This window comes from Amblyomma mixtum, chromosome 4 (assembly GCF_055824585.1).
Source record: "Amblyomma mixtum isolate Tamu chromosome 4, ASM5582458v1, whole genome shotgun sequence".
In the NCBI taxonomy this organism is placed as follows: Eukaryota; Metazoa; Arthropoda; class Arachnida; order Ixodida; family Ixodidae; genus Amblyomma; species Amblyomma mixtum.
In genome coordinates this window covers 41,110,882-41,181,491 of record NC_143015.1, presented here as the reverse complement: position 1 = coordinate 41,181,491, position 70,610 = coordinate 41,110,882, and the positions used below count along the sequence as shown (strand labels likewise).

Sequence of the window (70,610 nt, the reverse complement as noted above, 5' to 3'; positions counted from 1 at the left end):
AGGACGAGGTCGGTTTTTATTTATTTGCCTGTTGTGGTAATTTAGGAACAATATGAGCGCTTCAGATTTGGTTACTTTAGGCGAGCGCATGGGCTTGTGCGGCGCGGAGTTACGAGCGTGGGTGGAGGACGAGCTTCGTAAGGCACGGGAAGAGAGAGCCGCTGAGCGTGAAGCTGCGAAGCAGAAATTGGAATTAGAGGCACGGAATTTAGAGGCTGAGCGTGAAGCTGCGAAGCAGAAATTGGAATTAGAGGCACGGAATTTAGAGGCTGAGCGTGAAGCTGCGAAGCAGAAATTGGATTTAGAGGCACGGAATTTAGAAACTGAGCGAGAGGCTGCGAAGGAACGCTTGGAGTTAGAGGCGCGGAACTTGCAGCTACAAATAAGGCTCATGGAGGGTGGCGCAAATCCTCCGAGTGACCATGGAGAGCGTAGCGTCTCATCGACCAGCTCCATTAACCCGCACAACCTCATACCGCAGTTCAATGAAGCGCGGGATGACCTCGATGCCTACTTAAAGAGGTTTGAGCATGTGGCCACGGGGCAGGGCTGGCCAAAAGAAAAGTGGGCAACGGCGTTGAGCTTGTGCCTTGGCGGCGAGGCACTTAGGGTCTTCGGTCGGCTCTCGCCTGAGGATTCCGTGGATTATGACAAAGCGAAGCTTGCCTTGCTTCAGAGGTTTAGGTTCACCGCGGAACGGTACCGAGAGAAGTTTCGCCAGAGCAAGCCCCAGGATGGAGAAACGGCCTCGCAATATGCTGCCAGGTTGTTTAGCTTCTTTGACCGTTGGGTCGAGATGCGGGGAGAAGGCCGCACTTTTGAGGTAGTTCGTGAGATGGTCGTGAGCGAACAATTCCTTAACAACTGTCATTCCCGTTTAGCCCTTTTCTTACGTGAGCGGGAGGGCAAGACAGTTTCCAAGCTGGCGGAGGCTGCCGATCATTTTCTTGAAGCACAGCGGCAAAATAACTTGTTGTTCTTCAAGGAACAGGGGGAGCATACGATGAATAAAGCCAAGGACGAGGTTTCAGGTTCACAATCTCGCCTGCGGTGTTTTCTTTGCGAGAAGACTGGGCACAAGGCGGCGGATTGTCGGACGAAGCCGAAGCAATCGTATTGCACCTGGTGCCGCGAGGTAGGACATGATGCCCAGTCATGCAAAGCTAAGAGGCCAGGAGACCGTGAGGAGTCCGCCTGTTGCATGACACCTCGATATTCACATCCCGATAGCACTGCAGTGGTAACGCGCGTAGAGGGCCAGTTGGGGGAGATGGTCTGTCCTTCCAACCCGGTGGAAACTGCTATGCCCGTGGGGCACGGTGAGGTGTTCGGCCAGCCTGGTTCGGTATTACGGGATACGGGCAGCACCGGCATTGTTGTGCGTGAGTCCCTTGTACCGGCAGCGGCACTTACAGGGAAGCAGGCTACATTATTCTTGGCCAATGGGACCCGTGTAGAAGTTCCGGAAGCGGAGGTGGTGATTTCCTCACCATATTTTTCGGGTAAGGCCATCGCGCGGTGTTTGTCTACACCCCTGTACGACATCATAATAGGCAATGTCCCTGGCGCTAAACCTCCATTCTCGGTTGACCCGCCAGTTCTAACTGATCAGGCAGTTTCCCTTGCCATGACGGGTGCGGTCGATGTTCCTTCCCTTATGGTGACAGCAAAGGTTTCAGAGAATAGTAAAAGCCCCACTCTGAACACACTCCACTTGTCACGGCCGGAGTTTCGCCTCAAACAGGAAGAAGACCCGACCTTAGAGGTGTGTCGCAGGAAGTTGGGGCAAATATTTCATGGCAAGGGACAGACCGCCCACTCCTTTGATACAGATGACGGTGTTCTTTTCCGGTCGTACCAAGTGTGTCCCGGCCAAGTCGTTGAGCAAGCGGTGGTACCGAAGGGCTTACGCACGCAAGTTCTTAAGTTGGCACATAAGAGTGCATTATCCGGCCATCATGGAATACGGCAAACAATAGCAAGGGTGCTCAGTGAGTTTTACTGGCCCGGTGTACAGGCTGACATTGAGAGTTATGTCAGATCGTGTGATATGTGTCAGCAGACTGTGTCGAAGGCAAGGGAGAACAGAGTGAATAACATCGTAGGACGGGGACATTTAAAACCATGGTGGAGACCGAGGCCGGTTTGGAGAAACCGGTTTCACAAAGGAAAACGGAAGTACTAGTTGAAAGAGTTCTCGCGACGGTGAAGTGGTTTGATGTGAAGAATGGAATACGGAAGAATATAGCCCACACCTGTTCTTGTTGGCATTATCTGTGTTCATGTTTGTTTTTGATTGTCGGCTACCTAATTTGTATGCCTTCCGTGTTTCTTCGCCCTCTATGGACGCTTTCCGTTGACTTTCCATGTGCTCTCTGTGCTGTGTGTGCGAAGGTCTGTGAACGCTTCGAACATTGACGACCGTCGTATTGTGTGTGGTGTGTAGTGTGCGCGCTGTGGTGCGGTGTTCTGTGTTGCGATCGTCGAACGCGTCTGGTGTCGCTCTCCTGAAGTTGAGTTCTTTCCCTTGGAAAAAAACTTCCGAAGAGGGGGCCTTCTGTAAGGAGATAGCGCCACCCACAGGCGTTCGTGAGGAGAAGAAGACAAAGCACGAGGAGCGCGTGCGGAGGGGAACGCGGGGCAGGTCGAAGAGGATTACGTGGCAGAGAAGAGAAGAGCGCGGTGGGCGACGGACGTGGACGAGTTCTGCTGGCTCCCCGAGTTCCGGGCTTGGGCCTTAGCCGCAGACGTCCGGGCCACCAGACCTGGACATCCATCGTCGAGAGCCTCAACCACCAGGCCCAGGCGCCACTCTTCTCCGTCCATCCGTCAGCTGCTCTACATAGGCCGCCTCTGGCGCCTACGTGACCTTTTCCGGGATACCAGACCTGGGAACCGTGCCGGGAGCCCACGAACGCTGACGCTGCGGTAGCGTTTCATCGACGTTGGAACGCCAAGAGACTCCTTGACTGCCCGACACCCAGCCAGTCCTCCCCGCTCGTTGCTCGAATAAGACAAGTAGTGTGAACTTTCCTCTTTGACTCTTTTTCCTGCATTTTTCGTAAGCACTTTGTTCTGTTCCCCCGTGTGTTTTTCCCGTGTGTTGTTGCGTTGTTCTCTTGTTCCTTCCCTTTCTTCTCGCTCCTATTGTAATTGGTTTCCTTTCCGTTAAAAGCCGCCTCGTTTATTGTTTGTACTTTGGTGTTTGTTGAAAATAAGACCTGCAATCAATCTCACAGAGTCCTCACACAAGTCGGAGCCGTTCCGCACCATGATGGACTCCCTTTCGCTGTCGGTCCGCTGTCGGTTTTGAGCGAACTTGAGAATCCAAACAGACGCGTTTCCGCCGACAGCCGATTTAGGGGCCTCCGTCCCCTGGTTGCGCCGCCACGCTTTCCCCCCGCCGCAGCCGCCGACAAAGGCTGCCGCAAAGGTTAGCCAGCAGTGTCTCTCGGCCGTGAAGGAGGGGGCGACGGCCGTTTCTCGACCTCGAAGGAGAGGGTAAGGAGCCACCGGCGGGCGCACGTGTGCGCGCCCAAAACACTTCCCAGAACGGGACACCGCAAGCAAACGCGTACACAAATACACACACACTCAGCGTGCTGGAACCGGCCGTTATTCACGTAAACCAGTCCCGCTGGCGCCAAGTGTCGTCGCTGCAGACGGCGCGTCGAGCCCAACAAACACCAACCGAAAATAATGAAAAAAAAGAAGAAACTGCAAGCTCGGCTATCAGAAAACAAGGGAGGAACAAAGATAAAACCTTATGTGAAGCATTTGTTAGTCTATCTCTGCTTCACATCTTCACCCCTGATTGCTCTTCACAGTGGCACCACAGTCATGACCCCTGACTTGACCGGCCATGGAAAGTGCAGTAAATTTTTCTCATAGCTGAAACTGTGAATAATGACAGCTATAAACATGTGCGACAGTTTGTATATTCCAGTTTTCCTCTAATCAAGTTCGGGCTTAGTGCAGCCGGTAATTTTTGTTTTTGCTATATACTTTTTTTGTGTTTTTAGCAAATTTCACAAATAAATGTTAATTTACTTTTGCACACACAACTCTTCTGTTTATTTCATTCAAAAGTGTAACTAATAAGCTACAATTTCATGCATTGCATTATGTGCTGGGTGCATTAGTTCTTGTGAAAAAAAATTTTCTTTCAGTACACTCCAAATTGTGCATTTTTCCGCGGTAGCGAAAGAGTTAATGATGTACTGAACCGCCAAACTGGAGCAAGCGGTCATTCAGAAGATGCTATTGAAGCTGGTGGTAGCCTCTTCGTACGAGTTGCTTCCCGCTAGACCATGAGCGCGGTGAAGAAAATCAACTCAACTCAAAATTGGAAAAGCCAGACTTTCCATACTTTTTTTTCCCCGACAACCGCAGGGATGTACAATTCACAAAAAACTTAGGGCGATAACCTTCATCCCTCCTTGCTGTGCCTCTCATGCCTTACTGCGCTACTGCTTCTCTACGTTCACGTCTCTCGCTGATGATGATTGGTGCGTCTGGGCTTGTGCAACCTTTGCCGGCATTCTTTTCAATTACCCTCGACGGGCGCCCTCTTTCCTACCCCTATTTCTTCTCACTGCTGTCCTCATTCTTCATTGTCCTTTTCTGTTCTTGAAAATGTGGACGCCACAGCGTTCCCGCGTGCCGCATGCCGACGCCCGCACCGGGTACGTTCGTACTTTAGTATCTGCCTCAGATTTCGTACCTATTCACAGAAATGACGCAGCGGCGCGTTATCTTTTTTACCGGGTCAGTGACCTCTCGCTCTATGCCGGGTGTTTGACCTAGAATGTTCTGCAATTTTTAGAAATAGGCTTTTTGAGTTAGAAGAGCGATATTGTCAGCAAAGCATTGTCAGTAGTGTAGCGCATCGCAGGACAGCTAATATGTGCTACTCAGAACACTGGTTAACTGTTACAGACTAGATAATTTTTCTATATTATTGTTCGTCTGTTTACTTACTGAGTGGCTTGCAGCCCTCCGTAAGCAGTATCCATTTCAGTTTATATAATTTCGGGAACCAGTTACCCATGGCGCTGCGGCCAAATAAATTTTGCATTCCTTAGGCCAAAATATGTGTGCTTTCGAGAAACTTGCTGTCAAAGCAATTCCTCCGGGTCACGTAACTCGGTGAAATATCTGAAAATTTGTTGGGCCAAAGCGCCGAGAGAAATTGCGTTTTACAAAGTTTAAAAACTGATATGCTTAGTACTTGCATTAGCTCTATGTCTGTCAATAAATAATAAGACTAACAGTAGTAGCTAAAATATTTAGTGCTTAGTAATAGTTAACCAGCCAATAGTCACCATGTCTTAACTGTATTCTGATGCTGTGCACCACTCACACTGCTCCTGTTCTAACCCGAAAAGCCTTTTTTCTAAAAATTGCACATCTGCGGTAAAGCACCCCATGTAAAGCCTTTCTTTTTTCTTTTTTTTGGAAAGTGTGCACTTCGGTTACGGTGGTGGTGGTGGAAAACATTTATGTACAGGTATAATACAGGAGGTTATGCATGAGCTGACCCAGAAGGGGCCAGCCCTTACAAATACTAGGTGCAGGTCCCTAGTTCGGGACCCCAGTGGCATCGGCCGCTGCCCAGGCTCGCCCGACCAAGGCCCGTTGGGCCTGCAGGTCAGAGCAGCCGAGCAGGGTCGCCTCCCAGTCCTCCCGGGTTGGGTTGGGGTGAGGGGGGATAGCAGGGTTGGAGGGGCAGGCCCACACCATGTGGTAGATTTCAGTAAAGAAAGGCCCACACCATGTGGTAGATGTCCGAAGACTTCTCCGCACAGTGCGGACAGCTGCCCGAGAAAGAAGGGTCGAAGTGTTTCAGAGCTGCCGGGCACAGCAAAGTATTAGTATACAGGCGGAGCAGAAGCCGCTCCTCCGCCTTTGACAGACCTTTACACGGGCGGGGATAAAGACCATGGCCAGATTGATAGAGTAAAAGGATGTCTTTGAAGGTGTAAGCTGGAATAAATTGGAGTGCCTGATCGTCAGGGTCGGAGGGGAATGTCCGGTGAGAGAGCGCGCGGGCGGCGGCGTCAGCTGCCTCATTTTCCTCAAGGCCCATATGAGCGGGAGCCCAAACGATACGCCGGTGCGCGGGGTCACCGGTGTAGACGCTGTTTTGAAGAATGCGGTAGGCTAGATACGGTACCCAGCCCTGCTCGACGTTCCGACATGCCCCTCGCGAGTCGGAAATAATTATTTTTGAATTGGGATCAGATGCAGCCAACGCAATGGCGACCTCCTCCGCGTTTATTATGTCACGGGCTCGGAAAGTAAGGCCGTTCACTGTGTTGGATTGGTGGATGACTGCGGCTGTGTACCATCCCCCATGGTGGGGACCTGAGGCATCCACGTAGAATACGCCGGGTTTCGATCCATAGTGGCGGGCCAGGGCTTCCGCCCGCGCCAGGCGCCGGCCGTTATGGTCCTCACGGTTCATGTTCGCGGGAAGAGGGCGCACGTGGAGGGCGCATCTCCACTGGGATGGAATACGTACGCGCTCTTCCATGAGAGTGGTATGTTGGATATGTAGTCGGGCAAGGAGGCGGCAACCCGACGATGTCTTCGAGAGACGTGTGTATTGGTTAGTCAAGTGGGCTTCCCGGAGCTCCCGAAATGTGTTCACCATGCCTAGCCCCAGGAGGCGCTTGTTGGAGGTGGTCACGGGGAGGCCTAGAGCCCGCTTAATAATTTTGCGGAGGATGACTTCGAGTGAATCCTCGTCTTGCTTCCGCAGGTGGAGGTATGGAGTCGAATATAGAATTTGACTGGTTACAAATGCATGCGCCAGCCGCAACGCGTCCTTAAATCGTAACCCCCCGCGCTTGTTAGAAACCCGGCGGCGCTTGCATATTTCTCGCCGACCGTGAACAGATACTTCCGGCCCGCAGACACAAAAACAAACACTGTGGAGGCAAGCAAAATTTTTCATCAGTGGCTGACGCATCTCGCTTTATTTTTCAGCTCCATATGTAGTACTGCACTACGTTGTTAAAGCCTGCGAAGAAAAAATGGAAGAAAAAAAGATTGGCTTGAGGTCGGGTGGTGGTGGTGGTGGTGCGACACTTTTTATTAACAGCCTTTATGTTAGGAGTTCGATAGGTCCTGGGCCAAGATGACGAGGGCGCTTTGCAGGTTCAGGTCCCGGGAGGAAAGCCAGATAGGCCACGCTGGAGGTGGCGGGAAAGGATAGGCGGGGGACTGGAATGCTATGTGGCACTGTGAATGGCAGTGTTCTGTCTGCATTTGTGTGTGGACAGTTTGGGCACTGAGGTGTGGAAGTGTGCCGGTACAGATAAAGTTTGGCTGGTGTACATGGGAGATTAAACTGTATTCGGCGAAGAATGCGAGCTTCACGGATCGATTAGGATGGGTGTGGTGGTGGTAAATCAGCTAAGTCTAATGTTTTCTGCGTGTAGTATTCGTCGACAGGGTGTCTGTGAGCCCTGACCGCCTGCTCCGTCGGTGGGCTCGTCCATGGGATCCCCGGCGCCCAGTGCATAGTTTCGCAATCAAGCTGGTGAGCCAGCTCATTGCCGGGGATGCCCATGTGACCAAGGATCCAGCGAAGGGTCACCGGTCGTGGGCTTAATGCTAAGAGGGCGGCATCTAAGGCGATCGGGTACGGAAGGGGAGGGCTCTTTCATGGACGGCACGCAGAGCTGCCTGCGAGTCTGTATAGACAACGTATTGGGGGGCGGGGGGTAGGGTAGCAAAATATGTGATGGCATCGGCGATCACGTGTATTTCTGGGTAGAGCGTGGACGGTGGGGAGTTGTACGGACCGGTTGTGTGAGTGCTGGTTGCTGTGGAGCTCGCGGCTTCCGTGAGACAGGCGTCTGTGTAGGGCACCGCCGCAGCGTCCAAGGGTGGCTTGTGGTTGTATGCGTATGCCTGGCGGCGGCCTGCGTGTGTTTGGGCGGACATGTTGCGTGGAATGGGTGCGAGGCGGAGGTTAGGGGGGTAGATGGGAGACTGCGGTGGGTCTGGGAAAGAGATGCGTGCGTAGGGAGTATGTGATAGTATCCACCGCCCAGCTGATGAACAAGTCAGGCGGTTGATTTGTCTCTCTCGGTGCAGGTTAAGGAGGGCTGGAAGGGGATAGAAAAGGCCTGTTCTGTACAGGATGTCTGTAGAAGCCTGGAATTAAAAAGCAGAGTCAAAATAATGAACGTAGAAATCTTAACAGTTGCCCTCACGTGTCTTGAATTTTCATGATACTCCAGTTTTTTTATTGTTTTTGTTTTCCTAGCAATACAGAGAAATGTTTTTTTTAGCTTTGTGGACCTGCTAAACATTAAACGTTTTGTCATATATGCTTTTTTATATGGCTCTCATACCCCACATATAGCTACACAGCCTTTCGCCGGCTAATTTTTCTCCCTTACCTCGCTGTCAACTAGCGCAGGCACCTCATAATCCACGGTGATTAGACGCGGAATACGACGACTAAACTCCTGTCCCCGCTATTCATGGCCTTAAGGCACGAAGGGGAACGGTCGCATGACTATATGAGTAAAAAAGGTTGGCTGAGGTTTTGGATTCTAGGAGTCACCGGTATTGCGCTTTCTGCATGTAACGAGTATTGAATCTGAAAATTAGAAGTGCGTTTTTTAACAGCGACGAAGGCGCCTCTCCTCCACCCCTCTGGCACCCCCCACCCCCGCAAAAAAAAAACAAAAAAAACAAGGAGCATTATTAAGGCAGTTGCAAAAGAACGCAAGAAAGACATGGCACACTTTATAAATTTTCGATTACTATAACTCCTTAACACCTCGCTTACTTCTTTCGATGGCTTCTTGAGCTGCGATGAGCCTGGACGGGTCTCTACGTGAGCTCGATTGCACACGTACCCACGCACACTCCAATAAAGTCGTTCTGTACCACAGGGGCCTCTGCAACGGTCAGACTGATGGCACATAGTGGATCAGAGACATAAGAATCAGACCACCCGGAACTTATGAGAACCTTACAGCACCACTATAGAACTTCACAAATCTGTCCGCCATCACGAATCAGCTTTCAGTTATCATGAGATTGTTTCCTCGGATGTATTTCGGTTTCCACTTTAAATTTCATTTCTACTCTTCGCCACTTTGTGCTTAGTGTTTTTCTTTTTGTTTATAAGGCGGCCATTTTTGAAGATAGCCACTTTTGATAGGTATTCTCTCATTTTATACCGTCCGTTGTATTATGAGCTGTTTACTCCGGAGATGGCCAGTGTCCTATATCAGCCAAGTCATGTATCTATTTTCGAGGCGTTTTGGGTGCGTTCTTTCCATTCAAAGATGTCCCAGCTACGTTTTCTGGAGTTTGCACAGAAACTATTAAACGCACGCATTTTGAAAGTTCTTATTTGAGCCTGAGGCTAGCCGAAACTTGCACAATTCGGGCCGTAACGAAAACAAGGTGCCGCAGCAGCTCTGTTTATTCTTTACTGCAAGAGCAGCTGTGCAGCGTCGCTGCACATTCCGTGCAACGTATCATTAGAGTAGCACATTAGAGCGACAACGCATAACAGCAGTAGCAGTGTGAAAATGAGCTCTAACTACTTTTATTTATTATTTATTTTTACTTTTTACTTATTTATTAAATACAGCGAACATGCTGTATGTCCAAGCAGGGGAGGAAAATGCATACAGGGGAAAAAAAAGCAAAGCAAGTGCGATAGTACCGAACAATATAAATGCAAGAAAACAAGCAGCGCAAAAGAACAATTGAAAAAGCGGGTACAGTAAAGCTACTAAGGCAATAGTGAAATATCAAGAATGATTGCAAAGCTACGGAGAGTTCTCCAGAAGAGCATTCCATTGAGAAACTGTTCTCGGAAAACAAGAAAAATATGTATTTGTGCGTGCAAAAACAGGTTTCATGCTAACAATATGCTGATGGCGCGAGGCTCGAGTAGAATCATTAACGAGGTAATATTCGTGTCGAATACCAAGTCGAGAAAAGCATAATGAATGAAGGAAGTTCACATGGGCTTTCTTCCTTCTATCTGCAACTGGTTCTAAGTCTCCTTGTTTCAACATGACGGCAGGAGAGTCGCGGCGCCTGTAACGGTTGTAAATGAATTATGCCACAAGACGTTGCATTTTTTCTAGTTTTTGTGTGTCATCTATTGAGCAGGACTCCCATACAATGCAGGCATATTCGAGACTTGACCTTACAAAGGATTTATATGCCTTCAGTCTAAGGGCACTAGGGCAACCGCTCATCCGAAATTTCGCTCAATCAGCGCAAGGTTCCGTTTTATTTTTTCAAATGTGAATCTGATGTCCCTAATCAACCTCCACAACGTCGTTTTCTTGAAGTTCGGCAGGTCGTCGTCCTCATTGACAGCCTTTAGCACTCGGTTCAGGGTTGGGACTTCCCTCTTCGCGAACATACTGTGCACTTTCAGACGGACGGCATGGACTGTGAAGCTGTCATTCTTGACTGTTCGCTAGCTTGAAATCTTCACGACGCGAGGTCTTTTCTTCAGAGACGCCAAAGGTCCACACAGACGCTCCGCCTTGATTTTGGCAACGGTACGGGGAGATACTCCGGTGTCCTCGCTCACAGTACCCAGTACTTCTCGAACAGACTTCTCCGAAAAACGGATGTTGGTGCGGTAGTACATACTTGCTTGGCGTGCTTTGAGAGCTTGTACATACGAACCTTCGAGAAAATGCGTGCAGGAGAGGTGGCCGGGACCACTGAGCAGGACACAATTTTCTCAAAAGTGAAAGGAAGCCGGACGGAAAGGGTAAACACGGTGGCCAGGGTTGCGGAGACAGCGAAAATGTTAAATGGAAAAATACGACAAACCCAAAATGCAAAATCACAGATCTCGATCGAATCGCTCGCAATAACAGCGTTTTTTTTCACGCTCAGGACAAATGTATTATCCAGGAAGCCTGCCGGCAAAGCATTTGTTATTTTTCGCTCACCACAAGCAACACACTCATTTGTGTCACGGATGCAGGTAGCGCAAAAAGAGCGACAGCTTTGGCAGCGTTGCGCCTGATGTATGAAACGGAGTATACAGCACCTCAAGAACTGAGTCCTCTCAGTTCTTGAGGTGAGATGGCGGCTTCCTCTGCAGCCTCTGGGGAGGTGTCGAGGTGGGGAGGAGGTCGTGTGAGGAGGTTGAATTAAGAGGAATCCACCACAGCTTCTGCAGCTTCATCACCCGTGCAGGCAGCGTCCACCCATACGGCGTCCCGCTCGGAGCCGTACGCTCGATGGAGTGCCTTCGCACGGGCTCTGCGGCGCTGCTCATGATGGGACGGGTGCATATTCCTCGGGAGGGCTTGATGAGGAGGTCCCGGTGAAGGGGTCGTGGGATGGCGAGGAGGGTTGGGTCGTTGGCCGGTCCTCTGATTTCGAGGGAGCCCAGGATATACCGGCCTGTGGAGGTTTGTGTGAGCCTGATATATTGGTCATGTCGGTGGGCCTCCACCAGTTCCCCGAAGCTCTTGTGGAGGCACAGACCTAGTAATAAGTCGGTGGGTGTGTTGAGGGCAAGATGAAGTGCTACCTTGAATGCTTTTCAGATCAAGATATCCAAATCGTTTATGTCGCGTTGGGAAAGTTGTAGATATGGGGTAGGGCAAAGCACACCGCTGAGGACAAAGTCATGAATGAGGTGACATACACTGTAAAAAAAGTCCGTGACTTTACGGAGACTTACTACGTGGAAAAAAATGACCATTTGCATTTTTAGAAAACACGGAGGAGGAGACCGTACTTCAGTTCAATAACGGAGGAGTCGTCATTATTCACCCGTAGACGTTGCAGGGAAGAAAACTTGAACATTCTGTTAGGCAGCAAAGCTTAACACTACACAGCGGTTGTCTCCTTCGGCATTGTGTTACCGCCAAACGCATTAATAACTTAATTAACGACAACAGAGAAAGAGCAAAGGTTGTCATGATTTGACGCCGCTGCTTACTTTCATGCCTGCATGATCAATAATAATTTGTTATTGGAAAGGGGGAAATATCTGTCTCACTGTTTCAGTGGGCCCCTGAGCCGTCCCAGCTAATACGGGAACCATCACAGCAGCGTTACGTTTTTGTTTTGGTCAAACGTTAATGACATTGCTGTTAAATTCTTTTTTAGAGCATTTGTAAAATGCTGCAAATGAGCGGAGAGAAGTCACTGTCGCGCTTTTTTAATATTAGCTTCGGTTCAGGGCTGCCCACAGAGCCGAAATACTCCAGGCCGTAGCATCTACTAAGACTTTTGAAAAGTGGTGTTTGGGTTACAACACATTCAATTCAATTTCAATTCTATTTTGCATATGCAATATTGCCTCTGAAATCGATAATTACAACTTGAAGCATTTTTGTTAACTGACAGCCTTTTTTTGCACGGTGCCACATTTCCAAGGGGTGCCAAGCGTTACGGTCTGACAGCTGATGTGAAAATGGGCTTACGCAGCACCCTTTCTTTGAAAAATTGGTGCTGAAAAAAAATTTCATGTCTGCTACATTTGCGATCTCTGGGAACGAAATGGGGGAGGCCAGGGGAATGTGCGCAGCCAAGCAAGTTGTGCTGGTGCTCATACACCTTTCATCCTACTCCCTCCTCCTCCCCCGAAATTTTAGAGATACTCGCTTTGAACTCGGTAGGTGCCTTGGGGTCACCTTTATACCCCTACGCCACTGAGTGCGCTGCTGTGGTGGCGGCTCCACTTTGCTTCTCTTTTCAACGACAATTTGCGTTCTTGTGGACGCAGTGGCGCAAGTACGCTTTGACGCACGGAAGACTGATGTGTGAAAGGTAAGTGTAACTTCACTGCTCTGCATCAAACAATTTGTCGTGCCGGAGTCATATTTCACCTTTCGCTGCGAAGACAGGTGCTGTCTCAAGCGCGCACAGCTCGGTGTTCTTGCGTAATCGACATTCCAGGTCCCAGGTATGCAAAAGCGTTGTCACTAGCCCACACGAATCTCGCGTTCATTTAGTACTTACTACGGAATGCCCTAATGCGTGGCGTAGATTACCGAGCAGAGTGCAGCAGCTTCCACAGAGAGAGAAAACTTTATTTTGCAGCCGCTTCCAGCAACCTTCGAAAAACGACCTTTTTTTTTCGTAACGCAAAGATGTTTCGTTCACTTTAGGTCAATTATAAATACGACTAAACTTTAACAAACTGATTTAATTAACGCATTGGAAAACAAGAAAGCAGTACGCAGAGAATTGCTCACTACAACTGCTCTTTGAGGCGTCTCGCAGTAGTTACATGCTACTGCTTTGGAGGGTGCGCGTCCAGTTCCGTTCTGCTTCTCCTTGGGTAAAGCTTTCTTTTTTTCGCAGGGGTAGAGGCAGCAGAAAGGGAGGAATGAGCCCATTGTGAAAAGGAACCTTTCCTACCAGAGAGCAGGGGGCACACCGCGCCGTTCGGGAGAAGGCATCCTCCTCTCCACCTCGGCGTGAATGCCTTCCCCTGCATTCCAAGGTTGACCGTACCATGCGACTTCCTCTATTGTCGACTGTCGCGTTCTTTGAACAAGCCAAGCTAAGCCAAGCACGTTTGGCTGGTGGTGGACGGTGGTTCATTTTGGCCGTTGTGGTCCACGCCGGCGTACGCCAGCCATTGCGCCACTCTCGTCGTTCCAGTCTTCGTTCTACGCGCAACCAGAGTAACCCTCAACTGTTTTTGCGCGCGTCTTACGCCGACAACGTTTCACCGCAGCTCCTGTAGTGGCCCGAGTGGCTCTTCTCCCTGACGGGTGTGCGGTGCCCGACACAACGTCGGCCATGGCGGTACGTCTCTCGAAGCGCTTGCCTCCCTCCCCATGCCTCTGCCGCGGTTCTTCTCTCTTCTCGACATGTTCTCAGCGCACTCTTCTGCGTCGTCGGATTTTGTCCGTGCTGTGCTCCGCGCGCACCTTAGCGTGCCAGCTCGAGCTTCTGCCTGCTTCAGCCATCGTCGCCTGGATTGTCGCCGTGCTGTATTGTTTTCAGGAGGGACCTTTGGCGTGCGCGCCTTTCGCGCTCCTTTCCATTTCACGCGCTCCTTAGTGCGCCCGTTTTGATAATCTAGGTTGCTCATCGGCTGCTCCATGTGCTTGGCTACATCTGCTTTGCGCTCACTTGGATACACTGCTTGCTCGTGTTTTTTGGTAGCGTCGCACACTCGGTGCAACCTATCATGTACCGCATCAAGGCAGTACGTGATCAAAGAGTTGGCATTGACTGGCGGCCTGGTGCAGAGCGCGTGTGAATCGTTTACGTTATAATGACGACGTGGTAAATTAACTCATATCCTTGGCATTCGAACCTCCGTGTATTTGTGTCGCTGCACTGGCGGGGAGGCTTGCATTCCAAATGCTTAAAGGCTGTCTTCGTAAAAGGAATGACGAGAGGCTGCATGACTAGCATTGCTTATTGCATTGTTTGCTCAGAGAAAGCGTTTGTTGTAAGTGAGCAGTAGCCGCTATTTTTCATTGTTAAGTAGCAACATCAGCCAGCATGCATTATCATTTTTACACTTGAATGACTGAAAGAGTATCACAGCATTGCCTTCATTTTTTTTTCTTGTTGCTTGCACAGCATCAATTGTTGTGCCTGCAGATTGCACTTTTGCATGCGTTTTGCATTTTCGCGAGCAAATTTTAGGCAAGAAGTTTCAAAGGCACCATGTATTGACCTGAAGTGCTCGCTATTAATGTAGCAGTATTTGCCATGCTGAATATCAAATCTACATACTTCAAAGCGTGTTTAGCATCTTGTCTGCATAGACTCTTGTCTTCAAGGAGAGCTTGGAGGTTTCACTTATCTGCTTAGTGTTCGAAGTAACAGCCATCACTGATAATAATACTTATTACAGACATGTTCTGCATGTACAGTCAGGGCGGAATGAAATGCAAACACATATATGTCGTACTTTTCTACTTTACAGCGGGATATTCATTTAGAAAAGGCTTGTAAATGAGTACTTCAGTAGATTCTTTACCCTGAAACATGAATTAGGCTAGCTGTATACTGCAGTTGAAAGCACACAGGCAAAATAATTTGTCTTGTTCATCCGCGTGGCTCATATTTCATTCCAGCCTGACTGTACACTACTCTCCCAGCAGGTACCCCAACTGAAGCATGCACTGTCTTGTGAAAAAGGCTGCACATATGTTTTAGAAGGGTGCGTGAAACAATGTGCAGCTGCTAATATTGAACTATTAGTATCTGAGACCTGATATTCAACTGAATCGTCAATCTTTCTCCTGCTAGGAAGGCACAAGCATCACGCCCATGGCTAATTGACTGCCCTTCACCCCTGTATTGGTTTCACTCCTTGAGTTATGGTATTAATTACCAATTTTACTACAAGGATATATGAGAGCACATTGTGAGCTAAATATAGTTAATGAAGGTCTTCCACTCTGTACAGTGATGTGGTTGGTCTTGTACATCTTTACTAATGTCTTAATTTTGCTTTATGCAAGCCTTGCCTTCCTATTGTATCCTATGTCCTGCTATGCTACTGCCTTCCTCCTGGTCCTCTCTTCGGCCATTTCTCCTGTTTCCTTTGCACTAGCTATTGGTCCGGTGCCTGCTGTGAAAATGACAGCCAACACTAAGTCCCTTCCTTTATTTCCATGAAATCTTCACTGCTACTACTAATGCTGATAGTACTATATCACTATTTTTGTGATAATAATGTACAAGATAGTAGCTAAGTCAATGGTAGCTGAGTTGAATATCATGCATATCTTGCATGCGATATATTAACATATTCACTATTACAATACCCTCAATTTCTTTCAGTTCAGACATTTGGGCATAGATATTTTATGCTTTTTTTTTCTAGTTTAGTCCACTCAAACAAACTTTGCTTTTTGCATTGCAGGTAGAATCTACAATGAGTGCCGCTCTGTCTTATGAGCAGGAAGCAGTATTTATGGATCCTTTTCTTGGAAATGACAAACCTTCTGTCGTCTTATTATGTGCTGAGCCTTCATCATGGGGGAAGCAAATGTCATGACTTGGATTTCTACAGAGGTGAGACATCATACCCAGCCTCATTTTTTCTGCAACGTGCTTAGGGGATTAGCAAACCTTCCTTTAGTACTTCTTTCACCTTTTTTCAGTGCTCCAGCGTGGTGAATAGATATGGTACTCTGGCTATAACATAATGATATATGGCCACATTATAAAGGCGTATGAATTGCTGCACTTATACTATTTTGCATGGCCCTCTTTTAATGCTTTTTCAGCCTTGGTTTGTTGAAACGAGTAGCAAAAATGAACACAAGAACGAGAAAGAACTAGGACTTTCTATATTTTACACACATTTTCTGGCTTCAGCGAATTAATGCCAAATAGCCTAGTTCTGCACAATAGTTCTTTCAGTTAAGCACAGCTATATCTGTATTAACAATTTTATGCAGGGACAAAAGGCATTTTGCATTTATATTCTGTACCTCCTCAGTAGCTCAGGCAATATGAAAAATTAATTTCATTTTTTTTTGTTTTATACTACAAGACGTCATATAGAGAGCAAAGCTATTAAAACTGAATGCAAAACGTGCACAGTTCGCGTGTACTTGCAGAGGCTTGTGAACAGAGCCCATAGAATTTTTTCCTTTATACAGAATGGAAGGTCGAAAATTTTTTTGCATAATTAGATCGTGATTGGAGCATGAAGTTACATGTTAGAAGATGAAACCTGCCATATTGTACCGGGTCGTCCACTCTTAGTGCAAACACGCGAGCGCATGGCTGTGCTCTTTGAAAGGCTCATTGGAAGGCCATCGAAACGAAGTGGCAGATGAGGCGAAACACCACATTCAGCTCCTTCTCCAGCGCCACACTGCTGCGATGAGCGGCTGTGTCACTTGCAGTGGCTGTCTGAAAAGAGCGGCCATGTGTTCGCAGTAAGAGTGGATGACCCTTTACATTTTGTATGCTAGAGTGCCGACTCTTGCATCCATCTAAAAACATTCATGCAGGTTATCTGGTTAGCCTTCTTCCTTGATACCACATTTCTAGAAATGATACTTAACTATGTCAGCTTTATTTTGATCAGAATTTATAAGAATGTATCGCATACACCAAATTTTGTGATCATATATGACAAAATTCAAAATGTGATTCATGATTGGTATTGTTTAGTCTAGGGCAGTAAAATGCCATGTACCTAGTGCAAAGTAAAATTAAATGACCAGTCTAACAAAACAAACTCCTTTTTTTTTTAGAGGGAAATCGTTCGACTGAAATGCTGGAGTGGCTTGACGTGATGAAGACATTGACAGGAGTGCACTCAAAAGTACCCATATTTGGGATGGCACGAGAACTGGCAGACAGCTCTTCAAGCAATTGGTGAGTACCTTGGTGCTCTGCTTCTGCTGTTTAGTATGTGACCAGCTTTTATTTTTCACCTAATAAGAGTGCGTATCCTTAAAAATATCAGCACAAATTGAACAGAATTTCGATATTCTTGCATGAGATGCCACTGCGAGAACTTGGAAATAATGATATCTCGCATGTACACTTCACTGCTGAATACAGTAAGCACTGCTTGATAGCCAAGTGCCTCTGACGTATGATAAAATAGATAGGTTGCTGCACAACATGTGGAACTGCCCTGTCGAGCACTTTGTCTTCAGGAAGTGGAGGATTAAGTAGTAATTTCTTAAAGAATTTCTAGAAAATAGCGCAAACCACACGACCGGGAAGAAATAGCTGATGCAACACACTGACTCGAATGACACCATGTGCATGAAGGACCTTATGGAGTTCGCTGCTATGTTGCACGAGAAGAAGGTCACGCAGGATAGGTGTCAAAGACGAGCTGATTCAGGTGCCTTGTTTCTGTCCCTAGTACTCACTGCAGAACTCAATGAACAAGCAGCAAAGGTTACAGCTGAGCATGGCCAGACTCTTGCACTTCCCTCCACAAGCAAGCTGGAAGCACAGTCCTTTGATACCTTTAATGCGTTTGCTCACAACATACATTGTTGCAGCACGTGGCGAGGAAAGGTACACATCCTTGATTTTAGTGCCAGTGCACTCACAGACCCCAGTAACAGATGATTGAGGTATCCTGTCATATCGACAGGCATCTCATGAGGAATGAATTCTCAGGCTTCAGAACTTATAGTGCTCTTTGCAGAAAATGTCCCAAAGTTTGTTGCCACATGGACCTTTTCGAAATAATGGCCCAGAAAGGCGAGCCTTCCTTATGTATTTTGTGAAAAAATGCCTAAGACATGGGTATTTCTGCTTCTTCATGGGTGCTGAAATGTTTTTGAGGGAGAAGTTTTGCTGATATAGAACGGTTTTGAAAAAGACAAAAAGAGACTTTGAGGCTGTGGAAAGAAGCAGGAATAACATTTCACAGCTGATGAAGAAGCAGAAAGACTCATGTTTTAGCCCTTTTTTGCACCAGACACATGAGGACACTTCATCTTTTTGGGTCATTTCGATAAGATCCACATGGCAACAGCATTTGGTTAGATTCCTGCAAAGAGCCCATTCTGAAAGCATGAGGATACGCTCCTTGTAAGGCGTACTGCACACTTATTGGAATATCTCAATGGGCAGTGACCGGTATTTATGACTGCATTTTCATTCGAAATCGGAGATCTGTACATTTTCTTGCCCGTGCTGAGATAATTGAAGCTGTGAGCGAGCATAAGATTTGGGGAAGTGCACTTGCACATTGCTTGTGGGCAAGTTTTCGGTCATACTAAGATGTTGCTATGGTTCCTTGCTCACTAAGGTTTGCAGTGAGTACTATGGACAGCAAGAAGGTATCTGCATTGAATTGTTTTTGGCACCCAACCTGAGCTACCTTCTTTTCGGCAGCTCAGGGCATTCATGCACACAGTGTTGTCCAGGTAAGCGCATTGTGTGTTTTTTCCTGGTCCTGTGGATTTTAGTTTCTTTCCTGTAAAGAAAAAATGAATTTGGTCAATGAAATGTAATGGTTTGGTTCTCATTAAATATTTTTGCAAGACCCTACAAAAAAGCCAGTTGGTCAATAGTGAATAGTTTGATTGTGTTTGCTAAGTGAGGTCTTTCTTATGCTTTTCAGATGAATCTGACAGCAATATGCAGAAGTACAATGTATGCAATTTGTCATGAAAATAAAACGTATGTGCCTTTACTCACCCAAACACTCTTCTTTCATTCTAAGCCACATGCTTTGTATGTACGCAATGCACAACATGCATAAAGGAAGAGCTTGTGTGTAATAGTACTTCATTTCTTCTCCACCTGGACTGCTATTGTACATGATTGAACGTGAGTCAAGACACGTTGATCAGTTACACAAATTAGGAATCTGGATGCAGTTGACAGCTTATATTCAACTTAACACTCCACGCCATCATTCTGGCCGCACCGTGCATCAGCAGTGTCAGTATGACTTCAGAGGGCTTGCCAGTATGGTCGTCTGGCTTTAAAGTTTTGTTCAAGCCATTGGCGACAAGCCGCATCACTTGAGTACACGGAAAAAGGTCCAAGAGAGGTTAAACGTAAGAATACGTAAACAAATTTTTTTACGTTGGCTTACGTATGAGTATACAGAGAAGGGTCCGAAAGAGTTAAACGTAGGAATACGTAAACTAATTTCTTTTTACGGTTGATGTACGTACTGAGTCCTTTTTAAGGACTTGCCGTGTTTCTCAAAGTGTCCGTTTATGAATTGCGGAAAGTGCTCGGCAACGCATTGCCTCCAGGTTTCTACGTAAACTTGAGCAAATTTTTTTACAGTGTAGGTCGCGCTCCTTCATGCCTCTATGATGTCCCGAAGCCCTGATGATGAGGTGACATATCGCGCCTACAACCTGCTTGAGTTTCTTGAGGGTGGTAGTGTTTTTGGCATCGTTCTGGATGTGCAGGCCGAATACGCGGAGGGTGTCAACCTCCGGTACCTGGTCACCATTCATTTCAATGGCAATGGCGGAGCTGGGGCAGTTGTGGTTCTTAGGCCGGATGACGAGCAGTTCTGATTTCTTTGGGGAGCAAGACAATCCGATGGTCAGTGCGTAATTTTGGGTGAGGGTGGCTGCTTCGTCTAAGGTGTTCTCTTTGCCACCGTCACTGCCGCGGGGTGGTGCGCAGCGTGACATCGTCGGCATAAAGAGTGTGCTTCAGGCGGGGAATAGTTGTCAATTTTTGGGCGAGGAGGATACGGGAAATGATAAACAAGAAATGCGAAATACGCTGAAGTGTGTAGGAGGGGCAAGGCAGGGGGCCGAAGTGTATCTCAGCCATGCGGTCAGTGAAGATTGCTTGAATGTATGTGTACGTGCGCACGCCCACTAGCATGTTTGGATTTCGACCAGGGCTTTCTACACATATCGTCTTCTCTCAGCTAGTACATCACACTGTCGACTCACAGACTTCCCACATCAAAGCTATCTGGTTTATCTCACTAAGGCATTTGGTAACGCTACACACTCAGCTATCCTAGAAAACCTTACAAGCCTGGGAGTCGGCGCCAGTATTTACAACTACATTCAAGACTTCCTCAGCCATCGCACAGCGGCGCTTAAATTCGGCGACCAGCGCCTCCCAGGGATCACGTTGAGAGCACGAGGTACGCCCCAGGTAGCCGTCCTCTCTCCTGTTTTATTCAACATAGCGCTTCTTAAACTGCCCACTCATATAGCTCAAATTCCCGACATCCATTTCAGCCCCTATGCCAACGACATTACTGTCTGGGCAAACCACAGCAGTGATGCCGAAATAGAAGAACACCTACAGTTTGCCCTAACCACAATCGACTCATATGTACGGGAGCGCGGCCTGACCTGGTCCCCTTCAAAATCAGAGCTCTTTCTCGACTGGCCCAAGCAACACGATTCAGTAAATGCACCCATCTTCCTCACCCTAAGTACCCATCCCAGCCCACTAGTACACAAAATCCGCGTGCTAGGCCCAGTTCTCCACTCCGACGGTGCGCAAGTAGAAGTCATAAAGACACTTCAAACACACGCTTAACAGACCACTCAACTGATTTGCAGCATAGCGCACTGCAGGGCTGGCCTACGCGAGCGAAACACAAATCGCCTCACCCAGGCTTACATCATAAGTCGCACTACATATGCCCTTTCATACCTACCCTTTAAACAGAAAGAAAGAGACCAGGTAAAAGCGCTCCTACGTAGTTGCACGGGAATGGCTCTACGTCTTCTCCCCAGCAGATCTAACGACGGACTCCTCAAACTCGGTGTACACTACACCTTTGAGGAGCTCACAGAAGCTACCTTTAAAGCACAAATATCCTGTCTATCCAACTCAGAGGCTGGTCGCAGTTTCTTGTCCCAGTTAAGCCTTACCCTAATTACAGATCCTACCGAGGGCGTCCGCCTTTCTACTACCCTCCGCTCTAACCTCAACACTGCCCCCTCCCGAAGAATATGCACCCTGAGCGAGAAAGGGACCGCAGAGTACCAAGGGCTCGCGCCTTCCACAAACAGTCTAGCGAGGACCGCGAGGTGCTCTACGTGGACGTAGCAGGATATACGAGAGGCTCCCGTATGGCCCCGGCGGTAGCAGACAATAATGCAAAGCTTCTAACCTCCAGCTCAATCATCACCCATTCTATCACAGAGGCAGAAGAAACAGCCATCGAGCTTGCTCTCATAGCTACATCTGACACAAAAATTATATCCGATTCCCAATCTTCCATTTTAAATTGCGCCAAGGGCTACATACCCACTACCACTGCGTTTTTACTACGCTGCTGGCAACCCCGGCTCCCCATAACCCTCATCTGGACGCCAGTCTCCAACTCCGAGCAGGAGGCGTCGAGCCCCCTCTACGGGACTCGGAGCGCCTTGTCTCCTTCCGTGACATTTTCTCGTAATGCCGAGACAAACCAAGTGAATACGTAATCTCAACTCCATCCCTCACCTCAGCCCAGGCTGCACATTGGCGACAACTACATAGCCGAACTGCTCCATACCCAATACTCCTGCATGCCCTATACCCAGACCAATTCCCATCCTCATGCAAACTTTGCAGCAAACCAGGAGACTTCTTACACACCCTCCTCACATGCCGCACCTTCCCTCATCCCCTAACACCAACCACGGCGGAGTCTTACAGGGATTCTCTTCTGACCCCCTCGTCCGAGAGAAAGAGAGAGACTCTTTAATGAAATACAGAGAATTTAGCCGGCGTTTAAATATCGCTGGCATGCTACTCGGCGTAGGGAGGGGAATTTGAAAGATAAAGACAGAAGGAGAGCAGAGTGAAAAAAGGTAAAAAAAAAACGAAGATAAAATGCGGCCACGAAATGGGTACTAAGAATGCAATGGCGAGTATTGATGTAACCTATGGAATGATGGAGTGCATAGTCCGACAAATCGGCTGACGAAGTTCACTGCATAATGAATGCATGAAGGTAACGTGCAAGTGAATTTAAAGCTTATCGAGATGTCCAATGCCTTCTAAATATGTAAATAGAAAGTTCATTGCAAGTCTCTGTTGCCTGAAGAAGGCTAAAGGACCTAAAACTTTGTGCATTGTTAGGGGCACTGGGCAGAGCTGCTGCATGCAATGGTCATAGTATGCACGCTCATTAGCTTACGCAGAGCACTCAAGGAGGATATGTTCCACAGCTTTTGTCGAGGCACAGTTGTCACAATTCGGACTGTTTATTTGTCCAAAACGGTATCGCAAGCCGTTTGTATATGCAGCATTCAGACGAAGTCGGTGATAAAGTGTTTCCAGGGGCTCTCCTTCGCGTTGAGGGGGCATCTAAGTGCCAAGACGGGGGCTTCGAGTCCATTATTTACGATATTCAATCAAAAGTTTTTAACAATACCACCACCACATTCAATGTTAATAAGGTAGTCATTATCGCCTGATGTTCAGTGCGATCAAAACCTTTAGAGAGATCCAGAACTAAGACTGCCTTGGTGTGACCTGGAAGAAGAATAATTTATACCACCTCGGAATTTTTAACGATGCGAGCAGTCCCATCAAGATCTCCAGATGTTCTAAATTATTGCGGGCCTCGCCTTGGTGACTCAGTGGCTACGGCGCTCGGCTGCTGACCGGAAAGGCGCGGGTTCGATCCCGGCCACGGCGGTCGAATTTCGATGGAGGCGAAATTCTACAGGCCCGTAAACAGTGCGACTTCAGTGCACGTTAAGGAACCCCAGGTGGTCAAAATATCCGGAGCCCTCCACAACACCGTCCCTCATTGCCTGAGTTGCATTGCCAAGTTAAACCCCACTAAAAAACGAAGTTATTCCGGAGACATCGCCGACGGCGCCTATTTCTTCCTTTCTTTTTGTAGCGAAAGCTACATTGGCCACGAACTTGCGACTTCGCTGTGGCGGTGCCCAGAGGAGGCACAAGGACCGAGCATGAGCCGTTGCTTCGCAACCGCGGCAGCTGGATGACGCCACGTGCTCGCCGCGCCATCTGGCATGACGGCACACCGCGCGCCTCGCCGCGGAGCCGCCGCCGCCGTTTAGTATGACGTCACACCACTTGCGTCAGCCTTGCGCTCGCCTCTGCTTTCGCTACGTATATACTGGCATAGCCGAGCTAAGCCACTGCTATGAAGGCGAAAGCCTTTAATGCCTCATACTATAGGCACTATACTCATACTGTCGTTAGCAGCCGTGTCGACAGATATGTCCGCATTTAGTTACGTGCCTTATTTGGGCGTATGCCAATCATTACTTAATCGATACTTAATCAATGACAGTCAAATGATATTGGAAAGAGATTTAAGGCAATCTATGATAATTGCATAATGACTAATTGATTAATAATTATCAGGCAATTAGCCTAATTAACCTTTCTAGTCAGACAACTAAAATAAAACCGAGTAGGAAATTCGTCGAGTTGGGGAATCGAACCAGGGTCGCCGGAGTGCGAGACGAGCACGCTAACCACTTCGCCATGCCAGCTGGATGGCTTGGAATGAACAAAGACGCGTCTAGTGAATTCGGTGTCTTCGTTCACTCCCATCTTCCTCCCTTCCCGTTATTCAGGTGTCCACCTAGATATTCGAGACAGGTACATTTCCTTTCCTCAAAAAAATCTCTGCCTCTCCCGTAACCGAGAGTAGAGTAAGCATGAAATGTTTACGGGCATAACACATTGGTTGTAGATGGTACTAGTCAAAATCTTGAAATGGGTCTAGTGTTCAACACACCACACCACACCACACGTACTGTGCACTGGTCCATGCGAACAATCGTTTCCTGCGAGTGTCTGAGGAATCTCTTCCGCCCTACCACGTCAGCAGTATCCGGTGTCTGTTTCCATTTAATCTTTGTAATCATTGTTTTTATTCCTCGGTTATTTGTACCACTTTGCCTATCTGACACTGGTGGCATCACCACTGTATTACGTCACACAATTGGTGACGAAGTAATGACAAATTACTAATTAGTGACTATTTACTGATTAATAACATAATACTAATTAAGAGCTAAATAATGACGCTTAAGCTTCGCCTTTAGGAGTGGAATGCCACAGCGTTTTGTAGCGCTGCCAGGCAGTCCACGGAACGCCACCGCCCATTCAGCGCGATGCCTTGCCCTTTGAATGCAAGGCTTTTTGAGGAAAGGAAATGGCGCAGTAATTCTCTGTCATCTCGATGTACACCCGAACCGCACCGTAAACGAAGAAAGGAACGCCACCACCCGTTCGGCGCGATGCCTTGCCCTTTGAACGCAACGCTTCTTGAGGAAAGGAAATGGCGCAGTAATTCTCTGTCATCTAGGTGGGCACCCTAACCGCACTGTACAGGAAGGGAGGGACACCACCACCCGTTCGGGGCGAAGCTACCGGCGCTTGCATGCCGGTCCTGTAGGAGGGCTTAGAGAGTCTCGCTAAATCTCGTACGGTGCCCAGATGCTCTCGTTTCAGTGCCCGGATGAGTGAAATTCAGTGCCCGAATGTTGGCTCTCGGTCTCGGCGCGACGTCACAACACTGCCGTCAACGGGAGCTAAAAGCATTTCATTCTTAAAAACAATTTACCGACGAGCAAGGCGTACAATCGAACGGCCGATGGCGTTCTATGGACTCCCTGGCAGCGTTGCAAGAAGCTGTCGCGTTCCACTCTTAGAGGCGAAGTCTAATATCTTATCCACACATCACTGACAGAAGCAGCAACACCGCGCTTAGGGCTTTCGCCTCACTGCACTTTAGGGTCAGCAAAGTGCCGCCCTGAATTTTGTTTTCATTCTCTCCTTTATATCATTCCTTAGAGCGCGGTTCGGGTGTCCACCGAGAGTTACTGCGTCATTTCCTTTCATCATAAACCATTATTTTCCATCACAACGGCCCCTGTTATTTTATTTCACTACCCGTCTTTCACCCTTCCCGCGCAGTTCGGTTAAGGTGTCCTCGAAGATCGAGACAGTTTCTGCTCCATCTCCTCTCCTCAAAAACCACTAAGTTATTTCTAGGCGGCATACAAATATAGACCTCGGTATGCGCACGTTTCACGACTCTGACGACTGGACAATCTCTGCTTTCTAAACTTCTCAAAAGAGCTTACGCGCCGCGTGGAATGGATTTCGGTGAAATGAGCTCTTGCCCAATTCCAGCTAAAGAACAACTGCGAAATGGCGAATGGACAGTTGTTCCCTGAAATGCTTGCGCGTGTTTTCCAAGATGGCATGAATAGATAACTGGTTGGGAGGCGACTGCAAATGCTGCAATGCGGAGGTTGCATCAGTGAACAAGTGGGTTATGTGGTGCTTTTCCCCTGGAATATTCATGCGCGCTTTACGTTATGCATATTTGTTAATCTCAGTCACGAAAGGTTTCATTGCTGCGCAAGTGTAAATGCAAAAGTGGAATGTGAACTCAACACTGCTAACACATGTTTTTTGCAACACTAAGCATGATTCGCAAATTTTTTCTTCTCACAAATAATGGGCCTCCCATCTGCGGCGTCTCTCACACATGCAGCCCGAAAAGTGGTTCCGACCGCCCCATGGCGGCACACCACCCTAAATTGCACCGGGGCCGCTGTCCACCGCCATCACGAGGCCTGGTAGCAGCTTTGCATGGCTAAATGCTGCTACGGATGATACTCTCCGATGTGCACCCGGCTATGTCAGCCCAGCTACTTTTATGCGAAGCATATTACTAGAGGTACACTACAGCCCTTCGCCGTGGTTACGCGCCGTGCACACCACGTGGTACAGTGACGTCACACCACGTGACATACCACGTGACACATGACGTTACGACAGAGGAAGACGGAGGTACACTACAGCCCTTCGCCATGGTTACACGCCGTGCACACCACGTGGTACAGTGACGTCACACCACGTGACATACCACGTGACACATGACGTCACGACAGATCGCCGTCACGCGCTGGGAGAGGGAGAACGATGCCATCGCACAGACACCGGAATGTCCTCGAGCGGCATTCCCGCGCATTTCGAACGCGCGTTCACACTCAGTGTAGGTGAAACGCTCGCTCCACCGGGCAGGCGGACGCGGCTTCCGTAGCAATCCAGGCACCCACCCAACGCGCGTCTCCGGGACAGTCGGCGTTCCGCTGTAGCCATGCCGTTGTCTTCCCCAACGACGAAGGCTTCTAGTGGTTGTATTAAAATGACCAAGTATTCAACCAAGGAAAGCCATGTATTACCAAGCCTAGCCATCAATATGCTTCGCATCTGACCAGGGTTAACCAAGTTAAGCCTTAGCCATTTTTTGTTAAAGCGCAGCTCTTTGGCGCCCGCAAGTAGCTGGCTCTGGGGCATACAATATCCCTCCTCCTCACTTAAAATTTTAAATTATGGCGAGGCACTTTAATCAAAGGAGTTCCGATATCTCCAATTCGGCCATGTCAACTTCCATATCGCAATGGAAATGTAGACGCTTTAAAGACCGCACTAAGTGGGCGAACTTCCACCTCTACCGAGAAGCCTTCGAGTGCCTACAGCCATGGTTGCCCTCCATGAGCCAGGCCTGAGCGCAACAGTCTCAAACTACACGACAAAGCCTACACGGCCAACATAGCGGATCTCGAGCTCGAGCTCGAATATTCCTATGTAAAGGCGACTATCCTACCACTCCGCCGCAGGGACCCGCCATCCCATATACTCACCGTGTACTGCTCTCCCAAACTCAAGCGAGTGACTTTTGCGGACCTCTTTAGCCGCGCGTTGAGTAGCAGGTCACGATCCCCTGCTGCTTGTGGGCGACTTTAACCCTCACAGTCAGCTGTCGCGGTATCGCAAGGACGAGTCGCGCTTACGTAAGCCGGCTCTGCTTGCGTCCAGGTTCGGCCTCACCCTCGGCACAGACCCCGTCCACCAAACACGGCTAGGATACTTTGTGACACGGGATACGTGTCCGGACCTTCACTCGCAACATACCACACGCACACGGGCTCAATACCCAGGAGACCCTCGGTAGCGACCACTGCATCCTTAGCACTACGCTACGCGCATGCCTCCTCATGCGTCCCAGAACACAAGCCCTTATCCTAGATTGGACGAAATTCAGGCAGAATTTTGACTCACTTGATAATACGCCCGTTTCCGAGCAAGGCTACCCAGCATGCTCCCAACACCTTCTCATACCTTTCCTCTCATGAAACACATTCAGCTCTCAGCGGCGGTCACGGACGTGTATAAGCACCTTCTACACCTCTGGGAAGCCCGTCGCAGCATCGTCCGCCGTTGGCGACGCCAGAAACACAATAGAAACCTTAAAGGTCGAATTGCCAAGCTTACTCACAAAGCGGCAGAGTACGCTGCCCAACTCGGCGACACCAACTGAGTGGATAGAGGCAACACGGCCGCACGACAAATGTACAGCCGCAACACGTGGCGTCTCTTTCCACCTCTAATCGACCCAACCCAAACACGAACCAAAATACAAAAATATTTGCAGCGAGTCATACACGCTTTCCCTGGCAACACGACACAACTGGCACAGAAACGTCGGCACCAGTATCTGTGTACAGCCCAAGACCCCCGTGGTTCTGCGTGCTCGTATGGAAGCAGAGAGAACACGGAGCGGGATCAATCTTTCCAGCTCCATGATCAGCGGGCAGCTCTCGCCAAAGTGAAACGGGCACGGCGCCAGGAAGAGATAAGGTCACTGTCAAGCTTTCGACGAACCTGACCAACTTGGTATACCAGTCCCTCCGCGACTACATCAATAAAATTTGGCGCGGGGACACCCCCCTGCCAATTTACTGGAAAACGGCTCTGGTCACTTTTATTCCTAAAGCAGGCAAACAAATTGACACAGGTAACCGCCAAATCTCTCTCATCTCATGTGTGGGCAAACTAATGGAGGCGATGGTGCAGGATCGGTTATCTGCATATCTTGAACACAAACATGTCTTTGCGGTCACCATGTTTGGATTCCGCCTACACAGGTCCGCACAGGATGTCCTCCTGCAACTCAGTCTGGAAGTCCTTCACCCCCTCGAATTCCCCCATAATGGCCGAGTAGTACTCGCCTTGGATCTTAAAGGGGCCTTTGACAATGTAACACACGAGATCATACTCACTATGCTAAGAAAGACCGACTATGGCCTCAACACATTCCCATACATATGCCAATTTCTAATGGATATCAATCGTACATCCGCATCAAAGACAGAGAGCATGGTCCTTACTCAGCGCTCGCGAAGCCCTCCAAGGACAGACGGGAAAACTTTATTTTCACTAATGCTTTTTCTTGCCTTTTCAAGGAATCATCAGAGACGTCTTGGTTCTATCTCCAGGAGCCTTCTCTGTCGAAATCGTCCGCCTCTAATCAATGGTCCGTTGCCCACAGTGAAAGGGCTCCGCTGGCCACTGCCGCCCGTTGAGCTCGCTGTGCCAGACCTTGTTGGTCTTCACAGCGGTCGCTGGACAGCAGAGTCTCCCATTGCTTCACACTCGGGTTTTGTATTTTGGGTACCATGTCTATGTTTTGGCACGCCCATGTGTTTTGGCACGCCCATGGCACGCCCTCCAAGACGCGGTACTTTCCGCGCTGCTCTTCAGTCTGGCTATGATGCACCTGCTGGCCCGGCTGAGTGGTGTCGCCGGCGTGCAGCCCGCCCCGTATGCAGGTGACACCACTCTGTGCGCCACGCAGGGCAGCGCAGGGGACATTGAACCCAGCCTGCAGACAGGGGCGGCGATAGTGGAACGCTACGCCCACCGCTGCGGTCTTCAATGTTCCCCTAAAAAATCTTAATTTGTGCACCTCCGCACCTCACAGAAGTGCGCAGCTAAAATATTTCTTTCTCTTGAGATTGATCCCATACACGAAAGTGATGAGATACGGGTACTCGAACTCTGCATCCACAAACACAGACGGCCATACACTACATTGGCCAAACTCAGTAAGGTGGGGGACCAAGTGGGCAGCATGGTCCGCCGAGTTTCCAACAAACGCGGGGAGTTACGAAGTATGAATGCCATGCGGCTGGCAAACGCCTTCGTATGTAGTCGAATTCTCTTTTCGACTCCTTATCTCCACCTACGGAAACAGGAGAACGCCCTTGGGGTAACCCTTCGGAAAATTATTAAACGTGCCCTTGACCTCCCCATCACTACTTCGAACAGCCGGCTTATGGCCCTTAGGGTGGTGGATACTTTCCGGAAGCTCCGGGAGGCGCTAGACGTCTAAAGACATATACCCTTGGGCACACATAGCGTAAAGACTGCATACACCCTAAGATCTTCAGTAATAAACTGCTGAGAAGGTGGCGGGGATTAAATTCATTCATCTAGTGCCAGCCAACAAAAGCAAGTCTTCTGTGCTCATCGCGGTGGATGCCTCATTATAGATAGCGCTTGTGTGTGATGAAGACGTACATGTTTATCAAGGCACATGAAGAACGTGCAATATGGAAGTTTTATGCACAGATATCAATCCTCTGCCACAAATCTTTTTATGTCTTACTACGTCCGCTTCAAGAAGTTCGCGACGACAGATTTCGCGAAAAGCTTTCACATATAATGCAGGGGAAGCCTACCGATGTACGTTCTATTGGTCCACAGCCGATGAGTGGAGCTTTTAAAGGGTCAGTCTACTGGATTTTATCGACCATATTTTCTTTGCGGCTACCGATAGCTCTTTACTCAAATTACCGTTTAGCCAGCTGTGGTGCCAAGGAGTGCGGTAGAACATTTTAAAATAGAATTTATTAATGTGGGAACACATCTGTATGAGATGGTAGTCTCATCTGGCAACCATCTGAATTTCCGCCGCGCGGCGACAAACATGGCGGCGCCCGTCGAAGCCGGACCTCTCGCTGTGGACTGAATTCTCGTTGTTGCTGCCTTTTTCAGTGCGTTCACTGGCCATAAATGGGGCGCCTGTCTTTCGCTTCGTCTCATCTCGCCTATAAGAAAACATATAAGAGATAAATTTGCTTTATTTCAATAATTAGAGTGATGATTCTGCCGCTCCTAGGCTTAAGTGGAGAGTCGGTTTGTTTACAGCAATGGTTCCCGTCCTGACGACCAGATGGCGCCACTATAGGCTGAGTTTATTTTTGCGTCTCTGCCAGCATACGCTGAACTAAAAGTGGGAATGTGCCTGCGTTTTGCGTACGTGTAACTATAAATATTCATGTGATTTACAGAAAAAGCAAGCGATACGCCTTCTACAGTTTACTAGAACAAAACGTGCGTTTCTCTGACATTGGGGCCTACAAATGGTACGTAGTATATTCACTTATGCTTCTACAAAAAAAGACTACCACTTTCTTGAACAAATTGAACGTTTGGGGTCGCCACCATGCATTTTTACGCGACTTTTAACGCCGAAATAAAATATAAATTCCTGCCTAAACCGGGCGCAGATCCCTCGTTATTGATGTTATAGGGGGCCAACTACCAGAATATGCCATTATTTATACACTCATCTCGGTGAGTAGACTGACCCTTTAAGCAAATTACGTTACTAAGAAAAGATGAATCCAAACAATGGTTCACTTAGCAGCAATCAAAAGTTGTGAAGCGTGAATTTTTTTTATTCGTCACTATCTTTGAGGTTTGTACTGTAGCTTACATAGCGCAAATTTAAGCATTTTGATAAAGTGAGGAGTTTCCGCTTCAGACAATTTCGGTGCCTATAAGTAGCCATCTTCTCAATATCAGAAAACTTTCGAGCCACATCTTAAATTCTAAGTGAAATTTGTGACTGCAATCTGCTTTCGAGCCCCACTAATGATCAACTCCAAAAGGAAAACGGCAGTAGCAAATGCTAAAGACCATGTGAAAGACACAAAGAAATCTTTCAACTCGGCAGTCTGATCCTCTTGAAGATTGGCACGTCCATCGTCCCCGTTGTCAGAAATACTCTCTATGGCCCATATTTGCCATCTCCAGCTGTGAAGCTTCGACTATTGCCCGCTGAAACTCGTGGTATCCGCGCAGAAATGGATAATTCTTGCGGACTGGAGTTACAAACAAACTCGTGCTTAATTGTTCCCCCGACTCCACCAGATCCCGTCCCTATATGAGCAGAACGCACCTGGGCAACTTGAGTAGAAAGCATACATGGTCATCCTGTCGAGCGCATGAAAAGCAGTGTCTTAGATGTGAAACCAACAAACGGCGTTTTTCCTTTCTTTCTTGATAGGCTAAACGCAGCTTTGAGTAAAAACTGCTTATGCGGGTCTCCGCCTCAAGAATGATGTGCGTGAACGTGCCCGCCACGACGCACGGAGTCATCCTTCCGCGCTCCAGCGCCTCCTCAAGTTCTTGGATAGTGTCGATAACGTCAGGAAATGTGTGCAGACCTTGAAATGTCTCTAACCTTGAAACAAGCTCGCTCCGGAAATTATTTGACAGGGGGAGTATCGTCATCAGCCATTCGCCGAAAACCATGCCTCTTGCCGACACTGAATTTGGTGTTCGTGGAATTGGTAACCAACTTGCGTAAAAGGAGCCAAGATGCAGCATCAAAGCATCAGCTACTGTGGTCGCTAGCCCACGAATATCTTTCACGAGCTCAGCGATTGCTGCAACTGCAGAGGCAGGAAGCAATGCCGCAAAAAAGTAGAAGAAGCCAGAGCTTAGACTTCACAAGAATACCGAAGAAAGAGACCGGGTAAGGACGGCTGCTTTTGACGTAGAATGTTTCTTGCCCGGTTACGACTCTAGCCGGTACAGCGAACTTCATCGCAAACCATTCGTTCACTACGGTCATTATTCCGGAAATGTCGTAATAGCTTTTCAACAGATCTTTGTGGTGAATTTTTATGTCGCTGTAGAAAGTTCGAAGCACTGTGACATTGTACAGGCCAAGAGCGTTTAAAAGAAATTCTGTTTTCCAAGAGTTCGAACAGTGGCCGGCGGCTTGAGACTGAACGCATCCGACGCGGACGACACTGTTCCTTAGCTCGCTTAGCTTGTCCGACCTGACAATTTCGATATGCGAACGCTCGGCACAACCCCTTAAGTATTGAGACACGAAAGCATTTACGCTAGGTCGCAGCGTTCCGTACTCGCTTGCGGTATTTTGTACTATTTCGTGATGGGCACGAGAAAAGTTTCTAACCGTGGACTGTGACACGAAACGGTTAAGCGTGGCCCGTACTTCCCTCCCCTCTTCGATCACTAGCCAGTCGACTAAGTCTGTTGACTGCGCCAAAGTCAGATTCTCCTCCATGTACGTTGGGTGATTTAGGCTGCGGCCTAGTAATAGGAGATTTGTCTTAATACTCATGCGCCTGTTTCCCTCGAAATATCTAAGCAAGTATTCACTCAGCAGTTTCCATAATGTTACAGGCCATGGTAATTTTCTAAGCAACTTGCGGTCTTCGTCGTCCCAGCATCTTTTGCAAGTTACCAACGCTGTGCGGTCATGTCTCGATATGTGGTACTCAATAGCACGTACGATATAGAAACTTTTTTCTGCATGTCCTAAGTTTCCTTCTATTAAATGTTGCCTTTGTAACAAAGCTTGAAAGAAAAAATAAACGAACAAGATTGCCGATTTTTTCTCCATTATCTCAGTACAGCCGCGAAAGTTTGGCTAGTGCTTTCCAGCAAAGCAACCTAGCTTCCTTATGAAGTGGGTTCATCTATAAGCAGAAAAACTAGTCAGAAGTAAGGAGAGTAAACACAGTTCAAGCAAAATAACGCTACTCTATATTTTTGAATGCGCCTAAAATTCAACTCTGCGACGCGTATTTTCTAAATGCTATTGTCTCTTGCTTATTGCAGCGATGCGCTTATGTTTTCCCTTCTAGACGGGTCAACACATAAGTTACACATGGCTTATGGTCGTTGAATTGCAAATTGCGGATCTAAACTGGCGTCCTAATGGAAGCTAAGATCATAACGCTCAAAAATAAATTGCGTTTTAGTCCCACGTAATAGATACAACAGTTCAATGCAATGAGCCCTTTGATCTTCATTCCTAATGGTTCTTCTTAATAATTATCTGGAAACCTTCACAGGCATCAGGGCTATTGTCTTGCCTTTCGAGTTGTGGAAAAAGTCCTCTTGAATGGAGAGTTCATGACAAGCCACGTGCGTAGAGTGAGTTGTCGAAGCTCCCACTTTCTTCATGCAGAGAAAATATCCCCGTAATCGTTTCAAGGAGTGGGTACCATTCTTGCAGAAACTTTGTTTGACCAGAAGATAGGTATTTTGACCAGGTTGAATGATCTGAACCATGAATTAGCCCAAATGCGTCCACTCCGCTTAGGAAGTGCGATACGAAATGACATCAGCAAGGTATTTTTCGCCCTCGCTCTGCGCAGCTCGTGCTGAGTCTCATTACAAATCCCAATATCTCGTAATGTGACTAATGTTTCGAGCTCTCGCCCATCTGTACCAAGAACACGATTGCAAGTTTCCTATGTAACGTACAAAACACAAAATATTTATAGATGCGATAGCATCATTTGCTTGCTCCACAGCAGGCAAGGGAAACCTTGTTTTAGAAAATCAATAAACGGGAGACTTCCTGAGTGACCCTCGCTAAGATGCAGATAGGCCTTCAAGAAGTTGCCTGTGGGGCGCTCCACAATGAATTGAAAACAGACTGAAGTAAAGAAAGTCTGGCTCCAGCATGCAGAAAATCAGTTCGCCTTCAAATATACCACTCCAATTCAACGAAAATTTCCTTTTCTTCGTCCTTTGCGTCGCCAACTGAGTTGTATAACACCTGAAAAACTGAGCTCCTACCGCGCCTTGTTTGTTACTCCACACTAAACAGAAACTAGAGTGCACTGCTGGACTAGTTGGTTCACAATGCGCAAAAGCTGAACCAGCGAAACAGACGCAGGACAAGAACAAGGAGGCAGCGGTGTTGTGTGTGTGCCGCCTTGTTTTTGCCCCGGGTCTGTTTCGCTGGCACCACCTTTGCGCACTAAATAAAAAAAAAACTGTTTTATTCCATGCATTACAGCCTCGTGACAATATTCAAATACAAAAAGTCAAATTAAGCTATTAGCTCTATTTCCAAATTGCATTCCTCTGCCATATCGAAGAATATAGGCACATCAGTTAACAGTACACTGCTTCTCTAACGAAGGCCACCGCCTTGTGCCTGTTGGGACCTGTCTCTTACGGACTGATCCAAGCACACCTCCTGTCCCTTGTAGAGCTTAATAAGTACTTTTACCACAACCATCGCCTGAGTCTAATCGAAAGCCTGCCTTCCCCTCATTAATTATTTCATAGTTGCGTCTTTTGTCTGTATTAGATGAGGCAGGGTGAGAAAATAACTTGATCTATTCCTTTTAAGAAAGAAGGTGCCGCAAATCAAACCTCATTTCTTTTCCTCGGGAACGCGTATCAGCTGCTGAAAAAGCAGGCGTTGATCCAAAATTTGAGCATCTATCAACACATCATATATATATAGTTGTTAGGTTAAACGCACATTAAAACACGCCATTCTCTTGCCAGCCGTAATGGGCTAGACATGATGTAAGATTCAGTGAAAAATCGAAGCTTTGGAATAATCTCCGCCTTGCCACTGACGACTTCATCTGCATTGAAAACAAAAAAAAACAAAGATACCTTTATAATTCAGAGGTTTGCAGGAAATCGTATTTCCACTTGACAAGAAATTTATTTTCTTATAATTCATTTTTGAACTAAAGTGTTCACATTGTTTCAGCAGCAATCTAAATGTCGCTACAGATGTGTATCAGAACACGCTTGGTTGATCCCTTCAATCTGGACTGATAAAATAAAATTTTCATAACTTTATCGTAGCAGAGGTAGCAAAAGCTAGCACACGTAGCAAAAGCTGACCGTTGAGGCGAGCAGAATTTCTCAACGCGGCAGCTGTGGTCGGGGAGCCTTGTGTGCCGAACATATTTAAAAACTTGTGTCTTTTGAACCACATTCTTCGAGAAAAAAAATGTGATAGCATTTGGAATTTGGCCCACCCCAGAATATTCAATAAGACCCCCCCTCCCGCATTTGGAACTAAGCCCACCCCATAAAAGGGAATAATTTAGATTAGTGGGTGGATTAGTAAGAACTGGGGGGTGCATTGAGATAGATTAATAGACAACAGTTGAATGATTAAGGTGAAGGGGTGGGGCAGTTCAGTATTATTTCTTACAATAATCCAATGGAACGTAACTGGGCGAGCTAGTCGAGAGATTTTCAAAATTAGCTCTGCTGACGACGTGAGCACCCTCCCCAACAATAGAAGAATTCCGACACGCGTAAACCCGATTGTTCTTCGAAGACGACAATCTACATACTACATTGTTATTAAGCAGCGTACGCCTACAGAAAAATTAGGGCTTCTAGTCAAAACTCTTACGAATGTTGTCGGCTATTAGCATAGCAAATTACGGCGGTATCGTTTGTTCTCAAAGTACAGTTACTCGTAAATAGTTTTTTTCTGTGTGAGTGCATTCACACGCATACGCAAATATATCCTTTCTGTAAAAAAACATGTAAATAAATACCTTGAAGGAAAAGAAGCCTTCGTGGCGGAGCATTCTACTTCCGGCCACCGAGCGTGACGGACGTGTGTATCATGGGCTCCCAAGGAGCGGATTCAGCGGCCCAGCCGGGCCGCGGTATCAGGAGTACGATCAAACCGAACGAGGACTACGAGCTGATTTTGCCGCATTTGCCAACAGGTTCGAGCGTTTTGCATACTGTGTTTTTGCATGGCGACGTCCAAGCCAGGCCATACCGTGTTGAAAACTTTCGTGACGCTCTTGAAAGTCTGTCATTGCTGCCGGAAGTGGTTGCCCTCGGGGCATATCAGATGAATCATGTTTGGGCCGTGACATTCTGCAATGAAGAAGGAAAAAACAAAATACTACAGGCGGGGGCGTTCAACGTCAAGGACCACCGCTTTGTGGTCATTGACCCACGCACCCAGGGCGTCAGGCTGAAGCTGTTCTGGCTGCTACACGGCGTGCAAGACGACGACGTGAAGGCAGCTCTGGCGGCTTTTGGAAAAGTGACCGACATAACTCGGGACAAGTGGAGAGTCAGAGGCTGCGTCGACAAGTCGTCTACTACACGCTCAGTGACATTGAAGCTGAAGGTGGGCGTCACCATCGAGGACTTACCGCACCAGTTGCGTGTTGGAGAGGACGTCGCACACGTCCACGTTCCTGGCAGAGCTCCGCTCTGCCTCCGGTGCCGCGGCACCGGACACATACGTCGGGAGTGCCGTGTGCCACGTTGCGGGCTCTGTCGTCGCTTCGGCTACGACGACGCCCAGTGCGTGCGAACATATGCTACCGTAGCTGGTCCTGGTCGTAGGGATACTACAGAGGAGCATATTATGGACGAAGTCGACGCGGTAGAGGCGACCCGTGAGAGTCGGGAAGAAGCAGTACCGAAAAGCATAGCCTCAGAAAAAGTAGTGCTTCCCACGGAGCATGAGGCTGCCAACTCAGCAGAACCATCTGTGCCAGACACGAGAACTGAGGCGGACGCGGGAAAAGCAGATGATGCTGCGGTAGGTGCACCTGAGACGGTGTTGGAACCGACCGACGAGAAGGACATTGACACGGAGATGCCCGCGGCGTCAACTTTGCCAGCGAAGAGGACGCACGACGAAGCTGATGACAAGGCGACGAACTACGACGGGACGGACCATAAGGAGCCTCTTCCCAAAGCGCCTCCTGTTCGACGTGCGGCCTACAAGCCCAAGCCGAACGTCCCTCCTGATCGTAGGACTTCGTCGGCTGCCCCTCCGCCTTAGCGGAGGTGCCTTGCTGGGTCTCCGTGTTGGTAACCCGGTCTTCGATCGGGTTCAGTGCTGACACCGCCGTACTTTGCAAGCTGGAAGGATTTTTGATGAGGTGAGCTGCAAACCGATGTCACTTCGAGAGCGGCGAATCCCTACCATTTAGATGGCGTCTCAACTAACATCTAGCTTGCGTACTGCCACACTGAACGTGAAGTCTTTCTGCGCGAAGAAGGCAAAATCAGCTTAAACGTCTCTTGTTCGAAAACGAAATCGATCTGTTGGCTGTTCAAGAGACAAAAATTGAAAGCGAAGAGTCGACAGATGCGATGGCAGAAATTTACCGTGCACAGTTCAGTGTTTGCGTGTGCCATGCAGAAGGAAAGTCGGGAGGGTGTCTGATTTTAACTCGAAACGGCAAAGTCGCCGTGGAAACTGTATTTTCCTGTGAAAGTGGCCGGACTGTAGCAAGGGATTTTTACTTTTCTGGTGTAGAGTGGAGAGCTGTGTGTTTATATGCACCTAATGGAATTCCCGAACGTGATGCCTTTTTTCGCCGCGTTCAACCTTTCCTGCTGACAGAAAAGCGTGTACTATTGCTTGGAGATTTTAACTGTGTGTGTAGACCTGAAGATAGAACAACGAACAAAACCCTGCAGGACACGAGTGCCGAGCTGCTGTCTGAGATGATTAATGAGGCAGAATTGGAAGACATTGGCATTATAATGCAAGGTTCAGAACAAGCACAGTACACGCATTTCCAAGGCGTTAGTCACGCAAGGCTGGAAAGAATTTATGTTTCTTCTGAGGTTGTGCCCTTGTGTTCCCAGTACCAGACTGTGCACGTCAGCTTCAGCGATCATTCTTTAGTCGTGATCACACTTGGGGAGAGGAAAAGGACTGTCAAGTTTAGTTGGGAATTAAGGAAATTTAATGACTCATTGTTGGAGGATGACGAGTTTAGCAAGAAACTAAAAGACTCAGTCAAAAGCTTGTTAGAAAAAGAGACAAACTTTATACAAACATGGGAACAATTTAAATGCGACGTGAAAGTGGCCGCTATAGAAAGAGCATGTGTTTTAAAGCGTAAAGAAAAACAGCAAGAAAAGTAACTTCGTACCGAGCTTGATTTCATGCTCAGCATGGAAGGCGTCAAGCCGGGGTTGTACAGACAAGAAATAAGAGACCAAAACTAAGCTTGAACTAATAGATGAAACGAAATATCGAGGTGCTGTGATAAGGGCGCGCAGCGAAAGATTTTGGCTTGGGGAGACGCCCACAAAAAGGGCGCTCAGCGACGAAAAACAGTATGCAGTTTCGAGAGAGATAAAGGAAATTTGTTATCGCAATGACGTAACTTCCGAATCTGAGGTGATTGAAAGGGCGTTTCTGGAATATTACCAAAACTTGTTCAGCCTTAAAACGCCTGATGTTGAACATTACAAAACTGCAGTCCTGTCGCTAATGCCAAGAGTCGAGGAGGACCTGGCGCAGGTACTTGAGGAGCCCATAACGGCAGCAGAAATCGAAGCTGCAATACAGCAGCTGAGCTTAAACAAGTCGCCTGGGCCGGACGGCCACGGTGCCGCACTTTACAAGGCTTTGAAAACAGAAATGGCAATAGCATTGCAGCGCGTAAAAAGCGAGTGTTACGAAAGAAAGTTAACTCCACCGTCTTTTCGAACTTCCCACGTGGTGTTGATCCCAAAATCGGACGACCCGAGTAGGTTGCAGTCAGTTGAGTGTTACCGCCCAATAAGCTTAACTAACGTAGACTACAAAATTTATATGAAAGTGCTAGCCGGACGACTCCAAACAGTAATTAAAACCCTTGTTGGCCCACACCAGACCTGCGGCATAAAAGACAGATCAATTTTTACTAACATACACGTAGCTAGGAGTGTCCTTGAATGCTGTGATGCAACGGAGGGTCGTGTCGCCATGATGCAACTGGACCTGCGTAAGGCGTTTGATAAAGTTGTGCATGAAACTTTGTTCGTGCTTTTGGAACATGTGAATGTGGGATGTATCATCACTGATGGCGTGAAAATGGTTTATGATGGCTGTACATCAAGGTTCATAATTAATAACCGCCTGAGTAATAGTATTCCTGTCTTGTCGTCAGTGAGGCAGGGTTGCCCTCTTTCTCCACTGCTTTTTGCACTTTACCTGGAGCCCTTTTGTTTAAAGCTGTTAACTACGCAAAACATTCGAGGTTACGCCTTTTGTCATACTGAAGTGAAGGTATTGGCATATGCAGATGATATAGCAGTGTTCTGCAGAGACCAGGAAAGCGTGCAAGAAGTGGTGAGAGAAGCCGAAAATTTTTGTGATACAAGTGGCTGTGCGATAAGCTGGCAGAAATGTTTTGGTTTTTGGCATGGAAAGTGGCAGGCCACGCCAGAAGTATTCTGTCGAATGAAGTGGGTAGACACACCAGGAAAGTACCTCGGCGTGCCTTTAACCAACTACCGAGAAAGCAAAGATTATTGGGCCCATGAAACCGAACAAGTCAAAGCTCAGACAGGCAAATGGGGCGGTCACAACTTTTCCATGTTTGCAAGAGCTACGGTGGGCAACATGTTTTTAATAGAGACGATTTTTTACGTTCTGCAAGCGTTAACTTTGCCAAGGACTTCAGTGCAAAGGTTGCACAGAGTGTTTGCAACATTTATTTGGGCGTCAACTTGGGAACGTACCAGCCGATGCAATCTGTTCCACAAGGTGCGGAACGGGGGGCTAGGGTTATCAAATTTATTTCTGAGACAGATAGTCACTAGATTCTTTTTCTTGCGTCAAGATAATGATTTTCTGCGAACTGTTATACAAGTGCAATTGTCAGAATCACTGCCTGATTATGTTGTGTCATCTATGTCTGCAGGGCGGAGTGGGTTAAGTGCTTTTTTGCAAGAAGTTGTTGCAGCAGTCCGTATTCTTCGGTCAAAATTTTCCGATGAATATCTAACCATTGTAACAAGGAAAAAGATGTACAAGGACCTGCTTGATGTGTTTCTGCCAGTGCCTGTTTATCGCAGTGCATATCTTCTGGGTCCCGAAAGGGATGTGCTAAAAAGAGTCAAAAGAATGCCGGTGAAGCCTTCAGTGCGTTCTTTCTTTTTTCAATTGCATACTGGAACCCTCCCAGTGAAGCCATTTTTGCAAAGCAAAGGCCTTTTTGTACCTTGGTCAGTAGAGTGTCTTATTTGCAAGAAAGTGGAAACTATAGAACATATCTTTCTCGACTGTCATGACGCTGTTTTTCTTTGGTATGTGTTGAAGCGCACACTGAAAAAAGATTTCCCCCTGACTCCTTTTGGAATACGCTTCCTACCATGTGTAGAGCCAGGTGAAGTGCCTTGCGACCTGCTAATGTTGCTCTGCATGCACAGCCTATGGCGTACGCGAATGGATGTCAGGCATGAACATGTTGTTGTGAATCCGGCTCATCAGTATTTCATTGAGAGCATCATGTATACTCAGGAAGTTTTCGGACAGCAAGCTCCTCAGCCTGAGTGGCTGCCTGTCCTCGACCAACTAAAATCATTTAACCCATTTTATCATCGTGCACTAGCTAGAAATTGACCTGTGCTTTTATTGGCATGTCATTGTATGTTTGTTTTGTTTGCCCGGCCAAGTCGGTAATAAAGAAAAAAAAAAGCCTTCGTGGCGGAGGGGTAGAGTCTCCGCTTCAAATGCTAAAGGCCCTAGTTCGATTCCTAGCCTCGGCACAGTTTTTTTTATGCAGTGACGCCGAAACGCTGAAACGATTGCTATGCAAACGGCGCTCCATCTCTTTGACCTCGCTGCGGCTAAAGGTCAACCGTAGCCACCACCGGGAGCTACGCGACAGCTCGAAGCCTGGCGGAATATTGCTTACGCAATAAAAGCATTTCTTCAGGAAGTTCCAAAAGCACTGCGCATTGCAATATATCCAAATGTAGCTTATCGATTATACTCCTGAAGGAAAAAAACGCCATAGTCGAGTGAAGAACATTTTTTTTTCGAAATATATTGGCTGAATACGGTGGTAACAAAAACACATTACAAGAAAAAAAGTGAGTTGATTTGGTAAATTAGGCCAAATGAGAACATGTGCGATAGCAAGACGTCAATTTTTGGTTGGCGCAAAGAACTAGTAGGTGCTACCAAACTACCACCTAATTACCACCCCAACTTCAGTTAAGATACAATGCAAGCATCATTCCAAGCACTTTCCTCTCCTAACCGCGGCTGCTCATTGCGTCTAGCCCGTTGCCCAACAAGGTCAATGCGCTGATTAGCGTCCCAGGCTCTTGCCTGGTTACTACCGGCTACACCTTGGCAAGTAAGCCACCCGGTGGGCAGGTGAGCAGTGGCGCAGTGCACAAGGCAGGTGCTGTGGCACGAGTTACCATCGGTGGGACTTGCCGTAGTCCCCATATTATGGCATTCCGCCTAGTCAGTTTCATGCGTTTGCAAAAGTCAACGACGCCCTCGTTATAACTTGTGAGCCCAGCGTAGACAGTGCTCAGCACGAAGTTTGCTAATGGCAGGACGACAGAATACTTCAGCAGAGGTGGTCTTGGACGGAGGCCAGCTGGAGATGTCCGACTCGTGGTTCCGGCACGAGAGATTGGCAACATCAGTTAAGTAGAATATTAAGTTGTTAAGCTTCAGAGCATCACTTCACTTGGTGTGCCGTTAAAAAATAGTGAGTTAAGGAATAAATGTTTGAAATGGATTGGAACAGTTTTATTGCGTGAAATCCAAAGTGATCGATTAAAAACGCGTGATTGATTTGCAAAGAAAATAAGTGGGCTTGGCGGCACGGATACCATGGGCCACACTCACCTGCGAATCTTTCCCGTCTTGTTTGTGCAGTTCTTCGGCCTGTGGGGCATTGACCTTCAGGCGCTTCCCGGAAAGCCATCGCAGCTCCCATCGCCCTTCGTTGCGACCAGCAGCCATGCTGATGTTCTTGCTCTGACACGCCTCCCTTGTGCAGAATTGCTGCACTCTTCGGATCAACACTACTGCCACAAAACCAGCGCATCTGCTGACTGCGCATCACTTTGCGCGCAAGTGCAAGTTGCAAGTGCACCCGTTTGTCCTGGATGAACCACCCCGGCTACACCCACGTGGAACCTTCCTCGTGATCAGGTATCACCCTTTCCACACACCTACATAAGGCAACCCCCCCCCCCCCCCTGCAATGTATCCTTCAGTGGGCTTGGCGGCACGGACAAGGTAAATGTACTATGGTAGCGTAGGCTGCATAGAAGCCCATACGTTCAAACATGGCGGCTTATGGAGCGCAGCCAGCGCCGTCTTCGAAATGCGTGGACAAATAAAAAGTGACGTCACAGTTAAAACAAAAACTCGACGTCGAAATCACGTGTTTTAGTGACGTCATATTCGTGACGTCAGCGTCACGTGCTGCTTGGCGGGAAAAATAAACTGCTGAACGCCGCGACGCTTCAGCGCGACACCCGACACGAGAACGAAGAAAAAAGACACGACGAGTGCCGACCAGCAAAGATATTTTTAGGCAGTCAGTTCTCGTTGTGCCTGTTTCCTTCGTCCTCGCCTCAGGTGTCGCGCTGAATGTCAGGGTTGTAATGTGGCAACATGCGCAGTTATTTATGTCACTGCCACATTAGTTTTAGGTGTAATGACTCCTTGCTTGGGTGCTGTTTCTGAGCACCCAAGTTTGGAAGCAATGGGCAGTGGTAGAATTGTGTTGAGTTTTGCTCACACAGAAAAGGACAGTGATGCAATCTTTTTAATAAAAGTGATGATTTAAAGAGCTGAAAGTCACAGTACCCAAGAATCTGATTAGTGACACAAAAACACAGTGCTGATGTAATCCGTGAGGAAGGTTTAAAATATAAAAATAAGTTAGTTTGCCTGGTGTGTATAAATGCCATAAATGCACTGCAAGCAGCACTGCACTTTCCCAGCAAAATTAGGGCTTCCTTTAAAACATGCAAATGACAGACATCTTAAATACAATCAAACGCAATGCACATCAATGAAACCAAATCGAGGAGCACTCATACACAATGCGGAATCAAGAATAAGTTGAGAATATTCAATACACCGCACACCTCTTTTTTGCGTAAAGGGGCCCCATGGTCACAGATGATGCCCTTTTGGGGCAAAAGCGACAGAACCGCACCCAACCGAACGAAACTAAACAGAAGCGCTGGCAAAAGGGAAAAGCGGAAGCTGTACACGAACCATGCACACCAGGAACTCGAGCAACAAGCAACGATGAAAAAGTAGGGCTAGCAGAATCGAGTTTCAAACAAAAGCAAGCACAATGGTCAAAAGATATGACAAGGGTACGACATCAGAGCAGCGTCAACCTTGGCATCGTCCCGCTGCCATTGCCGCTGCTCTTAGCGAACGCTGTCATAAAAATTTTTACAAAGCAAGCTCTATACTTTCTAACAAAATGCACACAACTAAAACATTTTAAACAGGAATCACTGCAATTGTTTTTGAATGCTCTTGAAACACAAAATAAGTCCTAATTATTTTCCTCTTCTAGTCGTGGCTGTCCACTCATTTCATTTTGGCGCTTTAGTTCCACTAATTTGATGTCGCTAACACTTGGTTCTGGACCGCATTCGAGCTCCGGCTTCGCGACCTATTTCAATTGACCTTGGCACGGATACGATGGGCCACACTCTCCTGCGAATTTTTCCCGTCTTGTTTGTGCAGGTGAGCAATTGTCATTCCAAATATGCAAAACGCTCTGGTAACCGCTTTTTATTTGTGCTGCCAAGCGCACACTGCGCATGCGATACTGTCTGTGAGAGAGAGATAAAGAGAGGGGGAAAGGCAGGGATATCGAGTCCAATCCTGGACCCACTGAGCCATCTACGTCAGATCTGCTCAATGCGATCCAAGCCGTCCAGTCCGGGCAGTTAACTGTCTTGGAAGAATTAAAATTAATCAAATCATCTCTGGCTGACCACGAAAACTCACTGAGCCAAGTTAACAACCGTTTTTCTAAGATCGAAGCGGATTGTGCTTCCTTAATTCCCTTCCATAGAATCAGAAGTAGAAAATATCAAATCCACTACAGCCGAATGCAAGGCTGAGAGTGCAACATTGACTGCTCGCCTGGACGACGCTGAAAACCGAGCACGAAGAAATAACGTAGAGTTTTATGGTGTGGAAGATTCCAGTAGTGAATCAAGGTAGGATAGCGAAAAAATAATCATCGAGCACTGGAGCCAGGACCTTGTGTATCTATCGAGCCTCGTGACATCGAGCGCGCCCATCGCCTCGGGGCTTATTCTTCAGAGAAAAACGACCTACTATAGTTAAATTGGCTCACTTCAAAGACAAACAGCATGTGCTATTATTAAGCAGCAAATTTAAAAATACTGGCTGCAGCGTCTCTGAAGATTATTCCCCCAACACTCGTCTTGCGCGTAAGCACCTCTATGAATATGGTAAACGTAATAAGCTCACTTTTAAAATGCGGTATGACAGACTGATATCCGGTAATAATACATATGTATTTGACCCTACCACTAACAACGCAATTGAGGACAAGCCCTAGCAATTACCTCGAACCAATCGCACAGTAAAGCCGTCTGATCGCTCCCAGTTATCTTTCTTGTTCCCAAACATCCTTAGTGTAATCCCAAAACGCGACTCATTATGTAGCATGGTTGAATCATGCTCCGCTAATATAGTTTTATGGACCGGAACTTGGCTTACCTCTGCAGTTAATGACACGGAGATATTGCCCTCCCTTCCCAATTTTGATATATTTCGAACGGACCGTAGTGACCTGACGGCTGGAGGAGTTCTTATTGCTACTGATCGCTTATTACGTTGCTCTCGTGTGAACATTCTAACCCCGTTTGAAATGATATGGCTTAGTTGTGATGCATCATATCCACATGTTGTAGTTAGTATATGTTATCGTCCTCCAAACTGCGTTTCTTCATTTAATTATTCATTTCACGACGCCTTGAGCAGAATAACAACCCTCTTTTCCAACACTCCAATTTTATTGTTTGGCGATTTCAATTTCCCATATATCATAGTGTGACGAAGACGAAGCTGGCAGTGGCGCGGGACGGAGAGCCCGCGCTAGGCCAGCGGCCATTAAAATCTTCTCATAGCCATCGTTCACCACGCCTCATTCTTCGGCTGGCCGCCGCGTTACATTTGGTGGAGGTGCGGGGTAAGAGGACGTTGCGATTCAGAATCACAGCGGTGATAGGGCAGGCGACGTAGTCTCCATCAGGGACGGGAGGAGAAGGCGACATAGGGTTGTAGACAGCAGCTTGTGGCGGGAGACGAGCAAACTCGGTGGATTGAAGGCGAGGTGAGCTGGTGGAGTCGTCATTGCACAGGGGCAGATCCAATCGGAGAAGGCCTGAGGAACAGTCAATAAGAGCTGAATGGGCGGTTAAAAAGTCAAGACCAAGGATTAAGTCCTGAGGGCACCTGGTCAGGACGGTGAACAGAACGGGTATATGACGTCCGGCAATGCTGACTCTCGCAGTGCACATTCCAATCACGGCAGCGGGGCTGCCATCGGCGACGCGAACCGTGGACATGGCGGCAGGCGTTAAAACTTTCTTCAGACGGCGGCGCAAAGAAGAGCTCAGGACAGACACTTGGGCGCCAGTATCAAGGAGGGCAAGGACCGGGACACCATCCACGAGAACATTCAAGAGATTACGTTGGGCAGCGGGGGTCAAGAGAGGATTTTCAGGCCGGGTCAATGATACAGCGTCACCTCCGGGGGCTGCATCGGCTAGTTTTCCGAGAAGTGGCGGGAGGTCGAAGGAGAAGGGCTGCGGCGTGTGGTAGGAGAGCGGGAGCGGCGGCCTAATGGGGAAGGTGAGTGGCTGAACCCACGAGCGTGCGGAGCGGGCTCGTCACGGAGCGGATCGGGACGTGGTGTGAAGCGGCGCGGGCCGTAGTCGTTGCGGCGGTCGAAGAAGGAGTAGGGGCGAGGTGGCGGGGACCAACGGCTGCCGCAGTGACGGGAGATGTGTCCGACGCGAGAGCAAGTAAAACAGATCGGCCTGTCATCAGAGGTACGCCATTCGGCAGGATTGCGATATCGGTACCGAGGCGAGAAGCTGCCACGGTAAGTGGCAGCTGCGATCACTGGAGGGTCCGGGCTGGCATTAGCGTTGTCCACGACGCGAGAAGGGACGGCCATGTTCGCAACCTCCTGTCGAACGACGGCTTGGATGAGGGCCAAGGTGTTGTCCGGCAGTGGAAAGGAAGAAACAGCGGGCGTCATCGCCTCCAGTTCGCGGCGCACGATACGGGTTAAGTTAGCCGGGTCGGAAGGCTGCCGCAATGTTGGCAGATCTTCACAGGAGGAGCTAGCAGCAGTGTTCGGCAGCCGGTCAAAACGGTGAGAAATGCGTCGGTGTTTGTCTTGCTTGAAACTCCGGCACACCTCAAGAACAGAGGCGACCGTGGAACAGTCTTTGCATAGAAGCAGGTTAAAGGCATCGTCGGCAATGCCTTTCAGTATGTGGCCAACTCGATCTGCCTCCGACATGTCTTTATCCACTTTACGGCACAAGGCGAGGACGTCTTGTATGTACGCTATGTATGGCTCGGAGGAAGTTTGGGCGCGTGACGCGAGGGCCTTCTTGGCAGCGAGTTGGCGGCCGATGGGTTTTCCGAAGAGGTCGCGGAGCTTCTGTTTACAGATGTTCCATGAGGTCAAGTCCTCTTCGTGGGTTTCGAACCACACTCTTGCGGTGCCGGTCAGATAAAATATGACATTAGCGAGCATCAGCGTTGGATCCCACCTGTTGTGCGTGCTGACGCGTTCGTAAAGGGCCAGCCAGTCGTCCACATCAACGTCGTCGGTACCGCAGAACGTGCCCGGTTCGCGGGGGTGGGCGACGACGACCGCTGGCGGTGTTGACGGAGAGTGAGATGGCTCGGACTCGGTAGACATGGTGGCGAGACGGCGGCCACGGCGGAGAGCCAGCTTGAGGTCGGGGATCGAATTTAGCAACCTCCACCAAATGATCCAGCCGTCAGCTCCTGGCACCCTCCGGCCCGGATGCTTCGTGGACCGGGACTCATTCTCTCATCTTTCTCATCGTGGCGGCCAGCACTGCACCATCTTCTACATACTGTTGCACCCCCCACTCAAGACCATCGCCATTCCGCCGTCTGTTCGTCCCCGATCGGGACGATCGCTCGGAGGCCCCGGGTAGTGTGACGAAGACGAAGCTGGCAGTGGCGCGTGACGGAGCGCCCGCGCTAGGCCAGCGGCCATTAAAATCTTCTCATAGCCATCATTCACCACGCCTCATTCTTCGGCTGGCCGCCGCGTTACAATATGGTCTGATCTTGCTTCCACACTTTCGAAATCTAACCCTGGCAGCGATTTTGTGCACACCTGTCTTACTTTCGGGCTAGATCAGTTAGTGGACCGTCCCACTCGAGTGACTGACCATTCTGCTAACATCCTGGACCTTGTGCTGACGTCGCAACCTGATAGCTTCTCACCCATGACTTATCTAGACGGTCTTAGCGATCACTTGTCTATTCATGCTACATTTTCTTGCCAGTTACAAAATAACAAAAGGATAAAGAAAACGTTTGCTCTTTATGGCAAAGGTGATTACATAGGTTTCAACCGCGACCGCACTGCTTTTTCTGAAAAATTTAAATCTGATTTTTCGCTCCGCTCTCTTGAAGCTAACTGGTTACTTTTCAAGTCTGAATTGCAAGACCTAATCAGCATATATATGCCGGCTATCACCATAACAGAACGCCCTAATTCTCCATGGTATAACAACACACTCAAAAGACTAGGCAACCGAAAGAAGCGACTATTTCGTGCAGCTAAAGGTATAGGCACGGCCCAGGTTTGGAACATGTATCACACTGTCGCTACTATTTATGACACCGAGGTAGCTCGAACTAAGAATAACTTCTTCTCTACCACCTTACCTAACATGCTGCACGATAATCCCATGCGCTTCTGGAAAACAATAAGCCCCTCTACTTCTAATGTAATTTCATTCACTGATAATTCTGGAGCTTCCATTCCCGAATCAGACGTTCCAAATAACCTAAACCATACTTTTTGCTCCCTATTCTCAGAAGAACCTCTTGATAACCCCCCTGAAACCCCATACCTTCCCCATGCGCCTATGGAAAACATCATCTTCGACCCTTGCGGTGTTGCTAAAATCATAGACACACTAAAGAATTCTTCATCCGCAGGTGTGGACGGCATAAACGCTAAAGTTCTCAAAAACACCAAAGAACATTGTAGTATCATCTTATCTTTAATTTTTCAGCAGTCGCTTTCTTCGTGCTCATTACCACGCAACTGGAAATCGGCAAGGTCATTCCAGTCTTCAAGAAAGGTAGGCGATCTTCACCACTTAACTATAGGCCAATTTCATTAACCAGTGTTTGTTGTAAAATCATGGAGCACATAATATATTCGCATACTACCCATTTCTTATCATCGAATAACTTCTTTCACCCTAACCAACAATGCTTCCGTAAAGGCCTCTCCTGTGACACCTAACTTGTTCTCTTTCTTCATGATATACATGCATGCCTCGATCGTAACATTCTTACGGATTCCATATTCCTAGTTTTTGAAAAAGCTTTTGATAAAGTCCCCCATATGAGCCTAAAACATAAGCTCTCACGCCTAAATCTGCATCTTTCGGTTCTGGATTGGATTCGAGCTTTCTTAACTGACCGCCATCAATTCGTCCACGCTTATTCACATTCGTCACCCCTCTCTTCTGTCTTCTCTGGCGTTCCCCAGGGCACCGTATTAGGACGACTTCTATTTCTAATCTACATAAATGATTTACCGTCTAATATCAGGTCTAATGTTCGATTATTTGCTGATGATTGTGTTCTTTACCGCCCAATTATTGATCACACTGACATCACCATCCTTCAGGAAGATCTTGTTCGTATCGACGATTGGTGCCGCACTTGGCTTATGTCACTAAATTGTACTAAAACGTCCCTTCTTTCTTTCCATCGCCGTCGCAACCACCAGGATAATATCTACATTATTAGCAGTATTCCTATCATATCAATTGACCCCTACATGTACCTTGGCATCCGCTTAAGTAAAGATTTATCCTGGTCCCGTCACATCCATCATGTTAGTAATTCAGCAAATCAAGTTCTCGAGTACTTACGGCGTAACTTATCAATAGCTCCCCGTTCGATAAAACTTCTTGCTTACTTAACTTTTATATGTCCTAAACTTGAGTTTGCATGTGCAGCGAATGATCTTTTCAATGCTAACCTTATCACTATGCTCGAATCTGTCCTGAACCGTGCTGTCGGATTTATTTGTTCTTACTACTCTTATCACACTAGTGTTTGTGCATTAAAATCCCAGCTCATTCTTCCCACGCTAGTCTGCCATCGCAAAATCGCCCGTCTTTCCTTGTATCACAGATTTTTTCACACCTTTAACCACGATGCCCCCCGTATCACACGCGCTCATCGGATGTCCCGAAACTCCCACCCAAACGCTGTCTACCCCGAGAAATCTCGTACTGTAATATATCAGCAGTCTTTCTTCCTTAGAACAGCCAACGACTGGAATGGCCTTCCATCCGAGGTGGCGACCATAATCAATCCATTCCATTTCAAATCCGTCATCGAAGATCATCAGTGTCCAAAATAATAGAATTTTGTCAGCTCACCCCTCACGTAATGTGCTTGTGGACCTTTAAGGAATAATAAATAAATAATGAAATAAATAAGTAAGTAAATAAATAAAAGAGAATCAACGAGAGGCAAACAGGGACAAAGAGAATAAAAGAGAAACAACCAGAGGAAAAGAGGAGCAAAGGGGCAAAGAGAATAAAAGAGAATCAATGAGAGGCAAACAGCGGCAAAGAGAATAAAACAGAATCAATGAGAGGCAAAGACGGGCTAAGAGAATAAAAGACAACCACCTGGAGGCAAAGAGGGGTAAAGAGAATAAAGGGAATCAACGAGAGGCAAAGAGGGGCAAAGAGAATAAAAGAGAATCAACCAGAGGCAAAGAGCGGCAAAGAGAATAAAACAGAATCAACGAGAGGCAAAGACGGGCAAAGAGAATAAAACACAACCAACTGGAGGCAAAGAGGGGTAAAGAGAATAAAGGGAATCAACGAGAGGCATGGAAGGGCAAAGAGAATAAAAGAAAATCAACGAGAGGCAAAGAGGCGCAAAGAGAGGCAAAGAAAAGTGACGAATGCCGAGGAAGCGTCAATGCTCACGCACTCCTCCAATGCGGGTAGCCGCAGTGATCTCTAATTTTTTTCTGCAGATTAGAAAATGGCAAGAATAGTTCATTGCGACAAGTCTGGGAATGGAGATCACCGCTGCAACTTTAGGTCCATTTAACTATCAAGTATCTCATGCAAATTATTGGATAGCATGAAACAAACGGCAACCTCCACCAAGATAAACGAGTCACTTCAACGTTTCAGCACAGCTTTCCCAAAAAATTACCCACAGTCGCTCAGCTAGACGCGTTAGTACATGACGTTTCACTAAGCTTCGGCCACCAAAAACAAATCAATCCCATTTTATTGGACTGCTCTAAAGCATCGGACGGTGTACGACTTAAACACCCCGTTGTACGCTAGAATCTGCACTAGGCTAAGGATCAATCATAAATTGCATCGAAAGCTACTTAACTAATTTTTAACAGTTTGTAGAACTTCAGGCTGAAAAGTGCAGCTCAACTGGAGACACGTCCGGTGCACCTCAGGGAAGCGTACAACCTCCTATTTTGTTCATAATCTTCATCAATGCTTTACTTGCTAGCGTTCCTGTTTACATGAAGGTTTTTGCCGACATTTGTACAATTTATCGCAAAATTAATTCGCTGGATGATTAAGCAACGCTTAGCGATGCATTAAAATCGGTATTTGAATTATGCGGTAACGGGAAATGAGTCTTAATATCGAAAAATCAGCCCTCTTACGAATGCCCAGGAAGCAGAGAGTGCATTGTTTTTCATACTCACTAAACAATATCCCGCTCTCAGCAGTTACACCGCATAATTACCTTGGTTTCTATATCATCTGATTCTAAATGGGAATCTCACGGGAGCTTCATTACGTCATTAGCAATAAACGGTCATTCTTTTCTAAAAGACTCGCGCCTCCAAGAAGCAGCATCAGACATTAAATTACTTTCCTACTATACATTTGTCAGACCTGTACTTGAAAATGTAAATGTAGCTTAGTTTCCGTTTACAGAACAACTGTTAAGGGAACTAATGGGAGTTCAGAAATTAGCTGTAAGATGTACCCATAATCAATAAGAACAAACTGTTTGACCCATAAATTGAATACACAGCTCTGGAACGCGCGTGTTAAAAGCACTAGAGATTACTTTATCAACAAATTCATAACATGATGAACACAGCTAAACGCATATTTCAAAATCAGGAAGAATAGTAACACGGCGAAATCATATACAATTACTTGAAGGTTATCGACTCAACACAGACTGTTTTAGAGATTCATTTTTCCGTGAGTCATTAGAGAATGGAACACCGTAACAATAAGCGAAAAACCCTCCTCGTTAGAAAACGTTTACTCATGAAGCCCACCTAGTAGCTCAATTTGAATAGCAAGCACCATTTCAACTGCTTCAGTGCTCTGTATTAACTAACCAAAACTGCGCATTTTCATTTATAATAAATCATGTGTTGTTTTTTTATGTTTCATTTTACTCCATGTTAATCGTAACCAGTTGTTAGAAGTTATTAGAACCAGTTATTAGAGCAGTAACCAGTTATTAGAACCGGACTGCCTCTGTGTACATACTGTTTGCAAGGCTGAATACTAGGTACCTTTTTCTGTTCGTGTATTGTGCCTTTCCTGCGATGATCTCGACTGGAATTGTCCGCCACAGTGACTCAGTAGTTATAGTGCTCGGCTGCTGTCCCGAAAGACGCGGGTTCGATCCCGGCCGCGGCGGTCGAATTTCGATGGAGGCGAAATTCTAGAGGCCCGTGTACTGTGCGATGTCACTGCACGTCAAAGAACCCCAGATGGTCGAAATTACCGGAACCTTTAACTACGGCATCTCACATAGCTGTATTCGCTTTTTCAACGTTTTCTTTTTTTGAAATGGACGGAAAGGCAGGGAGGTTCAGCAGGCGATGCACAGTAGGCTACCCTGCACTTGGGGAGGGTAACAAAGAGGAAAAAGGAGAGCAGCAATGAAATGAGTTTTTCAAGTGTCTGTAACCTAACTAAACCAAACCCTATTGAGATTGGCAATGGGTTTTTTAGTTGATATATGGAATAAATTAAGGATGTATATAACAAATTTTATATGTTATTAATGAACTTTCTTGACCTTCTGGAAACAATTCTGAACATAAGTATTTACGCGGAAAGAGTTCAGCAAAGAAAATAAAAATTTTCTGACACACTAGCGGCGCGCGAATTGTGCTGAATATAATGCATGGACTTGAGTACGACTGCCTTTACTTTATTGCTATAAGAGTGCCCTGAAATAGCAGGAAAATAAAAATATAAGTATTTTAATTAAACACATGGACGATAGTAACGTTCAATTCTGTTTTTTTTTTGCCCGCTTTGAAAATAAATTACTTGCTTGCACAGATAGTTTGCAAATAAACACTGATTTTGACTCGTTGTATAACTCAACAGCGTACACACATTACGTTCGCTTCTCATTGTTTCTGGTACGAGAAACGGTAAACACCGATCTAAATAGTCGGTAAATGTCAACTAACTTTTGCCTAAACTTCCCTGAGAAAATAGTAATGTCGACACAACTTGCGCTGCGTCTGCGGTTCTTATGTGATAAAATAGTTTTTTTTTTCACTAGAAATCTACTAGACGAGATGAGTGCATTTCTAGCGCGTTACGCCAAGTCAGGCAGAATTATTCTACCCGCAGTGTTTGGGATGTTAGGGGGACAGCCTGCCTGGGCAATGAACGACTCCATAAATGCTGAGTGCTGCAGTTTCAGAGTACGGCTTTCTCACGTAAATTTGGTGGCTCTGACAGTCAGTTTCCCGTGGTGATTACTTATCTCGATTTCTGCGCTGACGACACACAGCCAATTGTTTTTTCCTGAACGACAACTGCAGGCCATTCGCATCGGGCTGTTAACTACAGTTTAGAGCATGTATACACAATGATAGTAGAACATTAAAACACATCTTCAGGTCGTCCGTTCTTCACACTAACCTATTGGAACTATAATGTCACTGGTAATGATGCATTCACCCTTCAAATCTATTCATGCAGTAGCCCCGCCGCGGTGGCTTAGTGGTTACGGCGCTCGGCTGCTGACCCGAAAGACGCGGGTTCGATCCCGGCTGTGGCTGCTGAATTTCGATGAAGGCGAAATTCTAGAGGCCCGTGTACTGTGCGATGTCAGTGCACGCTGAAGAACCCCAGGTGGTCGAAATTTACGGAGCCCTTCACTACGGCGTCCCTGGCAGCCTGAGTCGCTTCGGGACGATAAACCCCAATAAACCAAACCAAACCTATTCATGCAGTAGTTCAGCACGCGCGCACACACACACATACACATGCTCTCTCTCCCTCTCACACACACACACACACACACGCCCTCGCGCGTGCGAGAAACAAACCGGATCCGAAAGCCGGACTGCAGACTTTCTTACCCTTTATTGTTGGTGATTGCAAGAAAATGCAATACACAAAAATGACGAGAACCGTCGTCCCGCCTCTCTTTTTCCTCGAGCCGAGTCGTACTTCTTCCACTCGACGTTTGCGTCACTCGTTGATGATGATTGGTGCGTCTAGACTTGAGCAAGCCTAGTCTCTGTTCTGTTTCCTGCCCGTCGCCAGGCGCTTTCTTGCCAGTCGCCACTGCAGAGCGCTGTCCTAAGTTCACATTGTACTTTTGCGTGCGTGAATGTGTGGATGTCACTACGTTCGTTCTTGCAAGATGCCAACGCAGACAGCGGGTCTATTCGTATTTTTTTACGAACGTCTCACTGTTTCTCTATTGAGAAAAATGACCCTGTGGTTTGTTGCTGCTCGACAGTGCTAGTAATATTTCACCGCAGACCATTTGGCGTTTCCAAAACGAAACATATCGCAAAATTGTTCGAAGTGCTTTTTAAGAGGGGCGATGTCACGTGCCTCGGCGGCAGTGAACATCTACTCCTGGCCTGCACACGCAGTATAAGGAAAGCAAAACTGTGTACGTAAGTAAATTTTTTATGGTCGGCTGACGGACATCACTTCGTTTATAGCTTCATTTGTACATTTGCGCTAATTCGAAAAACCTGAAAAAAAATTTGTTTTTCTAGAGGCTGGCTTGGGCTGAGGTGGCGAAAAAAAATTGAAAGGGGTACTTAAGCTCCGCCTTAAAGGTATGACGCCTTAACTAATGCTTTAAAGACCGTATATGCAGAATCGGCCATTTTCTACTTAACAATCATGGATCCCTGGGAGCCTTCCTACTAATCCTGGAGCAGTGGTGCTACGGTTAAGAGATGCGCCATTGCCCATGTGCTGCCTCCGGTGGGACTTGTGCGACCAGGTTGATCTTCCCGGCAATCTCTTGCAACTCATTAATTCAACTGCTACGTAGAGTTTCTTACTATTACCTAGAGGGAACGCTGGCGCCCCGTCTATGGAAGTTTGCATGGAGACTCCTCGAGGCCACTTCAGCCACCATGGGCGCTCAAAGCATCATGGGGCGGTGAGCTACCGACTGCAGACCTACAACTTTTGGCCAAAAAAATAATAGAAAAATAAAGCTCTTCGATAACTACAAATGTCTTAACATTCAATATCTTGTCTAATAATTGCAACAAACGAGCAGAAAAGCATTTAAGTGCAGCTTGCCCAAAATAAGAGATGGCTAGCTTTCCTATTGGCCAAGTAATTAACACTACAAAAACTAATATTTCGTAATTTACAGGCGCACTATTAAAATAAATATGTTTTAAAAAAATGTTGTTGCTTAGGTACTTTAAGAGGTTTCTTAAAGGCATTTTGAAAAAAGAAACCTTTTATTGGCGTCGTGTGCTGTTGCGCTTTCGCTACTATGGCTTTTGCACACTGCCTTCGCGCGGAAGTCGTCTGCGCACACACGAACAGCGTTTTTGGAATGAATCATCGCAGTAGTGCCACTCCGTGTTCCCAAAAAAATACGACTGTCCCGCAACAAGTAGCTCACCGCCCCATGATGCTTTGAGCGTCCATGGTGGCTGAAGTGCAGCGCTGCCAGCTTTCCCTCTAGGTAATACTGAGAAACTCTATGAACTGCTACCGGCCACAGTGTGCAGTTTAGTACAATCAATTGGGCAGGTTGTGATGACGTCGCAATGTTACGTGAACTACGGGCCCGCCTACCTCTTAGGTTGCGTCTCTCTGGGAATTTCTCTCTGGAACAGACGAAAAGAATAATACGCTGATAGAATGTCCACAATGAAAAGCAGGTGTTGTGTAATTTCTTCTAGTAGTGTCTTCAACACGCAATTTCTTGCAGCAAACTTACTTTATTATACTCGCTGCCCTGAATCATGCACGGGTAAAAAACGGCGGATCACAGTGCACTGTCCTCTAGATAGATACGAGACCCGTCTCCTTTCAAAGCGCGCCCGTGAAGCATCAGTGCCTGAATTTATTGGAGATATAACGCGTAACTTATAAAGAATTATTCATTAAGAGAAGCCGTTTTTGTTAATGTCATATATCAGAATGTAACTCTAATATCATATCGAATGGCACGCTGTTTAAAAGACATAGAATTAGCCGTAGTGGTTTGACCGCTTCGTGCATCTTCCACATAGCGCTCCCTGCGCTAGATGCTCAGCGATCAGTTATATATAGACGGAAATGAAAGTTAGCGGAAATCTTTTATGAAGGCAGAAAAGCTCCACGTCTTCTGTATTTTATGGCCACGTGGCAGAGCAAAACATGGGGATGTCTACGGACATACTGACCTGGAAGTATTTGTTCGGCTGAAAAGGAAATAAGAGATCACGTGCTTTGAAAGAAGAAAGTTCAGGAGATATATGAGACCGCTTTACGATTTTCTTCGTATTACAAGTCCGTTCTGCTGCCGCAGTCACTTTTCTCTTCTGTTCTCACATTATGCTGTATATTAAAGTATTTGCACAACGCGGAGTTAGACGAAATAGTTAATGCAACCTCCTCTTCCTCCCTTCCTCGTTATAACGCATGCCCATGCCCGCTATGCGAACATGCACTGCAAGCAGGGATGCCTATTTTTCTTTGTTTCTCTAGATCTTATATCGAATGCAATGCATGTCATCACTACTCATATATGGATGTAAATAAGAGGACACCAAGACATGCTGTACAAGATAGAGTGTACCCAGAGTGCATTCAAACCGTAGCCTCCTGGCTGGCGTGGACATTGCGATGCTTGCACACCAGAAAGCGATGGCGGCTGTTAACGCCAGCAAACAGTAGATGTACCGGAGATAGTGGTACGGAAGATGAAATTGTTCTGCATTTGCCGATGCGTCTACAGACTCAAGGAGGAATTCTCATCAATTTGCCACAAATTGGTAGCAGTTAGCGCTGCAAGTGGGCGAGAGGTTGCTACGGCATTCTGGGTACGCTGTTTTTAGGCGTGATAAATTTGATGGCGAACTGACATCAGGCTGCAAGACAGCGGGGCCAACCACTCATTTATACTCGGCAGAAAATTCAGAGGATGTCAAAACTCTGCGTGAAACGATCCCTCGAATAAAAGGTATCTGACCCTTCCCAGACTTTTCAGGGAAAGTGGCCGGTATTAATTAGAGTAAGGAATATATAAAAGCTGCTCAATGTCATGGCACTATTTCTTGCAACGATACTCTGCTTCAATAGCAGTTCCTAGAACTGAGAAGCTGCGCTAAACGTAAAATTATTAAGAGGCTCTAGTTTGGAGCAAAAAAAGCAAAGTAGCACGTTCGTGATCTCTCTAGGCTTTCTGTCTTAGTAGAACCTCCTTCACTGTGAGCTCCGGCTCCCCGTCTGAGCTTAAGTGTTTATACAGTGCTTTAGCTAACTTGGTTTGCATGATATGAATGCCAGGGAACACGATTCCCGGCGAAAGCCTGGAAGAGATGCCTTTATTCCTACAATACTAATTTATGTAGTCGTGATTATCAGTAGTTCTTGCGCCATTTTGCTCATTTTTCAGGAATTGATGCACAGGGCCAGTTTCGCCTTCATACTGGTCAACGACCTGCATCAGAAAATCGCGCATTCAGCGCAGTTTATAAACAGGCGTCAAGCAACTCGTGGCCATGAAGTGCTATACCAGCGGACAGTTCAATGAACCTGACCGGAGCGGAAGAGCATGAAATGAAAATCGGTTACGCACACCAGAAAGTTGGAGCTCTCTTTTTTTAAAAATACTTTAATTATGAAACGACTGAAATTTGCGTCCTCCCATGAGTTTTCGGAACCCCGTCCTATATCGGTGCAGAACTGAATGGTTATTAGAATGCAGTTGTAGCGAGAGTAAATTCTTTTATTTTATTTAGTGGACACCTTGAATCCTGTAACGATACACGTTCTTCAAGCCACATTTGAAGTTTTACAGTTATTTATGCCCTCACAGCGGCACCAAAAGAATAAACGACCTCTAGAAACGGCATGATTACATCTGATTTACGTTGTTTTTATACATTCGTTCCCAGGTATCTTAATTTTAATATTAATCAATATAGCTTGAGTAATGTGCAGCTGCGAAAGTTTAGTTTATAAGTTTTATACAGCTCAAGCGTACGACAGGTTTTTAGCAAACGTCCTGACAGCGTTAGGAGGCGAAGCGAAAACACTGTGGTGAAGCGACTGACTCACGCGTGGATGGTTGCTATATTAGGTGACACAATTTTTTCTGCAACTTATAGAATTCTTATTGTGCGATAAACAGAGACTGAAAACTTCTCCCCGCGATTTTAAACTTTAAAAAAATCACAGAAAAGAAATTTTTGCTTGTGTGTAAAATGGCTGAAGCATAACACAGCCTCACCCATAATATCGGATGCCGAGCAAGGGCCGAACATTGCGCTGAGGCAGGCGAAATTCTGTCAACTAAAGCAAAACTTCTCAAAATTGGAGCAACAAAAGCAAACGATGAATTATCAAAATGTAATATAGTCTGCGGAGTGATAAAGAAGTATCACATAGGCTTATTGTATTGACAAAATATCATTCACGTTCTCCGATTCTGGCATTAATTATGAAGTGAGGAGAAAGTGGCAAGGCTTTGCTGCATTTGTGGCACTATTTTTTGACAGATAAGTAATGACAGTATGCTAGCAGTTAATTCTTTAGGAAGACCTCTTCTATTCACCAGCAACGCTTTGACTTTATGGGGAAAGTAATAGTGTAGGCAAGTGTCAGCTCCCTGGGATTACGCTGTCCTTGATCAAATGAAAAAGGAGGAAAGTGAGAACGTTCAACACCTGCGAAATAAAATCTTATCATGTTTTCTGCACCATTATAGGCTAACATTGTTAACCAGCGGATTAATATAGATTCAGGCCAGTTTATTTTTCCACATTCACGAAGAGATGTTCCAACTTTCAACAAAATATGAGAAGTAAGCAGTCAGCTTATTTCATCTCGCTTCAAATAAATCTTTGAGGTGCGAAAGAGCGCTGAATAAAGGATAATAAAAAAAACGGGTTACTCTCGATGCGTAAGAGCACATTTCACAAAGGCTGTCGACGTGCTTGCAAGAAATTAGCTTGTTTATCTTGTTCATTTCCAGAGTGAGCAGTTGTCAGTCTTTATATACGTCAGACTTTGCAGTGCAACTCTGTTAGCTTTCGCGTGTAACGCTTTACGTCCAGCAGATCTCAGTAGAAGCAACAGGCCCTATTGAGACATGTTTGGTTAAAAATTTGCGTACAAAGTACTTCACTACAGATATGTCGTTGCCATTGCAAGCTGCGTTAGAGAACTTCTTCCCTTTTAATGCATCGGCAAGATCTCGTTGCAGCCTCTAAATTCTACCACTCAGCTTGACAGGAAGATATTTAGCATGCTTCCAGAGCTTTTGTAACAGACTGACCCCTTGCTAAACTGGACCACAAAACAAAAAACTGTTCTCGGAAAGATTCATATTCCATAGATCACCCCTGGTAAGACATACATACCGTTGCAATCAGAATCAGTCTTTGCTGGCATGTGAAAATGATGTGTGCAGCATATATCATACAGAAGGATTCCCGAAGTCAGTGACGGTGCTGGCAACTCTGATGAAACATGTGGAGCCTCCACGGTTTGAAATGAATCGATAAAAATAAGCACATATTACGCACGCATAAAAGGAAAATAAAAATAAAAACAGAACATATGTATTATTGTACAGAACCAGCCATACTAATGCAGTAATTAAATCTTAAAGAAGTGTGTCTAAGATAGGATTATATACATAATAGAAAATAGAAAAAAAAACAACAAAAAAATCAGTCTGGGAATTCATCACTAAGAATTATACGTATACAACGTGTCTTGAAGTTACAGAGTTAACATTTTTTAGCACATCTAGCGCCGTTAGAACTCAAGGCTAGACCCGAGTGCTAGCCCACCATGTAAGATAAGACAAAGGCGCAGTCATTGGGAAGACACATCGTAGCAGGTTTGATCTGCGACAATTCGCTGCCATCACCTTCAAGGTGCTTCTAAGTCGTGTAAGTGCCCAAAACAACACGATATGATTTCTAACGGAAACAGACCCGCAAAAAAAATTTGGCGAGGAGATACCTGCGAGTTGTTGCCCATGACCGTCTACCAAAATATACGCACAAGAGCCTTGATTTTTCGCGTCACTTGTCGACCGTTAGGCTAGCACAGATGCTGCATGTTTTCTACTGAAAATATGTGAATAGATTGCTCAGACCAGTTTTCGAGGATTTCTTGTGAAGTCCTTCATCATATCGTACCATGAAGCATCTAATCTGTTCGCCACGGTCAGATTACTAAACAAAAAAATAATGCATGGTTTGAACGACAACGCAAAACCTAATTTGCCGTTTAGAAGGCCATGGTTGCTGATGGGTAATTCTATGACAATCAGGATTTAGAATGCGGTACGTTCCAGCTTGCTGGAACGTAAAGCACCCCCCACTCATGTAGCTTTCATTCTTCGAGAGCAGAAACACCAATCACCATAACTTAGGCGCAAGTTCTGAAATGCTTTGTAATAGTCATGTCTGCTTCCTTTTCCTCGCCTCTTGTGTCGAGAAGAATTTAAAGAATATGAAAAAATATCAGACTAGTGACCTGGTCGTGGCCTTGCCAGCAAAAAAGCAAAAAATGTCAGATTGTTTCCACACTATGACTATCGGATATTTATATTCATTTTCTCGAAAAATAACGCCATGTAGCGCATTGGGCAGCATGCAAACGCGCTATTGGTTTAGAAAGGTTAACAACACGCGTGTTGAACGTACCAGCAAGACAGAGCACAGGCGAAATAAGTCATCAAATATTTGAAATTTACTCCACTCACAGCATAGCAAGCAAAGCTTATGAAAATAATTTATGCACTGGCTGCGCAACTGAATTTACGTAACCTAATGAGGCCGCCAATGATTGACATCGAGGGCCGATCTGTCCTTGTTGCAAGGTTGTCCGAAGAATACGCGAAATAATTATTAAATAAGAACCTTGTACTGCCAGGTCTTGGTGCTGTTCATGCGGACATGCCCTAAAAACAATATTCTATAATAAAGTAGAATATCGGTTCTAAATTAAGGACGGAAATTACCTATCTAAAATAAAAACAGAAATGTTCTCATGTTCGTAACAATGCAGCGACTGAAACGACTCAACATGCGCACTTGTAACTGTTTAACATTTTGTACTGTCAGTTTCTAATCCTAGGGTAGCACTAGAATTGTAATGATTGTAACGAATAGGTTCAAATACAACTTGCTTTAATTTAAAGACATAAGCATGCACACCCAGTGCGGTGAAAAAACAGTTTAATCATTATCATTTATGTGCACGACTAACAACAACGTTTATCTCTGGTGTTTTGACCACTTGGTTGTAGAACTTAGGAACGTAAAGAAATCCCGCGCACTATTCATATTTTTATTACAACAAACGTGAAACCTTAGTTTTAAATATTAGATATATGCAAAGTATCATTTTCAAAAGTTCCCTGTGAAATTAGTAATGTGCACGCCACCTTTACTTGCCTGTGGCGATTCATAAACTGATAAAATGAAAACAATTTTTTGATGGCAATGTTTGCGACAAGAATAGTGAATTTCTCGAGCTTTATGGTAAGTCTGAGAGCATTATTCTACCCGCTTGTTTGTGCCGTGGAAATGAAAGACTCCAAAGGCTTCTTCAGAGTGTTGCAATTTCAGAGGAGTGCTTTCGCGCGTAAATTGAATGCCTGTGACAGCCACTTCCCCGTCCTCCTTTGTTACCCCCAGTTTTCTCCTTTGTTAACGTCAGTTTCTGCACTCACCAGACACAGCCTTTCGCATTTCCCAAAGCGGCTAATGCGGGTCCTCTAAATTTGCCTGCCAAACGGAGAGTAGGTTAGAGGAATGAAAGACTTGCCCAAAGATAAACATATCTATCTCTCTTATGCTCTTTGCATTTTTATGAGATACACTTAAGTGCTCGGAATTTAACGTCGTATGGTAATGATGCATTCGACCCCTAAATGCATGCAGGCAGTGATTCTGAAGCATTGGTTATAGCTGGGTGTCACCCCCGGCTGCTTTCTGGTTCCCCTGACTGAAGCATTAACAGAGGAAGAAACAAGCTTAGGATAGGAAAAGCCAGACTTTTCATACCTCTTCACTTGCGTTGATAGCAGGAAAGTGCAATCTACAACAATGACGAGAACGTTCCTCCCGCTTTGCTTTGTTTGTCCAACCGGGTCGTGTTTCTGCCGCTTGACGTTCACACCACGCGCTCATGATGATTGGTGCGTCTATACTTTAGCAAGCTTCAAGTCTGTTTCTTATGATTACCCGTGACCAGGGGTTCCCTTGACGGCGCATCTTTCTTCGCAACGCCACTTTCATTTTACATTGTGCTTTTATTTGCGCGGAAGTGTGGATGTCACGGCATTCGTGCTGCGCGGATACTAACGCAGACACCGGGTATATTCCAATTCTCTGAAGCACCTCGCGCTGCATTCGGACAGAAAGAAACAACTCATCGGCGTTTTATTGCTTGACTGTGTCCCTGAGATTTCCCTGTAATACTGTTTTTGGATCCCGAACAGTACAATTCTTGAAGGGTACTCGACTGCTATTTGAATAAAGTATTTTCACATGTCTTGGTGAGAGCACCGGCTACAGGCCTGCATGGCCGGAAATAAAAAAAAAACATTCTCTGGACGCGATAAAAATGTATTGTGTCAGCTGAGAGACATCGGTTTATTTTTGAGCTTCATTAGTGTCATTGCCATATGTAGGAAAAACTTGTAATAAAACATCTCTTCGAAGGCTGGCTCATCTTGAAATGGTTTAAATAAAATCAGGGCCAAAATAATGCATGTAGAAAAGTTAACAGTTGCCCTAACTAATCTTCAGTTTTCGCATAATTTTTTTTTGTGTCATGCTTTTGCTCGTTATCCGAAGAATCGTTCTCTCCTGGTTTTTGTGGACAGGTTTCAGCCTAAAAGTTTTGTCGATTATTCTTTATTTTAGCATACCCATATCCAAAGTACAGAATGGTCTCTCTCACCAGCGCTATTTTCTTTCTTGCGTCCCGATTAATTAACGGAGACAGCTGAGATTTCCCTGTGATATGTCCGGAATACGAGCGTTAAACGTTTTCTGCCACAGTTGATGGCCTCACGGCACAAAACGGAATCATGATAGCGTTATATGAGTAAAAAAGGTTGGCTGAGCTGCTGAAGTCTAGGAGGACCGATGATGCAGTTCCAGCGTCTAAGCAATATTAGATCTGTGTATAATAAACGTACAAACAACGGCCATTTCCTCCCCTTTCAACGAAAAAAAAACAAGTTCTAAAAGCAAATTTAGATATCGCAGAAAATGTTGCACAGATTATAACTTGTAAAGCTAACATAATGGCTTAACACCTCACGTACATCCTTCGATGCGTACTTGAGCCGCTAGTGGTCTACGTAAGCTACACTGTGTGCATAGCCACGCAAACTCTAAAAAAGTAGTCCAATCACACAGCGGCCAGTGGCGCCGCTTTGTCCGCTAGCACGATATTGTTTCACAGGCATAAAGGCCAGACCACCCAGTATGTTGGGGAAGCTGACACCACATAGGAAAATGAGAAATGTGCCCGCCAGCAATGAGGAGAGTTAAGGGTTAAATAGCTTGCTTATTCGTGTGTAAACTGGTTCCCTCATTTGGTTTTGTTTGCACGCTTCGCATTTCTTCATATCATGTCTTTTTTTATTTTTCTGTACATATAGCATTCGATTTTGAACATAAGTGGTTTCTCACAGGTGTTCCTTATTGTTCGCTTGTCGATTCTTCTGCGGGCTACAGCCTACTTTCATTTGGCTGCTAGGCTTGTGCCGGATTCTCGAAGTATTCTTAATGCATTATTTAGTTTGGACGATCACTCATTTTTGCTTTGTGAAGTTAATGGACAAAATTTAGGAAGGACGCGTCGCAAAGTACTTATTATGCCAAAGATTCGCCGAAACTTGAGCGATTTAGGCCAGAAAGGTCGCCAACTGCTGTACCGCCTTAGTTTTTTCTTTCCTCCTGAAGCTGGGGAACGCTGCTGCGCATTGTAGCTGCACATTCGGCACAACGCGTCTTGCAGGTGGTAGATTTCAGTGTGACAATTCCAAGTGTGAAAAACTGCACAAAATACATTTAACGCGATGGTTATATTAGCAGCCCGGCGTCCTTGTCACTGCAGTAGGAAATAAGTCATATTTAAACGAAGGATTGCATTGCCGATGGAATATACCGTGATATACGCAATATCACACGTAAGGTGCCCATCATTTGCCAATTCTGCAAGGAGAAACGAGTGCAACGAAGGTCTTTTGTGCCGAGGGGGTGCAGCAGGGAGCACAAAATAAGAATAAAATAGAGAGAAAGCAAATGTCCTCTGGCCATTACGGATATTTGCATTAACTGTGGACGCACTAAGCAGTACCAGGGAGACCTTTGAGAAAAGTACACTCTGCTATTAAACCACATACTGCTTTAGCAAAACTCGAACCAGGTACAGGTCATCTCTAAAGGTTTTGTGAGTCGCGTGTAAGATTTTTACTCAAAAATTTGTGCTTACTCAATAACATCACCTTTGGTGTGTTTGACTTTCCCACCTTCTGGAGTGAAGGTTCTTGAACGTTCTCGTACTGTGTGAACAATCGACCAAACAGGACAAACTAGTTTCCCGACAGTTTCAACAGCAAATGAAGGAACCTCCCTTGCCATGAAAGGCGGCTAAAAGCACCGTTTTCATATACTATCACTTCCTCGGTAGGCATCTGTCGGGCTCTTATGCACTTTTTTGGTTTGCTGCGCGAAAGTATAACCGCTGTTTCTTTTTTTCTTTTACTGTTGCAGAAAGTCAGAATATCTCTGCTACCATTTTACATGAAACATTCCTGAATGTACTGCGTGGTCTCGAAGTGCGAGAAGAACTGTGCAGCAAGAAATGGAGAATTCTTCAGGAGGAGGTGCGCCCACCACTGCCAAATATTACCTTTTCTGCTGTTTCGTTCTTTATACGCCAGAGTGCTAACGAGTCGCCAAAATCTTTTAATGAATGGCGACTTAGAATGCTCATTATCTGCGAGCCAAATAAAACGTTAAGATTTAAATGCATCATTGGCCGCATCCAGAGTACGTTCCTTGAAGTTGCGGTTAAAAAAATGTTTCTGGTGTTTCAGCACTGCTAAACACGAAATATTTTAAGAGAACAGTTTTTTGCAGGTGGACACCACAGCCACGTACTTGAAAACGAGTTTGAGGTGTCCACTGACGCCGAGAACCAGTTACGCGCCTTTTCAACGAGACCACAATGTCCTCCATGCCAACGACAATGAACCCCTAGAACGCTGGCGGCCTGTTACTCCAGTGCCGCGTTACTGCCAAAACGTTGTCAACGAAAACTCAAGCAGCGCACATCTATCTGTCACTACCGCCACGCAGTTCAAAGAGCGACGGAGCTTTCCATAGACCGTGGGAGCCAGTTATGTACCGCCGGCCAAATCTTTAGCTGGCGTGCGCGACGGCCACTTTTTCTGCGCTCGTGAGCTTTGAGACGAAGCAAACTTGGGGAAAGCTCAATATTAAGCAGGGGCTTAGTTAACCTCTGCTTAAGTTTGATATCTTAGCGAGTTTGGGACGTCATAAGCTGCAGGAGCGCAGAAAACGCAGCCGCCGCGCACGCCAGCTAAGGATTTGGCCGGCTGTACCTTCCTTTCGTTTTGTGTCTTCGCGTACAGATGGAAGCTCTTTAAGACGACGGTGTGCAATGTACAGCGTGAGATTGTGGAAGTTAAACACAAGGTGTGGTGGACTTCGGTGATAGCATAGTGCTCTCGGGCAGTGGCCAGTGAAGCTGATATATTCGCGCCGCCGTGGGCTCGAAACCCAGTCGCGGCAATATTTGTGTTACTTCTGCAGGTATCGGCAAGCCTTTAGCAGACATCGACTTTTTCAGGATTGCTAGTGAAGTAGTGCTTCCGCACTAAAACAACGCGGACAGCGGTCTGAACAGGATAGTGACCAACAAGAAATACTCACACTAATCGTAATTTTTCTGGTGTTGATATTTATATTTTAGTCCGCTGGTCGTGTTTCTTCATCCCATCCTCAAGGAGACTTTTCTTTTGAATATTGGTTTCTAGTTGTCGCGTACGGCGGCTGCAATCGGCTGCCATCAATGTTTTTTTTTTGTCGCAATAAGGTTGAAAGCCTGCACAAACATTCCAGGAAATAATTCATGCATAAAAATGATGGTATTACTTGCACAAACCTGAGGTTTCTTTTCGTATAAAAAGTAAAATACGCTTACGGAATGGGAACAGTCTGAAACGCTGGCTTATGGAATGTCTTCTAGTAATGCATTAAGCATTAAAATCCTTGTGCGAAACTAAGTGTACCGTAAATAGTCGTCTAGAATACGCCCTGGTTTCATCAAATTTTCTCAAGTGCGAGATATACGCGTATCAAGCCTATAGCTACACACTACTCTGCCAGTTAATGAAGAAGCTGGCGACAGATACCAATATTTTATTTCCCCACCGCCCCTTTCGCTCTAATCGCCGCCGATCGAGCTCAGCGCATCGGCACTCTCACCTCGGTCGGACGAGCTCGCCTCAATGATGAAGGACAGGTGACGTCGTCAATATGCTGGGGAAGGCCGTTCCAACCTTTAGCTTCACGTGGGAAGAAGGAGCCTGCAAAGGTAACAGTGGTAAGGGGCACGCTTAAGTGATGAGTAAAAGAACTTGTAGCACAGTGATAGCGTGGCTATGCGACGACGAACGGAAAGAGGCGATAGTGCTGATTTAGTTTTTTAGGGCTCAAACACTGACCTCATAGGAGTAACAAGAATGAATGAACTTTGTAGCGCGGTTTCGAACGGCTTCTAGATCGTTTACGAGGTTAATATGATGCGGGTCCCATATGGCGGATGCATATTCACCCTCGACTGGCTTTAATGTCCGCAGGTCGATTGTTTATGTGCTGAGCGATAGCGATTGCTTTGAAGCGTATCGTTTCCGTAGACACAGCGAAGCCGTTGCTCCTCGTATTGCGAGCGTACTCGAGGAGGCCCTCTTCAACTTGCACTCTTTTCCACGGAAGGCTTCCCAGCTTCTGGTAGTCTCGGCGAGGTCTTGCATTTGCATACGTCAGCAATGAACATACTTTTCGTCCACGTCAAACTTGCGCCCGGTCTCCCGTTTACCGTGTTCTTCAGTCTATTTGCCACTTGAAGTTCGAAACCCGCAGTGTAAGACCGTCTGCGCTTGCCCGTTACTTTTCGTTCGCGTTCAAAAGTACGCAGCCTTCCACACAATAGCGTACGAAAAACAACAGATTCCACGAGCACTCCACACTCTGCCGAACTAAGCGCCAAGTAACACAGGCAAATTGCTCTCGGCAATGCACTACAAAAACCGGAAACAGAAAGCCACTGAAACATCCTGTTGCGCAGCCATGATGATAATGGATGCGGTGTGAGAAAATCTAATTTGCGCTATCTTGTAGCACTTTGTAGGATATGACACGTTTCTTGAGCGTTTTAGTTTTTTTTTGTGGCTGAAAATTGGGGCGCGAAATATAACGAGGAGACTTATACATGAGCATATACGGTATCGAATCCGGTGCCCTGATTTATGCAAGGATGGCAAAAGGGCTGCTTGCAGTGAACTATGTGGGAGAGACATGTGGAAGAGGTCTCGTCTCATAACATGCGCACAAAGAATGAATGATTGCATATGCCAAACTAACGTGTAACTCATAGAGAAGTATTCTAGAGATGAATCCGTTTCTGGTTAATGCAATATATCTGGAAATCAAGTCACGAACCACGCCATGCCGCACGTTACGCTGCATACACAGGGTAGAATTAACCGAAATTGTTTGACCGCTCCGTATACCATTCCCATAACGCTCCCTCCATTACAAGCTGAGCGGTCATTTACATATAGATGAAAGTGCAAGCTCAACGAAACCTTCTAAATATTAGTAGATACGCTACGTGCGCTTATATTGCCTGGCCACGAGGTAGATCAAAGCCCTGTGATGACTGATGACATACAGACCAGATAGCATTTCTTAGGAAGAAATGCAAACCAAACATAAGGTGCTTTCAAGGAAGACATATGAGATTTCTTTCTGAGATTAGATCTTGTTAATAAGGCCTGTCAGCCACCACAGTTGTTTTTATCTTTCAGTCTCGGATAAATTACACCGCTTCCGGAGTCTTTATGCGGTGCATAGTAGTAGTAGAAGACGTTTATTCGGCCAAAATTTACAGGCCGAGCATGTCGACCGCCTGGGCGACCACAAGTCGCTGTTCTTCCTCCCCTTCAGCGGCAAGCCAGTCGAGCCAGGTGGAGATGGATAAAGAAGGTGAGGGGTAGAAACCCGACTGCTGAGCAGCCGGGCAATAGAAGAGGCAATTGGCAAGGTCCGCATAGATACAGGGGCAGTTGGGACAGGAAGGGTTCGATCGATAGCGATAGAGAAAGAGGCGACACGGGGTGATGATTGCATTCATTTGAACGTGCCGAAGAAGGCGAGCCTCCGGCACTGTGAGTGATGGATGAGGGGGAGGGTAAAGGCGTTTGTCAGGGCGGAGCTCGAGGTAGACCTCTTTTATGGTGCGGCGAAGGGTGAGCCTCCCACCGGTGCATTATACTATCTGAACGTTGCAGAACAGGTGGAAATTAAGAATGCGATTTCCTCTCCATACTGCACTTAATGTACTGTATCTCCATACCCATTGTGCCTTCTGTCGATGTATGTAGAGCGTGTTTATTTTTCTTAGTTTTCTGGCGCGTTTAGAGTATGGAAGGTATGCTTGGTCATTACTCAGATATGAATGCATATACCTGGTCAACCAAATATGCTCTGAGAGTTAAACTGTGCCGAGATTGGCCGCTAGGGGGCCGTGTAGCACAGACGCACCCCACATCGGCTCCGCACAAAGACAGCGGAATTCTCCAATCGCCAGCATCATCAGCCAAACTTTCACCACCCACGGATCTGCGAATGTGAGCGCTGCACGCCATCAATTTTTGGCCCGCCTACGCCATTTTTCGGGCACCCACGGCCCTTTCTTCTCTGTGACCTCTCCGCCTGAGCGAGGCCTCGCTCCGCTGGGAGCTAGGCCTACTCCGACGGACGCTTCCGCCACCAACGCCATCATGGAGGTGCAGGTGCAGGGCGAGGTTCTTAACCCCAACGACTACGACCCAAGGGACTGGACGCACATTCTTAGTGTGCCTGCCCGCTCCAAGGACGTCCTTTCAACAACCCAACGCCAGGAGGGCGCAGCCTCTGCTACCGGTACCCCCAAGTCTCCTTGCCTTGAAACATCAGCGCACCTGCAAGCAACGCGCACAGCTGCGCAGCGTTCGCGGCAGCAGCCACCGCTTCCTGCTGCAGATTACAAGATCGTTTTTAGATCACGAGGCGGGCTGCAGCTGGACCTGCTTCCACCCCGACAACTACGAGAGGCCATCCTCCAAGCGGCGTCCCAGCTTAAGGAGCCAGCGCGTACCCAAATCAGGGTACACCCGGTCAACAACACCTGCACCGTAAGCACGCCCCTAAAGGATGACGCGCTCGCTCTGGTTCGGGTGAACACCATCACACACCAAGGCAAGGAATTCGCCGTAGCACCTTACATAGCCCCGCCGGACGGAGCAGTACGCGGAGTCATCTCCAATGCTTATTGGAATGAGACCCCGTCAGAGCTCCTGCAAGACCTGCTTACCGGCAACCCAGACGCTCTCATCGTGGACGCCCGCCGAATGGGCTCCACGCGTTCCATCTTAATAACTTTTCGGGTTGGACCTGTCCCACGCGCAGTTCTTTATGGAGGAGCGCTCCACAGATGCACACCGTACCGGGGGCATATAGACGCCTGCACGAACTGCCGCGTCCCAGGTCACCGGGCGGATGTGTGCGTCCATCCAAGGTTTCATAAGTGCCCCCGCTGCGGGCAGTCCCACTCAAAGGAAGATGTGCCCTCATGCACCCCCAGCTGCATTCTCTGGGGCGGCCCTCATATGACCGGCACCGGGAACTGCAAAGGACGGGGCCGCAAACTAGCGTCCCCGAAGAACGCTCTCCCTCCTCCGGATAGATCGCGGCTTTCCCGCTGCGATCAACCCGGCACAGCCAGCAGACGCAGCTCGACGACTTCCCGGTCGCCTTCTACAAGCCAGCAGAATGGCAGCAAGAACGCCACGCGTCTCACCTGGGCAGACCGCGTTTCTGGCAAGGCTACCCGTCATCCCCCACCACCCCAGTCCACCCAGGCAGATCCGAGAGACCAGGAGCTCAAGGCCTTGCGTGAAGAGGTAAGCCGCCTTTCCTCCCTCCTAAGCACCCCCGCCCCCTCCATGCCCCCTAAACCCGCACCCGCTGTCATTAACTCGACCCCATCATCCACAGACACATCGAGCACCCCTCCCGCAAAGAAACAACGCACCACAAACGCCACACCCCCTCCCGTACCCTCAGAAATAGACGCTAAATTAGCAGCACTCGAAGCCAAATTTGACCACAAACTAAAAGAACTAGACGCACGCCTCGAGGCCAGATTCAATCACCTTGCCGCCACCCTCACCGAAAAACTTGAGCAGCGCATGGACGCTATGCTTACCATGATGATGGAGCTCTTGGAACATAATCTTAACCATCGCTTCACCCAACTTCAAACCCCCTCCACTCCCCCCATCCTTCCTCCGCAAGCACAAACCACCTATCCTGAGCCACACATACCAATTGACACCCGTCTTACTTCCATCCTCAATCCCCCTACCATCCAATATGGCGGGGGGGAACACT

At 46.9% G+C, this 70,610-nt stretch overlaps 1 long non-coding RNA gene across 1 annotated transcript; it reads left to right on the top strand.

Annotated features, from left to right (window-relative positions):
• The first annotated feature begins 13,564 nt into the window (after window positions 1-13,564).
• Window positions 13,565-19,136, top strand: LOC149346311 (uncharacterized). Its single transcript, XR_016292066.1, has 4 exons — window positions 13,565-13,782; window positions 15,866-16,017; window positions 17,214-17,337; window positions 19,055-19,136. It is a non-coding gene; the product is annotated as an uncharacterized LOC149346311 (long non-coding RNA).
• Window positions 19,137-70,610: the final 51,474 nt, after the last annotated feature.